The sequence below is a fragment of the Canis lupus genome, chromosome 12, assembly GCF_048164855.1.
Source record: "Canis lupus baileyi chromosome 12, mCanLup2.hap1, whole genome shotgun sequence".
Lineage (NCBI taxonomy): Eukaryota > Metazoa > Chordata > Mammalia > Carnivora > Canidae > Canis > Canis lupus.
In genome coordinates this window covers 55,951,421-56,022,702 of record NC_132849.1, presented here as the reverse complement: position 1 = coordinate 56,022,702, position 71,282 = coordinate 55,951,421, and the positions used below count along the sequence as shown (strand labels likewise).

The window sequence follows — 71,282 nt, the reverse complement described above, 5'->3', positions numbered from 1 at the left end:
GCGTGGGAAGGGCTGCGTGGCCCTCTGGACCGGGGCTCCCACCGAGCAGCCTCCGCTCGAGCTCTGGGTGGGTCTCCCCCAGAGTTCCAATTCTCATGGGGTTCCAGTAACCCTGTTTTCCTTTTGTCCTTTGGCCATGGGAGGGGTAACTGCCTCCTCCTACTCTCTAGTGGTCTCTCACTGGTCTCTGGGCGCCTAACTAACTCTTCCTTATTTGATCTCTTAACCTGGCATGCACATCTACAGGGGGGTCTCTGTACTAAAAGAAAATCTCTCCATGTGAACCATCTGGAGCAAAATCCATTCCTTACTGGGACCGTGGCTGATCAGAATATCAAAGCTGATGAATATTTGGAAATCATCTGATCTCTCCTTCTCATTTTACAGGGACAGAAATCAAGATCCCGAGAGGGCTCCACTTGCCTGAGGTCACTCAGCCCGCGGGAAGAATGAGCACCGGCTCACGGGCCTCTCCAGCCCGCCTTCCTGGACCTGCATCCCAGGCCACCTCCCGGTGTGAGGCTGTTTTCCTCTCTGGGGTCTGATCTTCCCAACTTTAGACAATGGCCCCTTCTGCAAGCTTTTAAGCTTGCAAGCTAAGGACATGAATGAACTGAGTCATCCCCACCGAGCTTCATTAATTTTAAGGCAATTTAAGATTTCTGAGTCATAGATTTCAGTCATTTAGACTTTCCCAGCTGGTACTGTGCTTGCCCACACACATTTTTCTTTCAAGATTGCATCTGTGTCTAGATGTGTGGCTCTGCCCACTCTTGATCAGTGTCTGAGAGAAACGGCCTCTTGGAGGGATCCGTGCTGGGCTATGTTTTTTCCATTTGCATGTGCATTTTAGTCTCTGCGTGTCTTTAGTCTTAATGGAATTAGCAGTCTGCAGCTTGATCCAGACCTGATCCACCAGAGACCTGCCCAAGTCCGAATTCTATAGCCAACACAATATTTTACCCAGCCTCCCGAGGAAACTCAGTTATGCCATATGGTGACTCCACTCACTGAATAATATTTAGCAACTTGATGAACAAGGACTGAATCATATCTTAACCATCTTGGCCAAATATTGTTTTATATAGCAACAGTATTAGTAATATATATGTTTTATTTTTTTTTACACTAGTACTTCCTGCTACACCCACTGAAAATTAAGAGCTAGACCTCACTGAAAGTAGACGCACAATAAAAGAGTTCTTGCTCATTAGCGATCTTCAATTCAATATTGCATTGTATGTATGATACATTCAGAATGTCTGCTTTTTTCTTTTCCTCCAGAACAGCTGCTGGGATTGAGCAATAGTCTCCCGGGGTAACGCAGCAGGGAATCCTGGGGCATTTCCCAGACGCTGAAAACAAAGGCTATGTATCCATGGGGAGGACAGGGCTCGAGGTCTCTCCCTCCCACCAGGGAGAAGTCCCAAATTCTCAGGATGTGGGGAAGAATATTAGCAAGCCTCTGTGTGGGGGCACCACCGTGTGTGGCGAGGTGATCTTAAGAAAGTCACTTTCCTCTTTGAGCCACAGTTCAATTGTTTAAGAGAGATAATAAAGAATACCTTCCATGCACCGTAACAATATGCAAGTGCTGGGTCCGTCAATTGTAATGTGCAGGCGCTGTCTAAGCCTTATAAATGCAACCATGAGTAAGATGCAATCCATGCTTTCAAGGAACTGACGAGGCGAAAATAGGAATATATGCAGAAGTCATCTCAACAAAATCTGGCTTGGCTAAGATAGAGCTGTGCACAGTGGAGAGACTTGGAGCTCTACCTGAGAATTCCTGAGATGGTGCTCAAGATGAATCCTGGCAAGAATCATGGAGATGAGAAGAGAATTCCATTAAGTCAAGACCATGAGCATCAGTTACTAAGAAGTATATTGCATTGCATAGAATGATTTCTAACAGCCATGTTTATTGCTATTGGAAAAATATTAGTTATTACTACAAACATCAGTATTTTCTGAAAATCCAAAAGGGGATTTTGGAGAGAGTCTTCATACTATGGCAGTCACAGCTCACCTCCCCCAACCCCCATGGCAACTATTGTGCCCATCTCCATGGGAAATTGTTTGCTGTAAAATGTTAAACTTACTAGAATTAAGGGAAAGGAATCATTCTACTTTATCTAGATTATCCCTAGTGTGCAAATCCCTAGAGAAAGGAACCCACTATCTTCATTCTCAGAGAAACATGTGTTGCTTTCCATGATGTAGTAAAGTTTTCTTTTTCTTTTTTTTTTTTTTTTTTTTGTAGTAAGGTTTTCTATGGCAACTGGGGTACCAATGTTTGAAACTTGGGTGATTTAAAAAACTCCTTGTTGGAATACAGACTGTTAGAGATAGAAGGGACTTGAGTATCATTTAATCTGTCTTTATGTTACAGATGAGATGACCAAGCTCTAGTGAGAAAAATCATCTAGATCATAAGCACCTGACAGATTAGTGGCAGAGCAAGAGCAGATATGAAGTCCCCTGAATGATGTCAAGACTCTTCCAAGGACTAGAGGAATTCTAAAACCTCTAGACCAAAGCAATCGTGGTGCTCTTGATGGATTTGCATTCTCTTGGCATGTGTAGGTACCCAACACTCTGACAAGTGCAGAACAGAGGAGAGAAGAGAAGATTGGTCCTTGCCCTCAGAGATCTCCTGATCCCCTGAGAAAATCATGTTCACTTCACACAGTCATGACAGATTAATCAGAATTCATTGCAAAATCATTGTCTAATGACGCTGTGCACATCAGGAAAGAAGAAATTTCCATAGCAAATTTGTCAGAAGAAAGAGGGCTTGAGATTCATTCAGCCTATGCTTATGAAATATTCTCTCATTATAGGTATTTTTTTCTTTTTACTCTTCTGGATGAGCCTTCCAGAGGAATTGCTTAGCTGACTGAGTAAGACAAATAGACTGCGTTGTTCTAGCTTTCTATTACTGAGTAAAAAACTAACCTGATACTCAATGCTGTAAAACAACCACAACTTTATTAGATCATGATTTTATGGGGCAGGGATTTGGAAAGATGGCGTAACTGAGCCATTTCTGTGGCACTCTCTTGGGTACTGCTCTGGTGTGGAGGAGTCAAGTTGGTTTGATTCTTGTGTCTGGAGCCTTGTCATGGTTTGATTGGAAGGTTTGGTTCTGTTGGGCCTCCTTCCTCCCCAAGTAGTCTTTAGGGTCTTTCTGGACTGTTTCTTCAGCAGGATAGTCGATTGGACTTCATACATGGTTGCTCAGGGCTCCAAGAGCCCAAGAAGGAAGACTCCAGTCTTCTCAAAGGCAAAATCTGGATCTGGTCATGCATAATATCCATCATTCTTGATTGATCTAAATAGTCTCATACCAGTCCATATTCAAGGGGAGGGGAATGAACTCTACCTCTCAATGGGAGGAGTGTCAAAAATGTGTGGCCATCTTTAACTGATACATTTATCTTTCTACTGTGTTACTTCATGTGTGTAAGGAAATCTTGGTGATTTATGGCTCAAGTAAAAATGTGATGGGAAAAAAAAATGAAAAATCTCAGATGGGAAAACAGGGAAGGTATATGAGAAGCTCCTGTCACTACATTGTGAGTTCCTATGCGAACCAGTACGTTCAGCCCAGCACCTAGGACGGTGCTTGACAAGAAGGTGATCCATCAACAGAACTGAGCTAATAGACAGGCATTTGTTACTATTTCTTGTTCTGTGAGTGAATTTCTCACACTAAACCTCCTAGGAAAGGTGCCAGGGGAATCTTATTGCAAAACTAGCAGTTTATTGGGTTGACAAAGAGAACATTCAATTAAGGAGATTTTCAGAGCACAATGGAATCATTTTAGTTGTGAAATGTAGAATTAAAAAGTAATCATTTAGAAACATCCAAAAAGTATTTGAAAACTGGATGACACCATGCAGCCCCTTTCACTGGAGCACAAATAGGGAGTACTGAGTGGGCACAAAAGTACAGAGGCACAGACAGATTTGGGTCTTTCCCAGACCCTTCTGGCCCACTCTGTGGTGCAGGCTCTTTTCATAACACCAGGCTTTTAAAAGAACATCACTTGTGGATTGACTTATCCAGAATACAGTGATAACAACCAACAGGTGTCCATCACTGTCCTAGCACTGTAACCATGGAGGGAAATAAAATATGGCCCTAAGTCTCAAGGATACCTCTATCTCCAGATTAGGGCATTCTTTGTCCATTCTTAGAATCCAAGGAAATGTTTGGGTGTCATGAGGTAGACCAAAATAATAGAGGAGCAGGGAAGCCGAGATATCCCAATGTCTAGACACGAGGCTGCCATGTTAGAGGGAAAAATCCTTGAAGGGTGTCAGAGGGATATCAATTCTGTCAATGTGGACAGACAACTTTTAGCTTTCACTCTTTCCAGTTAAATATAATAATCTTCATCCCAAGATTCTGATATAAAGAAAACTTTTAAAATGGCTCCCAATCATCCCTGCTCCCTGGTATTCATATTCTTGTGTAATCCTCTCCTGTCACTTTGAGGTGGCCCTGGTGGCTTACTTCTAATGAGCAGAATATAGCAAAATGATATGTGATGTCACTTCCAAGATTAGGTTAAAAAAGGTTGTGACTTGTATCCAGCTTATCCCCTCTCTCCAGCCCCTCTCAAATGTTTACTCTAACGAAGCAAGCTGCCATACTCTGAGCTACCCTATGGAGAAGCCAGTGGCCCAGAGCTGAGAGTGGTTTCCAGTCAGCATCCATGGAAGACACAAGACCCTCAGGCCAACAATATACAAGGGTCTGATTCCTGCCAGTAATTCCATGAGTGACCTTGGAGGCAGAAGCTTTGGGTCGCTATTTCTAAAGCAGCAATAGATAATACAAGTATATAAAAGAAGAAGAAAATTCAACTAGGTCAGCTCCGAACCTAGTGTACTTCCTACTACACCATGCAATTTCTGACTAAGAAGGATCTTTCATCCAGAGGCCAGTGAAACATCTGGCCAGTGAAACAAATTCCAACCCTTTTAGCTCAACACTCTTATTCCTCCATGGTCTGACAGCAGCCTTGTCTCCCTCCCTGTAGCCTCTACTTTGGCCTCAAGCAGACCTGGCTGCCTATGCCTTCCTACCCCTAGGACTTGTCATGGTGCCTTTTCCTAGACACACTATTCCATCTTGACCTGCTGACATTCTGCTCAGACGTCAAGGCCAGCTCAAATGCTTTCCTTACTTTGTTTCCTGGTTGGAGAGATTCTTCTTCTTCTCCAGAATTTTATATACGTATGTATCCCCTACTTTGTGCCAAGGAATTCTCCAGGGGATGCAGTGGGCGCACAAAATCCCCTGTTTTTCTCTAGTCTATATTTTACAATTATAGCTTTATGACTGATTTTATAGTATAATTTATATAAATCTTGCATGCCTCGACCCAATTATTAATTTGGAAGGCAGAGATATGATCTAGTAATCTCTGTGATGTTTATAGTAACCAAATCCCAGAGCATCAAAACTGCCTGCTATGGACTAAAACTGTGTCCCTATCCCCCACCCAATCCATATGTTGAAGTTCAGAACCCTAGTACAAGTATATTTGCAGAGAGGACTAGTAAAGGGGATGAGGTCATAAGAGTGAGGCACTAGTCCAATATGACTGGTGCCCTTATAAGAAGAGAAGGAGGGTGCCTGGGTGGCTCAGTTGGTTAAGTGACCAGCTCTTGGTTTTGGCTCCAGTCATGGTCTCAGGGTCACGAGATCGAATTCTGTATCTGGCTCCATGCTCAGCCGGGAGTCTGCTGAAGATTCTCTCTCTCTCTCTCTCTCTCTCTCTCTGCCACTACCCGTACTCACTCTATCTCTCTCTAAAATAAATAAATAAATCTTTTAAAAAGTTAAGAAAAAGAAAGAAATAGAAAGAAGAGAAAGAGACACCAGGAGTGTACATACACTGAGAAGAGGCCACAAGAAGACACAGGAGGAAAGTGACCATCTGTGAGGTAAGGAGAGGTCTCAGGAGAAATCAACCCTGCAGACACCTTGATCTTGGACTTCTAGCCTCTAAAACTGTGAGATAAACAAAATTCTTTTTTTTTTTTTAAAGATTTTATTTATTTATTCATGATAGTCACACAGAGAGAGACAGAGAGGCAGAGACACAGGCAGAGGGAGAAGCAGGCTCCATGCACTGGGAGCCCGACGTGGGATTCGATCCCAGGTCTCCAGGATCACGCCCCGGGCCAAAGGCAGGCGCCAAACCGCTGCGCCACCCAGGGATCCCAAGATAAACAAAATTCTCTTGCTGAAGCCACCCAGCCTGTGGAATTTTTTTATGGTGGTCCGAGCAGATGAATACACTGTTGACAAGAACTCAGCCAGGCACCTCGGGAGGCTGAGTAGATCCCTACTGGAGTGAAAAAGTCAGAAGCAGTGGACTCAGACTCAGCGGAATCTGAATTCTCTTTCTACCTTGTACCAGCCAACAAGAGCAACTCATTCTTTCCTTTCCTCTAAGTGTGGCCAATCGTATCTATTTTACTCTGGGATCTTGAGGAAGATAGGAGGCAATGTTTCCAAAGTGCTTGTCATAAACTAAATGCAGAAAAAAAACAAAAACAAAAACAAAAACCTCAATGCCTTCTTTCTTTTCTTCCCTCTCGTGGGGACAGCCAGGGTCAGCAAGAGGGCCACAGGGGCCTTTTGGAGCCTAAGACAAAAGGAAACGGGGATCCCTGGGTGGCTCAGCACTTTAGCACCTGCCTTCGGCCCAGGGCGTGATCCTGGAGACCCGGGATCGAGTCCCACATCGGGCTCCCTGCATGGAGCCTGCTTCTCCCTCTGCCTGTGTCTCTGCCTCTCTCTCTCTGTCTCTGTTTCTCATAAATAAATAAATAAAATCTTAAAAAAAAAAGGAAACATCACAAATTCTGATCTTATTTATTCATTCATTCACGAGAGACACACAGGGAGATGCAGAGACACAGGCAGAGGGAGAAGCAGGCTCCTTGCGGGGAGCCCAATGTGGGACTCGAGTCCAGGACCCCAGGGTCACGCCCTGAACCGAAGGGAGACCCTCAACCACTGAGCCATCCAGGCATCCCTGATTTACTCTTTATTTAAAATCTGGATACAATTTTCACCATGTATTTTTTTTTGCCTTGATTTTCATTTTTTTTTAAATAATTGCATTAAAATATCATCCTCTTGAGTTCTGAGGTTTTTGGTATTCCTCAAAATTTTGTACCTGAGACGAGTGCTTTACTCTCCTTAGTTTGGACCCTGGCTACATAACTCATAAAGAAAACCTCCTTTAGCCTGAGTAGAAGGTGGATTAAGATTATTTTTGGATCGTCCCTACCTGTGAGATAGCCCCCTGCACCTGACTCTGGCAGGCTGTGTGAACAGCACCAAGGGCTGTAGTAAAGGCTGACTGTGCCAGCAGCTGGGGATGAGGTCTCCTTACTTGTGTCAGGGCATTTTTTTTTTTTTTTTTTCCATGAGAGGACATAGGACAAGGCCCTGCAAGGAGGGTAGATGATGAGCTAAGTAAAGGGTTTTCAAAATGTGATCTTCTGCAGATTTTAACCTGGGAATTTTAGTGAACTTTGAGAAAAGGAAGAGGTCCAAGCTCCTGATGGAATCTGAACTGAATTTCTGGCTGGGATTCCCAGCAGTTTCTTAGGTCTTTATACCTATCTCTAGGGTGCTGTTTCTCCTCCCCGGGCTCAAGGGGAGGCAGGGGACCTTAGTGTACCTAGTGTACCTACAACTTTATTGTCCGGTGCAGGATCAGCTAGGAGATCAAAAAGGAGGAGGCAGGTAGTGAAGGAGGTGGACCAGGAGGCGGGGGAGGAGAGGGATGAGGAGAAATGAGTCCTGGCAGTGCTGGGTAGTGGTGGCAGTGGCGGCCCTGCAGTAAGTGAGGGCCAACCTGAGTGCTTCACCTACATCATTGAACCCTCATGACACCTGCCAGGTCTGCAGTGTTATTGTGCCATTTAATTAATTTATTTTTTTATTTTTTTATTTTTGTACCATTTTAAAGAAGCAGAAACTAAGGGAACTCACCTAAGGTCACAGAGCCACCGTTGAGGATAAGGGCTCACTAAATGTCCCCTTGACTTGTTGAGTGATGGCTATTTGACTTTTGCACCGAGCTCTTTCCCAGATGCCATTTCCTTAAGTTTGTCTGCGATCAAGCCCTGTGGTCACTGAGCAACTGTGCCGCAGGCCATAGAGAAAGGGACTTACTTCCCTGTGGCAAAAACCCCTAAAAGTCATATTTGTTAGTAGATTCTTTTATTATGCAAATGAAAAGAATGATCCCTGGGCCCTGGGGCATCTCTCACTTGCAACAAGGAATTATTTTATATTATTATATTTTATTTATTTTATCTAGATTGTATTTATTTATTCATGAGACACAGAGAGAGAGGCAGAGACACAGGCACCAGGAGAAGCAGGCTCCCTATAGGGAGCCCAATACAGGATTCCATCCCAGTAGCTCAACCACGGAGCCACCCAGGAGCCGTATGACAAGGGATTTTATTCCAGCAACCTCTCCTCCAATTTACACACTCAGGACCCTGCACCATCCCCCAGGCCCACACCTACAGAAGGACACATTTTCTAAAGTGTTGGATGAATTGCTAGGAACCATCCATCCAGTACCAAACAAGCCTCAACCTTTGAGTCTTGGGACCCAATGAGAATGAAATGAAATTTTATGTTGTCTCCAGGGTTTGCAATTATACTTAGATATATTTTTAATTGCCTAAATGGGGAAAATGTATTATGAAATGGGTGATTTGTTTACATATTGTATTTTATTAACCACAAAAGCATGTAGGCATATTTGAAAGCGAATCTCACAGGCAAGGGTGAGACACTCCATGTGCTCCCCCAGCCCCCCGCAGGTGTCTGCCGAGTGGGCTGCCCTATGTGGAGCTGAGCCACTTTCGCTGTGCGTGCTCTGCTCCAAGCCCACCTGGGCATCCAGGGCTCCCGAGGTGGAAACTGCTATTCTATAGATATTACCTTTCTGTTCAGACCTACTTCCCTCGTTTGCAACTTTAGAGTTGTACTCAAATGAAATCCTATGCAAGGACCCCCAACATATGATCCAAAAATGGTTTGAAATTTAAGATGGTGGGTCGATACAGGTGGAAGAAGAGAGAGGGGAGACACAGAGGAAGAAGAGGGACAAGAGGACCAAGGACACGAAAGAGTGGGGGTAGGAAGCAGAACTGTATTACAAAGTGCACACGGGCTGTGCTATCAGATGGACTGGTTCTGTGCTCATTAGCTGGCAATTTCACTTCCTGGAGACTCAGTTTCTTTTTCTGAAGCTGATAATGAAGCCTCCTTGTAGAGCTACTGTGAGGATTACAGGGGACAAATATGCACCAGCACTCTGTAAGTTGGCAAGCCTGTTGCACATATTAATTCGTAGAAACCTTAATCCGAGCAATCAGGGCTTCCCAAGGCCTTGTTGCTACTAATTGGCTGCCCGGGGGCCCAAATGGGCTGAAAACTCAATGCACCATGGTTCAGACATTGATCTACTGGTGATGAGCCCTTTTCCCCATCCTGAAGTTTGGATCTTAGAAGCTGAAAGGGGGGCTGAGGCGATCATTTGATTTTTCCTCTTCCCTCTCTCAGCAAAGTGCTACTATCTCCACATCAGGAAAGGAAGGAGAGGAAAGTACCGTTCAGGGCCCTACAGCCGGTGGGGGCTTCTCCTGCAGACTGGGTCTGTGTGCCAGGTATGGAAACACACTGGATTTACCAGAGTAGCTTCAGGCAGAGTTTGTCTGGACAGAAACCTAGCACTCTAATGACTTGTAAATCAGGACCACCTCCCAGACTAGCTGGTTCATTTTACCCACTTTTACTTTTCTACTAGCTGCTCAGCGACAGGTAATAAGAGCATAGACCGTCTGCAAGACCCAGAAGATTCCCAGATGCTGGAGTTCCGGCCCTCCTCTTAATTTGAGTAACAACAGAAATTCTCTTCTACTCATTTCACTGGTGAGTACTCAAAACTATTTTCCTGTGTAAGAAACAAAGACAAAACCATGGGAAAACACACAAAACAACACACAAAAACAAACACAAACTACACAACTACACAAAAACAAACACAAACTACAGCCCAGCTACAAAACCAGGACTGTGGGGTGAAAATGGTTCCTACATGGCAATTTCTTTTGTATTCATACCCTGGACTTTTCCCAGTGGACCATTTATGCAAAAAAGAAAAACATATCCCCTACCTAGCCATGATAAAACAAACAAACAAACCTTTTATTTGTTTGTTTATTTATTTTAATAATTGGGCATGGATCCCAATGTGGCTTTTGAACTCATGACCCTGAGATCAAGACCTGAGCTGAGATCGAGTTGGACCTTAACCTACTGAGCCACCCTGGTACCCCAAGAAGTCACTTTTTAATAGCTACTACTGGGAGTCAACTTGTAAATAAACAACTGATTTCCAAGCATGGGTGGTTAAAAAAAAAATTGAGAAAAGAACTCACTGTTAAGGGAAGGTTTTGAGTTGGTGATTGTACCCAAAGGGTTGGAACTCTCTAGAAAGCCTGATGACAGGCAATGTGATATAGTAAAACATCATAGAGTTCCAGAAGAAACTCATTCCCCTGCCCCTCTTCTTCCTCTAGACACACACACGCGTGCGTGTGCGCACACACACACACACCCTTGCACAGCCATTGAGCAATAATAGGCCACCATGGAAAAAATTAATTAATATATCTGGGTCCTGGTTCCTTCATTTATAAAGTGAGAGTAATGATACTTATTTTGAGTGTTGTGTAAGAATCAGAGAGAAAGAAAGTGGTACTCAAAGGCATAATTAAACATAACTAATATAAAAGTTAGTAATAGAGAAGATTCCAAAGTAATGGGGCCATTTATGGCATGAAACCCAGAAGCAGGCCTCATCGCCACTGGAAATGTATCTCCGGGTCCTGATTATCCTTAAACCCCAGGATCACCAGGAACCTGACCAAGTGCATCTCCAGTGGCTGCCACAGCGTAGGTGGGCAGCTTCTTCCGTGGATCTTTTCCTTCCTCCTTACACAAAGGGAGGACAGAAACCCTTTCTAGAGTTGACAGGATGTTTAAGGATGGCAACAAGGGATATGAAGTTGAACATGGAATAATGAAATAGTGCTAATGGAACCTGGGGAGACAGCGAAGAAGTCAGTGTAAGACAGGAGACCTCCTGGAACCACTGCAGAGCAGGGTGTGGATATGGCATCCTGATATGGTCTTGCCAACACTGGCTAGTTAAATCTTGCGTGGAGGAGTAGTTAGGGGCATTGATCTTGGTTATTTTTACTGACCTTCAAGGCTAAGCCATCTGGAGACCCTATCAGGAGTATCTCGATTGCAACTCATACATGAAGACCACAAATCTCCCCGTTATTGGCCAAGCACAGCCCTGCCCCCTTGATGTCAAACACGTCATGCGAAGGCTGAGGAATCCACAGAGCCAGCTAGAGCTGGGAACACGGATGGGAAGAGTTGAGTGAGGTGGAGGGAACATCTTGGCAGGAAGTAATTCCTGGGAACCATGGAGGCACCAAATATGGAAGAAGGTATAACCCCAGACATCAGCACAGCGGTGGGAACCTGCAGTGCACAGAGCTCCAGTAAGCAGGTGCGGGAGGAGGGAGGTTGTCACTTGTAAGAGTGGGAGATGAAGTTGTTCACTCCTTGAATTCCAGCCCCATGAGTCTAAACTTGACACTCCACGTGTGGCTGAGAAAACCATTCCGTAGGCCGCCAGGGATGCCATTCACAGAGATCTCAGTGGGAATGGATTGTTCTGGAGTTGGGTCCATGGTCTGCACATCTGCATAAGGTGGCATTCTCTACAATTTGTCCTGCGAGTTAGTCACAGAGTTTTGAGCCTAGGTAGGGTTTGCTGTAAGAGCTGCTTAAGAAAGATGAATGTCATCACCTTCGGTAGATGTTAGCCTTAAAGCAATACAGTTGTCTTAGGAATTCTTTTCAAAACCCATTTATCCAACCAATAAACACAGCCCTTAGCTTAGGACTTCACGCTTAGCAGGTACTTACTACTACATGCTTGCTAAATGAATGAAAGAAACAGTACCGACGTAAAGGAGAGAGCAGTTAAATCCATTTCAAAACAGAGAATGTTCTGGAAATCACACACAGCAGACTGGTTAACTAAGGCGACTGGATTTGATCCAGTCTGGATTAAAGTGGCTGGGTTAAAATGTGCCTCCCTTCTCTAACTGCCACATATTTTATCATAGCTGCATACGTATGTAGCCATTCCCACCACTGTATGGTTAACTACTCCCACCCATCTTACTGATACCGTAAGCATTTTATCTATTTTATCTATTATCATTATTTTTGAAAGATTTTATTGATTTATTTGAAAGAGAGAGTGAGAGAGACCTCAAGCAGGGGGAAAGGAGGAGCAGACTGCCCCCTGAGCAGGGAACGCTAAGCAGGACTTGATCTCAGGACCCTGGGACCATGACCTGAGCCAAAGTCAGACACTTACCCGACTGAGCCACCCAGGCACCCCTATCCATTATTACTATGCTGGATTGCTCCATGGATGTGTACCCCAATAATAATAGTAGTAATAGTAATAGTAACTATTTCTATTACGTGCAAGACATTGTGCTGGTTGCTTTATACACATCGTTCATAATTTTCATGTGTCAAGTAAAATTCAGATTATAATGTCACTTTATAATTAAGATATTCTAAATTCATCCATGGTCATATGGCTACACAGTGAATGAATGAAGAGTCCCACCCAGATCTTCCTACTACTGGCTTTTTTTCAATCCAAGCACGATGACTGTTAATAAGCATAAAAATGTTGAAGGCACTTGGTATAATTATCTAATTTATCCTGCGCTGCAGTGGCTTCCAAAGGACGTGAATCTGGCCTTTGAGAATGAGGAAGAAGTAGCCACTGCATATTTTACATCAGAAGTAATAAATACACCATCAATCATGTAAGCATCGGTTACACACCACTATCAGCTTATAATTTTCTTGATCTCTCCGGATATAGGGCTCTCCCTCCCTCCTTGTAAACTCACTGGAATGTTCTGGAAAGCATGCACATGACCTCCAGCCTGATTTTTCTAAAACCCCAATCTGACCCTGCCACTTCCTGGTTTAACACCAGCCTAGATGCTACATCTCCTCTACCAAGAAGACCACGATCTCTAGCTGGTCTTTGAATCCCTTCCCATTCGAATTCCGACTCATTTGGCCCAGCCACAGGCCTGGCCACTGCTCTCAAACTGTCAATACTGGAACCATGGCGAATTACTAGAAATTTCAGAGAATCCCACTCCTTTGTTTTTGCACATTCTTTCTTTGTCCCTGAAATGCCAACGAAGATCTCTTATTCTCTTATTCGTGTTATTTCATGGCTCCACAAAGACAGGAAATGTATTTTTTAAAAATCATTGTATCTCCATACCCAGTGTCTGGCACATAGTAGGTTTCAGCAAATATTTGCTCTGGATTAATTTGAGGTAAAAAAATAAAAAAATAAAAAAATAAAATAACATTTTCTGGGAAAACTCCCTGAAGTCCAGGAAAAGTTGCTTCTTCCAGTATGTTCCATTGATGCCTTGATATTCTGATTGCCACATTGTTATGCAATGAAATGACATATTCCCATGCCTTTCTCTGGGGCTAGACTCTGAGCTCCTGGGTGGCAGAGACCAAATCTTACTCATACATGGGCCCTTAACAACCAGCACAGGGCCTGGCTTATAGTAAGCCTTCATAGATTTCCTGGAATTGAAAATGTAATTCTAAAGCAATCACGTGAGCTGAGCAGGGCGGGTGTTATGCTTCTCATTTTACAGTTGAAGAAACAGGGACCCAGGGAGGAAAAAAAGTCTTGACTCAATTTTCATTTGAAATCAGAGGCCCACACAGGCCTGGGGACAAGTCCTCCCAACCCCTAGGTATAAAGCACTGTTGGTGGCCACCGAACAGAGGAGGCCAGTGTCTTTCTGACCCATCTGCAGAGGCTACTCAGGTCTGCTCCTGAGATGGGCACAAGCACTTGCATGTCTTCCGGGGACAGAACTGGATTCAAGGACTCTGCTTAGCAGTCCTGGTGATAGTCCCGGAGAACTCGTGAATTCCCCTGGGGTCGGGGACCCAGTCCTAGGCAGGCTTTCAAGCAGCAAGATGGTGAGATGTGCCAGGACCCGTGGGGCCACTTCTTGATCTTCTTTTCAAGCTGTGGCCCTGTGGTGGCCTGCTGTATGGTCAGTCAGTGTCCTCTCTGGCCAGCTTCCCAGGAACTTCTTATCACTAGATTAACTGGGTTGTGCATAATTATAAATAGGTCCCCTGTCTACTCAGAAGTGTCCTACTGTGGACAATAAATCGTCTGGTCCTCTTTCCCTCCCTACTAGGAAATATTCATCCATCCCATGGAAAGCTCAGAAAGCTCCAAGAGACTTTAAATTCACTTTTCCCAGTCCCTTGCTTTTTTAAATAAAAAAAAAAAAAAGATTTTTTTTTTTTTTTTTTTTTTTTTTTTTTTAAGATGTCATTCCTCAACCAGATTGCTTCTGCTTTACCAAGATACACTAGATGAATGCCCGGAGTTCCAGGTCTTTTTAGGAGTTCAAGCCCTCTTGCCCGGTGTGCTCCTGCCCAAGCCAGAGGACTGGAGGCTCCCTAGCAAGTTGAGAATTGGCGGGGAGGGGCGGGCTGCGAAACTGCACCTGATTCTCAATGTCAAGGAGCGCCTATGCGGCCAGCACTCCGGTGTGGGGGAGTCCAGAGCACTTGAATAAGTGCAAGCAGGTGTCTGTTTCACCTGCTCACCACCACCGAGGAAGGTGCTTCCTTCCCGCCCCCAGAGGGGAAGAACTAGTGATCGAATTTGGTCCAAGCCAAAAGGTTGTCTTCAGCTGAAACCCCTCAAAGCCCGGGTGATGGGGTGGTGGGGCGTGGAGGGGCAGGGAGGCGGTGACTGGAGGGCAGGTGGACACCAGCGCAAGGCAAGCAATTGTTTTCTCTTTAAACGAGGACTAGGGTGCTGCGTGGGGGGAAGATAACGAAACTAAATTTTTGAAACTACACGCGGCACCACTTGTGCAAGCGATCCCCGAGACAGGGAGGAAGAGCTCCTGGCGCCGAGCAGCATCTGGAGCGCGGTGGCCCGATGCTCACAGGACGCCCGGCTCTCCGGGGTTGGGGGGTGGGGGGAGCGCGGGGAGGATGCGCTCGGTACGCGCAAGTCCACACCGCGCGCCACCGAGCTGCTCCGGGGAGACGCGTGGGTACCGCGTGGGTACCCCGGGGGCGCCGCGAGCCTCCTGGGTCCCCCGCGCGGGTGCGCTCCCGCCCGGGCCGCGGAAGGATATCGCGCTGGGGGCCGAGCCGGAGGGCGCCGGGGCCGGGAGCTCGGCAATGGCAGTGGCCGCGGCCGGCGGGCGCGGGGAGCCGCCCGAGGACTGGCAGCGGCGGGGCTGATTGATGGGCGCCCGGCGCAATGAGGGGGGCCCGGGCGGGGGCGGGGCGGGGCCGGCCCGGGCTGAGCCAGTCGCGGGGGCCGCGGGGGCCGCGGGGGCGGGGGCTCCGTGGAAATGTGTCGGTGACATTGAATGGGGAGACTGAGCGCGAGCCCGGCGCGCGCGCGCACACACGCGCACACACGCGCACACACGCGCACACACGCGCGCACACGGGGCCCCGCTCGCTCCGAGATCCCCGGCCACGTAAGTAACTATTAATACCGCGTCGCCGGGAGTTGCGGGCGTGCTGAGCTCGGGGACCGGCCTCGGGCACCGTCGGCCACCCCCCCCCACCCCGCGCGCCCATCCCCCCCTTCAATTTTAAATACACATTCCTCTTACCTCCGGGGAAGAAAGAAAGAAGAAAGAAGAAAGAAAGAAAAAAAAATAATAATAATAAAAGACGAAGAAGAAAAGCCATCAATTTCCTCCAAAACAAACCCCACCGGGCAATTTGGGTTTAGGGTCCGGGGGAGGCGGAGTGGTTGCAAATTGCTCCAAGGCAAGATCCAGTTATCCAGCGGGAAAGGAGCGCGCGGCAGGTTGGCCGGGGGCGCATCCCCTTCCAGCGCCCGCAGGACCCCCCCCCCGCCCCTCTCCAGCTAGCCCTCCCCCCGGAAGCTCGTGCCGGGGGAACCGGAGACCATTGATCTACCCTCGTCCCTGCCTGCACTTCTCGCTTTATTCGGAGGACGGGCTGCAGCGCGAGCGAGGGAGCGAGCGAGCGGCGACAGCATGAGCCTGTGCTGACCTCCGCCCGGCGGGCCGACCCGGGCTTTGTCGCGGTCCCTGCGCGCGCCCCGCGCCCCGCGCCGCCACTCTCTGCCCCACAGCTTCTGCGACCTTTTGTTGGCAGCGCTGACCGCTCCAAGTTAAATGCTCCTTTGCCATTCTTTTTTTTTTCTTTCTTTCTTTCTTTTCTTTCCTTTTTCTTTTTTTGTCTGTTTGTTTAAATTTTGGAGAGCTCTTGCGATCTTGGAAAAGCCTCACACGCCATCTACAGTTAAAACGTAGGTAGCTCCTCGCTCCGCCGGCCTCCCCCCCCCCTTCCACGCCCCCCACCCTTTCCACCAAAAAAAAAAAAAAAAAAAAGGGGGGGGTTTGCAGCGCGGATTGTGTCTGCCGTGCAGCGCGAGCCGGTAGACCCGTGCTTATTTCCTTTTTTTTTTTTTTTTCTTTTTCCCTTTTTGTTTGGTTTCTAACGCGTCGAGACCCAGCGGCTGCCGTGCGCGCTCCTCCAAGATTGCACAAACTAGACAGCAGGGCTCCTCCGCCCCGTCCGCGCTTCGGAAGCCTGCGTGGGGATCGCCTCGGGAGACCTGGCGCTGCGGCTCCCCGCCGTAGCAATCGGGTGGCTCGTCTAGACCCACGTTGGAAGGAGACAGAGAGAAAGAAACTAAAAGTGCGGAGACTCTGCAAAATCGCCGGCTGCTTTGGGGTAACAAAAGGACTCGGAGTTGCTGCGGACTGAGCGCCCCCGGGAGCCGGGGCTCGGAGCCGACCAGGTGCCCGGCGGCGCCCATCTGGGGGCTTCTCCCTCTCTCTCCACGTAGCCCCCTTCCCGTCCCCTCCCCTCGCGAATCCTTTTAAAATCCGTGGCACGGAGGCGCCTGCAGCCGCGCTCGCCAGCGACTCATCATCTCTCCAGCGGGGGTGCTTTTTTTTTTTTTTTTTGTCTGTCTGTCTGTCTGTCTGCCGAGTGCGATCCCCACACTCATGAACATACACAGGTCTACCCCCATCACAATAGCAAGATATGGGAGATCGCGGAACAAAACCCAGGATTTCGAAGAGTTGTCGTCTATAAGGTCCGCCGAGCCCAGCCAGAGTTTCAGCCCGAACCTCGGCTCCCCGAGCCCGCCCGAGACTCCGAACTTGTCGCATTGCGTTTCTTGCATCGGGAAATACTTATTGTTGGAACCTCTGGAGGGAGACCACGTTTTTCGTGCCGTGCATCTGCACAGTGGGGAGGAGCTGGTGTGCAAGGTAAAGAGCCCGGGGTTTGCTGGTTTGGGTTTTTTTTTTGTTGTTTTTGTTTTTTGGGGGGTGCTTTTTTGTTTTGCTTATTGTCTTTTCAAAAGATTCCCCGGGCCCGTTTGGAGGGCGGGAGGTCGCCAAGCTCCGGAGCCCCCGGAGGAGGGAGGCGCGCGGGATAATTCTCCGTGGCCTCGTTAAAAAGGGGCTTTATTTATTTGTTCACGTTCGACTAGTTGCGAAGTTTTTAGAGCGTTGCAGACAATGGGGCGGGCCGCGGCGGGGGCGTCCCGGGGAGAGCCCCGGGGTCGCGGGCGCCGCGAACACGCGCGCTCCCCAAGGCCCGTGGGGCGCCCCTGCGCGGGGTCGGGGCCCGCGGCCGCCCCAGGGCTGTCTCCCCGACTGCCGCCCTCCCCCCCCTTCCCCTCCCGCCGTGGAGTAGGGAATCCCCCGCTCATTTTAGGGCACTGATGACCGGGTTCCTTTCGCAGCCATTGTTCTTAGAAGCGTGCAGGTGTTAAACCTTTGTTCCGAAGGTGCCCTTTAAAGGAGACACACAAAGGTGTCCCCTCTGGCTGAGCCAGGGGCCCAGCGCGCGGGGAAGGAGTTTACAAAGAGCTCCCTGCTGCCTGCAGCCTGGAGAGGAGGGCTGGGGGTTGAAATCAAAGCCGCAGGCGCACCTTTGGGTGTAGGAAATAGTGAGTCCTTGGCTCCTTCTCTGTGGTCTCCTTTCTGCTCATCCTCCGGACTTCCGTGCCTGAACACCCCCCCACCCCGACACCCCCCTCCGTCACCCCCCCCCCCACCAACACACCTTTGCCTGTAGGGTTTACAGGCCGGCTTCTGGAGCCCCTGGGATTCTCACTGCTAATACAGAGATGGGCACTTCAGTTTCCTTTTTGTCTTTGACCCCCAACAGTGACTGGGGTGTCTGTGTGTCTTTGTGTGCGCTCCAGAGGAGGGGATGAGAAGGGGAACAGTTGCAAAAAAAAAAAAAAAAAAATAGAATAGAGCATACTGCTACCCCGGGCATTGGGACATAGATCAGGAATTCATTGTCACTTAATTTTATATTCGGTCACTCTTGGTTTTTCTTGGGAGGGGGGCGGCGGGTAAGGGGGTGGTGAGGAGTGAGGACCTCTGCTCTCTTTGAGATGGGCACTCTGCAGAGCTGTGCTACGAATAAAACATCGCGCTTCTCTACCATTAACCACAGATTGCCTTATTTCGTAGCGGACTGGAGCCTTTTCATTGTAAATATGGGTTTTGTGGAGGTCTTCAGTCAGTTTTGCAATTGCTCAGTTCAGATCTCAGGGGGAAAATCAGAGACTCTTTAAATAGAGCTCTCTGCTTCTAGGGAGCATTTGGTATTTTGCATCTCCTCCCAAGTTATTGAGACCCAGAGCAACTGTGCCCGGTTAACCAAAATTCGGTAGGCTATTCAGGGCTGGATTGAATTCTCAGAAGACCTGCAAGGTTGCACAATAGGGGAGTCATCCTTTGAAATGAATGAATTCCACAGAGCTGCCACTCTCCTGTGAAATATGCACAATCGCCCAGCAGTGAGAGTGTTCACTCCCTTTGCTCAACTTCGGTACAACATTTTAATATTTTTCAAAGGCTGGAGACGCTTGTAAGTAAAGGGACTCTGCCTTCAAAGTCTGCAGGAGCATCTTGCTGTTATTTCTTTGTTTAAAGGCAGAGGGGACTTGCCCCTGTTCTTTCTTTCTCCCTCCAGACTCCTCAAGACGTTATTTCCCTTTGGGCTGACCTTTCGGTGTCATTCATAGACTTGCTCTTTGGCTTGAAACTGTACTTAATCGGCTGGTTTAGTTCTTGCAAAGATTGAATCGGCCCCTCAGCAATTACTGTGTGGCTGCAAGTGGATTTAAGTGCAGTATCATTGTTCTGCTTGACACAGGTCATCCCTTTAAGACACGGCAGCCCGGTTTCCTGCAAAGGCTGCAAGACTTTTTATGCAAGCAGAGTTGTATGTGTCCTAGGAAGCCCCAAGTGGTTTTTATAAGGCTGCTTCCACGAGCTACCCCCAGATACACGGTGTGAACTCAGTTTACCGCAGGGCACTGTGAAATCTGCACATTGAATCAAGTTCCGTTTCGTGTCTCAGAGTAAAGAGTTCATGTCTTCCAGCTCCTTGTTGACCCAAGGAAAAAGTCTTTGCAAGACCAGACCAAATGTAAAGATGCCATGACTAGAGAGGACTGCAGAGAGAATTCTACAGGACCCTCTTTGGGATCATTTGACCAAAATAATCAAGCCTGTTTATTGTCTCCCTGAGCCTACTTTAAGCTAGCCAAATGAAGGAAGGCAGCTTTAGGGGGTCTTTACCTTATCATTTTCATGGAAATGCTGGTAGCTACTGTGCAGATTGACATAATTACTATCTTGGAATAATGGGCACTTTTTTTTTTTTTTTTTTTTTGCAAATGCTACTAATGATGGCCTGATCTCACTGCCTTATCTCAACTGTCACATTATATAAGTAAGGCTCCAAATTAAACATTTAAAAGAAGCTGGCAGCCAGGCTTATGGCTGGGTTTTGCATTTGAAGGTGATGGTTTAAATACCAGTCCCACCCTATAAATGCCTATTATAGCTGCTACTAAAAGTTTGGTTCTTACCCATTTGGGAGAACAGAGGTGTTTGTTTTATTTTTCATCCTCTGTCCACCATCTTGGAATTTGATCTCCTCCAGAGGGTATTGGCTAGTCCTTGAAGCTGCCATGAATATGTTGTCTTGTTTGTTTGTTTAAATTTCTGTGTCCATCATCAGTGGGACAGGATTAACAGAATGAAGGTGTGGAGCAGAAATCACCATGTATTTTTTTTTTTTTTTTCTAGAAATGCAACTTGAGGGAGGAGGGTATTACAAATCATTGTGACTCCATGAGCACTGGCGACAGAGCCTGCAGCCTGGTGCTCCAGGACACATCGCCCCCGTTATATAACACGGAGTGTTTACATTAGCCACTGCAAGACGTTTATTACTCTCTGTGAAATTTTTGAGGGTTTCCTAGGTTTCTGCTGCCCGCAGTCTGGGTGTTAAAGTTGACTCAGGCATTTCAGATTCCTAATTGAACGGACCTCTGAGGTCACTGCTCGTAGGTCATCATTTGACAGTATCAGGGTGTGATTTGTGGTCTCTGGAGATGTTCAAGTATTCATTCTTAAATTCTAGGTTATAGTGGCGGCAGCTGTGCCGCCTTCCTGAGATGCCTCATTATGGTTCATTCACAACGTTACTTTGCTTCCTCGCCCTGGGTTAGCACCAGCCCTCCTGAGGTTCTTTCTATCCTTGTTTGACTCACAGATTTCTTCCGATTTTTTGAACCTGAGGGCGATTTAACTTAAATCATGGATTCTTAAGTGGCAGCCTGTGTCCCTGGATGGGGTTCCGAAGGCCAGCGAATCCCCTTAAAATGAATCCAGTATTATTCTGCACGCATGGGAGAATGGGCATTGTCAGCCAGGAGGGGACAGGGCTTTGATCGGGTTCTCACGTGGGATCCGGACCCCAAAAAGGTCAGCGGGGTTCTAAATCAACGTCTTCAGTTTAGGAAGAGGAGGGAGGCCCGGTGACCCTGAGTGCTTTATCCATCTTATCCAGATTACTGGTGGCCAAGCCAGGATTAGAGCCTCAGACGGGTGATTTCTAGGCCACGCTGCAAAACGAGGATCAAGGAGAGGGTGTTCTAACTAATGAAAAAGATTTAAGAAGCTAAATGGTTGTTGCTGGAGCATTCTTGGCCTGCAGTGCTCTCCAGCAGAGCACCTCGCGCCTGCCCCTCACTCCTGCAGGCGCAGAATGGAGTCATGTGCCCACATTCCCAGGCAGATAGTAAAACCACATTCCAAACCCAGGGATTTGTATTCCTGATTTACTGGAGGTCTTGAAATGAATGAAAGCTTTTTCTTATAACCTCAACGATTCTCTGTAGTCTTAATTCCTCTTAGGGTGGTTTCAAAAAGGTATTGAGGATGGATTTTCTTTTTAAATAACCCCACAATGAGGTGGCATTTCACAGGCTAATTTTGATTCATAGAAAATCATTGCATAACTGATTCATTGAGCTAGATAGCTGTGGAGGGAGTCGAGGAGCGTGTCTGCTTTCCTATTAAGGACTGTGTGTCCTATTCCTAGCTCTGCCGCTGGGGCTCTATTCGCCTTGCTCTCTGAGCCTCCATAGCCACGTCTGTAAAATGAAGCTATGGAATTAGAGGACCCTGAGGCAACGTCTACGTATTTACTCTGCTAATTGCTAGTATGTTGTAGGGTCCTATACAACGCAACTGGCACAGCACAAACTATGTTGCTCACAATTGCCACGGTTGGATAGTGATGTACGTTTTTTTTCTTCCGTTTCATTTTTGGGAGGAAAATAAGACGCTGTCTGCGCAACTTAGCAGGGGGTCACTTGCAGATTTTGCCTTATTTCTGTAAACCAGTGATGGGGGTAGAGAGGAAAAAATGCTAAGATGTCTCATTTATGCACTGTTTTACGTCTTGCAAAGCCTTTTTACCTCCGTTATCATGTAATATATATATGTATATTTATTTATTTATTTATTTATTTATTTATTTATTTATTTATTTATTTATCATATAATCTTCCCAACACTGAGAGTCAAGTGTTGTTTGCCCATTTTCTACATGGAGGTTCGGAAGCTCAGAGCATTTGGTCAAGGGAGCATTTGGGGATGAGCAAAGATAAAGGACAGCTGGGAGCAGTCAGGGCCAGTGTGGTGTGCATCCAGGTTCGGTCTGCCTTTCGTCCCCATCAACAGCCAATGCCTTGGGAGGGGTCTGCATGCTGGCAGTTGGCTCTAGAAGGGGCACCTCTGACTCTTGGTCTTGTTGTGAATCCCGTCCTAGGTGTTCGATATCAGCTGCTACCAGGAATCCCTGGCCCCGTGCTTTTGCCTGTCTGCCCACAGCAACATCAACCAAATCACCGAAATTATCCTGGGGGAGACCAAAGCCTATGTGTTCTTTGAGCGAAGCTATGGGGACATGCATTCATTTGTCCGCACCTGCAAGAAGCTGAGGGAGGAGGAGGCGGCCAGACTGTTCTATCAGATTGCATCGGCCGTGGCCCACTGCCACGACGGGGGGCTGGTGCTACGGGACCTGAAGCTGCGGAAGTTCATCTTTAAGGACGAAGAAAGGTGAGTGTCATTCCTGTCCGGACCTGGAACTCTCACGGGCTGCTCAGGAGCGGCTCGCTTGAGAGGTTGCAGTGGACATTATCGTGCTGGCCGCTGTCCCGGCGAGAAGGCAGGGTGGGAGGGCGAAGGAGGTGAATGAATATTGCAGTGACTTAAGTGCCCTGGGAAGACGGGCTGCTGCTGCTCCAGCGGTGTTACTGAATGCTCAGAGGTCAGGCGCCAGGACGGTCTGCGACCTGCTAATTAATTTTGTTTTGGTGTCGTGAACTCTGAAGGTGGCTGGAAGCCTCTGTGGCCTTTTCAGTGTGCATAAAGCACGAGTTTTGCTTTTGAAATAATCCTGCCTTCCGATCGGCTCAGTGCCTGGCATCAGTCATTTAGAATCCATTCATTGATTCCCCCACTCAGTAGATGTTTCCTAAGTGTATACGTGTGCATTGATACAGCGCGTGTGTTATTCATCACAAATCTCAGTAATGTGAATATCAGCGTGCGTTAGTTGGTCAACTCACCTACAAAGGAATGTTCCAAGCCCTAAATGAAAATTATATATGGGTCAGATGGGAACTGGGGGCTGGGATGTCAGTTCTCACTAGGACTTGGAAGTCAAGAGAGTTCTTATCAGAGAGGTGATTTTGGAGCTCACCTGAAAGATAAGTATGTTCCAGTGTGCGAAGGACCGGCATGCCAGGTAAGGAAGTTGCCAATACACATGCAAAGCGAAGTGAAGGTCTGGGTTATTGTGGGGGACAGCTGGGCAGGACGCTGGGCATCTGGGTTCCATTCATTGTTCTTCCATTGGCTCGTGACATTCTGTTGGGCAAAGCCACTTGGGGCCTGCTTTCTCTTCGATTGTACAACTCTTCTGAGCCACTTTTTTTTTTTTTTCTTTTGAAGAGTATACTGTTGTAGAGGGATGGAGGCAAGTGATTTATAATCATTGCTGACTATTCCAGAAATTGCTCCAGAATTTCTACCATAATGACCTTGGGCTTCCTCAGCTCCTACTAGAAAAGTGGTTGGCAAAGCAGAGATCCCATTGTCACAAAGCCACTGAGGACCATCTGAGTGCAGAGCTCGCGCATACCTCCCTCAACAAACATATCTGGAGGATTATTATTTTTTTTTTAATCTGGAATATCTTTTATGTGTCTGGTGCAGATCTGGCTTTTCACCCATTCTTCCTGCCAGTTAGCCTGCCGTGTACCCAGAGGCGTATGATATTTTAGGTTACTGCTTATAGGTGTCTGTTGATGTCCTACGTGACAGATCTAGAATGAGATCCAGTGATGTCTCCTTCGGTTTTGTTCATCTTTATGGTCTGAGCTCATTGGGAAGTAAATGGGAAGCATTTGGGGATGAGCAAAGATAAAGGGCCTGTGGTTACTTAAACCGAATGCAATAATCTTGTGACAGTTTATCATGCAGCTGAGTGGTTATTGTTCCATATATTTTACCCATAAACAGGTGTCTTAGGCATTCATGGCAGCTAATAGCCTGGTCTCTGATAGTGCACGGTTTTGACTCTTACTAACAAACAGAGGAATAGGGAGCTCACCTAAGATCTCGAGTGTGGGGCGACATTTACATTTTCTCTTCTTCAGCTCAGCTGCCTCTGCTCTTGCAGTCTGGAGACTCAGGTTCTCGTCCCGGGTTTGCCTTTAATACCCTCTGTGACCTTTTAGTTTGGTCCTTTCCTCCTGGCCCCAAGTTTCTTATCCTTTTATTGTCCTGGCTCTGTTTTACTGGTTCTGAGGTCCTTCTGAGTTATAACATTGGGTATGTGCTTCATTGAGTATTCTCACTGGAAGTTACATACACATCTGACCCCAACAGACTGCTGACAAAGGTAGTTCCTTTGTCCTTGTGTGTTCCACCTTTCTTGGAAATGTAATAACTGTAATTACAAAAATAAGAGGTGGTAGTTGGAGACCACTATTAAGGTCCTGCTATCAGGTTATTGTTGGCCTTACCTCATTCTCTCTGCAAATGGGGGGATGGGCATCATCATGTTCATTTTATAGAGGAGGACTCCAAAATCTTCTGTGAAGTCTCAAACTTAATAGACAAGAAAGAGCTGAAGTAAGGACATATTCTTTATTAAATCAGCTCTCAAGAAATTCATTTGCTTGCCACGAGGAGTAAGAGCAAATGAATGCCCTCTCTCCTGGGGATCCAAGTTTTTAAACATCACCTTTGACTGTGTGTATATCTCTCTCTCTTTTTTTTTTTTTTTTTCAAGATTTTACTTTTATTCATGAGAGACTCAGAGAGAGAGGCAGAGACACAGGCAGACGGAGAAGCAGGCTTCATGTGGGGAGCCCGATGCGGAACTCGATCCCGGGTCTCCAGGATCACAAAGGCAGATGCTCAACCACTAAGCCACCCAGGTGCCCTGATTGTGTCTCTTTAGAGAGGAATTTCAGACACCAGCGAGTATACAGGGTGGTGCACCCAGTGATAGCACACACATGGTAAATACATATTTATGAAGCGAGTCACAGTAGGTGGACTTCCCCAGGTCACAGAACATGGGAGCAGGTGTGGACTCTAGGGTCTCCAGAGGGCTCATCCCTCAGTCGTCTCCTGTTCCTGCCTGGAATCAGAGTCCCAGAGGTGAGGGTGCTGGCCCCAGTGCCCACAGATGGCTGGAAGCAAATAAGGGGCTGAGTCACACCTCACATTTGCTGCTGCAGGCCTGGCTTGTCCTTTATGGGAAGTTAAGAGTGCCCAGGAGCACATGGTGGCAAAGCTGAACTCCTTGATGTCCCAGGGCCTAGAGAAGAAACATGAAGATGTCAAAAGCTTCCAACGCTAGGACTGTGAGTCTCTGGCTCTGAGTTTAGTGGTGTTTGACTTTTGCCAAAGAGCAGGACCCTGTCTAGAAAGATCTAGAAAAAAGTATCCCGTATGAATGTGAAACTAGAACACTTCACTGGAGTAAGCATGTCAAAGCTAAATCCTTTTTACCTTCAGAGAGCATTTTCCTTCTGAAAAAGGAAGCATCAGTGACAGGGAGGAAGCTGGTCATCACACGTCCCCAGCATATCTGACAGGACTTGAGCCCGTGCAGCCCTGCCTCCGTGAGGGACCGTCAGAGAGAACAATAACTCCTCGTCTGATGGACGAGGTGACTGGGTTGCCCAGGAGTTAAGTGACCTTGCTCAAGGTCGTACAGCCAGCATGCTGATGATGGAGCCAGCCTGGAAATCCTATCGTTTCACTCCAGAGCTCTTTCTCTACCCCACACCGTGCTGAAGTCCCGGTGGACTTGCTGTTCCTAGCCTGACAAATGTCTCTGTCTGGGCAGCTCTGAGAAGGTCACTCTCATTTTCAAGGACATTCTAAATGTTCTCATCAGTAGCCGACAGGAACTTTTTCTCCAGCCAGCTGTCAACTTTTGTGAAAGAGGAATAATGCCTTGTAGGCTTCCTCCTTATTGTTTTGTTTTTTAACGTCTCGATTTCAGAGTGGGACACTCTGGGTTTGTCACTCGATGCATTTCTCCCTCTGTACGTCCCAGCAGTCATTGAGTTTCACGGCAGAGTTCCTCTTTGTTGGTCTGCACAGTGGCCTGCATGGAGCGACCCGTCTGTTTTTTTTGAGGGGGACAGCAGCCAGGGACCTCACTGGGGACCAGGCTCCTGGCAGCCCTCACCATCCATCCCAATCAGCAGGACTTCATCAATAGGTATTTGAATAGGACTGAAGCCTATGCCTCTCCTGACAACATCCAGCATCCAGCGTGTGAGAAAACAATGGGTTGAATTTGAAAGGCTTTTGAAACGGTGAAGGATGGAGTCTGTCTGTTTTCTGACCCTTTATGCATTGGTCCTGTGGGGGAAAATCTCAGAAGAGGCCTTTCGAAGCCCTATTTTATTGAAGTTTCAAATCACCAGACCCCTCTTTTGTGCATGATCTTCTCTCTCTCAAGGATGTGCGTCTTATTGTCTGATGCTCTTGTAAGGGATTGAAGGTGAAAGCATTACATAGTGAAGTTGGCTGAGCCCCACTGGGTGCAGAACCAGACCGGCCTGTGAGCTGACTCCTTATGAGTGGATTTCCGATTCTGGACCTATCTGTAGCTGAATCCGGGACCATCCATGAAAGGGTTCTTGGTAGAACTGTCAGGGCCATTAGTCCAGTTTCTCGAAAGCAGCTCTGACGACATTATGCACACGCGCCACCCCATGTTACGTGAGGGCCTGATGCCAGGGTGCCTTCTGCTTCTGTGTCAAATTAGCAGCACTGCAGGGCCTTTGGCTTCTGTTTTATTTTGATTTGGGTTCTAGATTCGCATTCTGTCTCTACCACTCCTTAGCTGTCTGGTCTTGGATGAGCCATTGAATGCCCCTGAGCTGCAGATTCCTCAGGGCAGAAATTAGGACTGCATCTCTGTCGGGGGCTGTGAGAGTGAAATGATCCAAAAGCACACAAGGTGGGGCAAGTGCTGAAAATAGCCAATGGCCAACTGGTCCTGAGGTCATTGATAAAATGGTGCCGTTGTGAACGAGCCATTCCCAGGGCGCCCGAGTCCTGTGGAGAATGTGCTCCAGCTCTTAGGGGATCCATTTCACAAGCAGTGGAACCCTTGTGATGTGAAGGGTTGGATTTAAGCCATACCCTCTTTTCTTGCTGAATTACAATCATTGGATCATCAGTGCTGGAAGGGTGACCAACAGGGCGAGTGCAAAGGGGTAGAGTGTGAGCTCAGAAGGGCCAGAAGGTCGACAAGATGTACACACGGGAAGGTGGACACAAGGCACGTGCAGGGAGTGAAGGAGCCCGCTCTTCTGGCCTGGACCGGCCACTCTGTCCCCGGCCTTGTGCTGCTACTTCTCCTCCGTCCCTGGGATGTTTCTGCAGGGCAGAACTAAGGTGGTTTTGTTTTCTTTTTGAGGAAGTTAAGCCCCTACCCCGATTGTGCTCACCGTGGACACACCTTTTGCATCCTCAGTTCCTGTAGTAGAATCAGAGATGGGCTGTCGAGTGGGAGGGGCTGCGTGTGTGTGTGTGTGGGGGGGGTTGCAAACCCGAAAGAGGGCAGTGCCCAGGTCCCAGGAGGGTGTGCCCGTGTCCCCAGGCTCCCTCTCCTTGCTGGGCTGTTAGGCTGACCTACCTGGGCCGCCTCTTCCAGGAGGCCCCCTGTTTCACTCTGAGCCTCTGAGGGAAGGCCTGAGCTTTGGGAGAAGACCCATTACTCCTGTGTGGAGGCCGAGTCACTCTCTGGATTCCAGCCCCTGTTCCTACGCTAATTAGTAAACTTAATCTTGACAAGGTACATAACCTCTCTTGTCCAGATTGCTTCATCCGCAGAGTGGAAATAACCAGAAGACTTTCCTCATGAAATTAAATGACTTCATGCAGCTGATCCCAGGCCTTGGCACATAATCAGCCACGGACAAGCGGCAGCTCCCACTGTCTTCACCTCCCCACCCTGTGCACATAGTATCTGGCCCCCTGGGTGACATAGGGCAGCTTGCTGAGTCAGGATGTGAAGAGCCCTGGAAGGAGGTGCAACCTCAGGCTGCCCCAGGAGTGAGCCCGGGGTTCCTACAGCAGCTCCTGTTTTGCCAGCTTGCTTTCTCTTCTCCCTTGGGACCAGGCCCCTGGCCACCTCCCCACTCCCCGCCCCCCAGTCGCGATTCAGTGTTGACATTTCCCTGCGCAGAAATACCCCCCCGTGAATGGAGAAATATGCCTCTGTACATGTTTCTTCTTTGGTTAGATTTTTATCTCTTGACGTCACAGGTTGCATTTCCTCTGCTTTGTGGAAGCTGATCGGTGCCTGCTTCTGCAGGAGGGAGGCTGGACCCTTTGTAGAAACCCAGCAGCCCTGGGGCTCTCGGTGTCACCTGCCACCATCTGCACAGGCACAGGACCTACGTCTCCCGTGCGGCGGGTGCGTTTTCCTCCCCCCACCGACTGAGGTCTGTGTGCACGCTCTGTCTGTCTCTGCTCTGTGTCTCTCAGGTTGTTTCTATACTGGCTCTTCTTGTAGATCCTCAGCCTCCATTGAGGCTTCAATATCTAACAAAATACATACAGAGACCAGACTGGAGACCGGACCCTGCTTTCTTTCATCAATGACAATTTACGTGAAATGGTAGGCCCATTGTATTTTAGCAAAAGTCCTGATCTTTTTGAAGAGGCCAAGCTCCTGGAATCCCCTTCTTTCTGTTGACCACTTCTATGTACTTGGGGCACTGCCAACCCTTGGGGAAGGCTCACTCCCCCCACGTCTCCCTGGATGGGTTGGTGATCCCGCTTCCTGCAGCACCTGGACAGTCTCCTTGGATTGTCCATGTGCATCCCTTCGCTGTCCTCAGCTCCTGCTGGCCTGAGAGCTCCTGGGGGACAGAGGCTGTCTCATGTTCACTGCTGCTGGAACACAGTGGCATCGAATGAATGAAGATCTCCTTCATTGAGGGTCGGCATCTCAGATTGGATTCTCATGACAGAATGAGAGAGGTGGGGATAAGTACAGATCTTTGGCCTCTAGGGCCTTGCCCAGCCTGGGAGCCCTAGGAAACTAAACCGTATATACATCTCTGGAGACACCTTTTCAAAAAAGAGCTACTTTCATTGTTCTGCATCAAGTGAGAAATTAACCCATCATTCCCATTTCGATTTCATGATTTATGCAGAAGCGACATTTATTGAAGACACTGTTCCATGTCTGTGGTGGGGTGTTTTCATTTATGAAGGGCTTCCCTGACCATAGTTAGAAGGGAGAGGATCCTCAGAGTTCTTTGCCTAGAAATGGGCTAACTAGTAGGTATCCTTCAGTAGCATTCCTGGCTGAATTATTTACTGTTTTTGCTTAATAAATTAGTTGATGGACTAGTCTGAGACCCTGGGCAAGCAGAGCCAAGGGCCCAGCAGTAGGATTTCTTAGTCCTTCACTGAGCCATTTGACCTTGGCCTCCCTTCTCTGATGTGGCTTGGACATCATGAACCTAGAGTATCCAGCATGGTGCCTGATGCACCGCAGAGCCTTAAAAAAGGCAGCTGTCATGACTGCTCTTGGTCATCAGCTGATGGCCTTGGCCCTCACCACCGAACAACCTGGAGATTCATTTATTTATTCAGCAAATAGTGTTGAGCATCTGTCATGTACCAGGCACTGCTACTACAGTGCCCAGCGAGACTGGACCCTTCCCTCATGGGACTTCCATTTCAGCAAAATATTATCTAGCACCCACCGTGGACCAGGCCCTGTTCTAACTACGACACTTAAAAGAACTAATTTAATCCTGTTTAACTACTGGATTTTCATTAACCAGTTTAAAACAAACTGGTGGTATTATCACCATTTTACGGATGAGAAAATTGAGGCTCAGGATATCACAGCTAACCACTGGCAGACCTGGGGTCTGCACCCAGGACCATGGGGTCCCATGCCTAGGCCCTCAAATACCACCCTGGCTTTGGGAAATAGACACCAGGTAAAATAGCACCCCTTGTTGTCCTATCCATAGAAAGAATTGTCTCACACAATTAGGCCACAGGTGAACACCAGGAGGACCTGACCAGCCCTGAGTCTCGAAACTCAGTACTTGCTTTTCTCTGAGCGGTCACAGGCCACCCGTTAACCAACCCCACAGGCAGCCCTGTGATGTCCTGCGTTCCATTTTATGGAGTGGGTTTTATTTTCTCTACAGAACTGTAGAGTGGGGTCCGTTTATCTTTTCTGTCTTCCCTACCTGGCCCGGGACTAGCCTTGTAAATGCTTCCTGAATGTCTGGCAATTGACTAAATGGGTGTGTGAATAGCCCCTTATGCCCTGGAGGCATAAATATTATAAGAAAAATCCCCTAGACATATTGATGGCAGAAGGCAATGGATGGAAACACGTTTTAAATGTCCTTTTTCCAGCACTCTCGGGAGTCTCTCTAAAGCATGAAATAGAGTCAAGCCTATTTGAAATTCTTTGGACCTTAGAGAGTGTGGTTCTTAAGTAGAATCATGCCTACATACCCTGAACTCGAGACAGCATGTTGCAGATGGGAGCCTCCTCGACATGGGAGTCACACTATTTTGCAAACGTTTATTAAGCATCTATTATGTGCTACATGCAGCGCTAGGTATTGAGGGTATGAATGAGAATCCCGTCCGGAGAGCCCTCGCCTAAAGGAAGACATAGTGTAATAGTTACTTTTCATACCACGTTACAGAGAATGAGTGTGCACTAGTGGGGTCTCCAGGATCCAGAAGAAAGTATCCTAATGGCAGAGTGGGGTGCAGAGAATGAGGGTGTCAGGAGGAGATGGGCTCCTTCTCCGGTTGGGTGGAGTGAAGTAGAAGGGTGTCCAGAAAGGATGAGTAAAGGCCAAGAGGCACGAATGAGCCCTGGGCGGGGCGTGCTGGTGGAGAGCACCGTGGGGCGTCAGAGAGGGAAGCAAGGTGTAGGCCCGGGGTACATGCTCATGACCTTGAACTTGACCTGAAATCCACAAGGAGCCATTATAGGGTTATTTTTTTTTTTTCCTAGACAGGATGGGACAGGGTCCGATTGGGATTCTGGAAGACATGCAGGATGGCCTGGGGATGGGTATCGACTTCAGGAGGCTGAGGCTGAACCAGGACCCAAGTAGTGGGATCAAGGAGGGATGGTTAAGAGGCAGAATGGACCCCGGCCCTTTGATCCTCACAGATAGGGAAATGGGGAGGGAATGTCCCTCCTCCACGGTTCTAGAACGTGTTAGTGGTGTGACCCAGAGCAGAGCACAGATTTTCTGGCTCCCGGAACGTGTGTAGTATGTGCCTGGGCCATCTGGGTGAGCCCCGGGGTAGCACTCTGCCAAGTGGAAATCCCTGTGTGACGCCAGCGCTGGACTGCGGCTCGCGAGGCTCCCTGGGTCGGTGGGGTCACAGGGCCTGGCTGAGCCTGCTCCTGCCTTGCCGGTGGTGCACGGATAGGAACGATCTGGACCCCGGATCCGCCTAGGCCCAAGGCCGGAGCAGGACCTCGAGGTGTGCGTGGCTCGCTTTTCCTGGAAGACCCCAGGCTGGGGGGGCCCGCCGAGCACTGAGCTCTCGCCTGCCTGCAGCTTTGCTGAGAAGCTGGATCCATCCACTTGGGGTCAGGGGGTCCTTGGGGATCCCGTCTCCATGCAGAGGAGCAAGAGGCCAACAGAGCAGTGATGAGGGAGTGGGAGCTACACTGCCTTCCTTCCCCCCGCCCCCCGGCCCCGGGGAGGTGCAGGCCGTGCTCCAGGAGCATTGCCTTCCTGCACTGGGAAGGCCTCAGGGGTGGGAGGTGGGGTGGCCTCCCCCCTGTCCCGTGGCCGGGATGAGTCAGGGCGCAGACGACCCAGGCCTCTCTATTGTGACGGGGCCGCCGTGCTGCGGAAACATCTGGGTGCTTGTGTTGGATCTGGCTTCTCATCCCAACTGTGCTCCTCCCCAGCAAGTCGCATCATCTCGCTAAGCTGCGATTTTCTGGAACCCCTCAACTACGTCAGGTCGTGAGCATACGTACCACAGGATAGAACCAGCCGGCCCCGGCCTGTAGACTTCGCTCATCCTGAGCTAGAGCGTTTCCCCGGGGTTACCTGCTGATGTGGAAGCCGCTTGACCTGAGTGTCCGGCCTGTTCACTGAGTCTACACCACCTGGCGCCTCGGTGGTCCTCAGAGGCCACGACTGGGGAAAAAAAAAAATCTGTGCACATAGGAAACAGAATTATGGTGATGATTTCTCTGGCAGCAGAAATAGCATCGCGGCGTAGCCCCCCAGTGGGCCCCTTGCTCGTGCAACCGAATCGACAGCCAAGGGTGGCTTTGCAGCCGTGAGCAGAGCAAGGCGAGGTCTGGCTGCAGCTGACCTTGCTGGCTTGACCCTTGGCCTGCTCGGCCCCACCCCGTGGAGTGGCCTTCAGTGACTTCTCTGAATTCCACTGACCTCAGGCCACCGGACTTCCTGGCCCGGGCAGGCCCACTTGATCTCGCTGCCCTTCCAGCCCGGCCCCACCCTGGCCCACCCTGTCCTGCTGCCTTCCTGCTGCGGGAGCCCAGGGCGGTGTTTAAAGGTCTAAAAGCAGAGCGGGGCGCCTGGGGTAGGCCGTTTTTGCCGTTTTGGATGACATGCTAATTTGGAATCCCGGCTCTGCCACTCGCTTGCGAGGTGGCCTTGGACGAGTCGCATCTGCTTCCCGTAGCTCGGTTTCTTCTTCTAGTAAATGGGCAGGTCCAGCCACCTCTACCCAGCTCAGGAGCTCCAGGAGTTAGGTCATGGGTGCAAGAGTTCTGTATGGGGCCTAGAGCTGAATAAACCGGGGGCCGTGTTTGTTTCCAGAAACCCAGAATCTTCTTTCACGGGTTCTTTGACGCTAAGTAAATCCTGTGAGGCTGGTGCCAGGATGTGTTTCGGAGAGGCCACCCAGCATGATGGTCTCCCTGATGTGGACTCAGAGCTCGGTGTTCTCAGGTACCCCATAGGTGGCCTGGGACCTTCAATTCTCTGTGCCTCGGTTTCCTTATTTGCTAAGAAGCTTGCGTGCATCGTAACATTTGTCTTCAGTTTTGTTATGAGAAACAGAGATGTTGACTGAGCACGTCCCAGCATGCAGTAGGGGTCGAACTCATGGCTGCTATGATCGTTAGGACCGGGGTGTCATCTAGGAAGTGCTGCACGGTTCCTGTAGTTTAAAATCAAAGGAAACTGAAAAATCAGGAATTTTGAAGCTAGGGGAGCCCTTTCCAGGCCATGAGGCTGTGTTCTCATTTTGCAGAAGAGAAACTGAGGCCGAAGGAACCCGTGGTCCTCACGACAGGTGTCCTGTTCCTGCGACATAGAGGCCCAGAGGGAAGCACCCAGGCAGGCCTCTGCTGGGAGTGGCCGGGGCATCGGGACTTTCAAGGCCTGTGCGTGCTGCTCCACGGAGGCGGGAGTAGAAGCACGTCCTGCTGGTTCTGGCTTCCTCACCTGGCTGGGGATCCAATGGCACCGGGCCTGGTGCCAAGTCCACAGGCTGCCCCGTGGAAGCCTTTTTCATTCAGAAGTTAAAGCAAAGCAGGCTGGTTCCTGCCCATGCCAGGGACAGGTTGCAAAATGCATGCGGGGTTGCAGCTTCTTGGCCAAGTCAGTCCTGCCCCCAGGCTGATGGCTCTTTCCTCCAAGAAGCTGCAGGAGATAATCACCGTCATTCACAGCTCTTTGGTCACAAAAATTCTCCACCATCCCTCCGTCCCTTGTCACTTTCGGGAACCTGTGTTCTCCATGTACCATCTTTATTCCCACCGCCTCCACAAAGCCCATGCCGACCGCCTTAGTCGGGACTGAATGAAGTGAGCAGAATGAGCTGGACACATTTTGGGGGGTGGGGAAAGAACATTCCAGGCAGGGGGAGAAACAAGTCCAAAAGGCCCAGGAAGGAACGTGGGCACAGAAGTCACATCCACTTGGATCTGCCAGGGGCTTGTTCGTCTGTCTCCTCTAGGCCCTGGGCTTGAAGGTGGGGGCTTTATCTTACCACCAAGTTCAGTTAGCGTTGCCTCTGGTTTCTGCACGTTTCCCTTGCTGGGCTTCTCAGCAAATGCTGTCTTTACACTGTCTCATTGTCTCCAAAAAGCAGAGAGGATGGGTGTTACGAGTCCTGTCCTATCCCCAGTGCCTAGCGTCAGTGCCCTCATGATTAGTGGGACGTTTGAATTTCTAGGACCACCGATGCCCTTTACCCGGGAGTACGTAATTCCATCCAAAGTCCAGTAATTCCCACAGGAGACAGGAGAAGTTGTAAGACTGTTCGTTCATACCGTCCCAGGCTGACAAGTGCTGCAGGTGCCCCTCCTGGCCCTCACCCCACACGTGCTTTCCGGAGGAGACAGCGGCAGCCCTGCTCCCCAGGGGGGCACAACCAAGCCCCGGAGACCTTCTGAGGGCCCCTGCAATAGGACAGCGAGTCCCTGGGGACTGATGCTGGAGCTGCAGCGTGGCCTCGGGTTCCTGACATGTGCGCACCCTGCAAGGCCCTTGTGTAAAGACATAATCCAGACCACTTGCCTTGACCCCTGCCTGGGAGTGATGTAAACAAGGTCACGGTGTTCCCAGCAGGAGGCGAGGTCAGAAGTACGCTTGCGAGTACGTCCTCCCCATCTTTCTCTGGGCTTCTCTTTTCTTCTCACCTCCCCTGCTTGGGATGTCTGTGCCCCCCAGGCCGGCTCTCCCTGACCCCGGTTGCGTGTGTGCTGCCAACTTTGAGGAGGCCTGATTGACTGGGACAGCCCAGTTCTGGTTTCCTACGCCAGCTGCTCAGGTGAGCCAGACTTGGGGCTGGCTGCTCGGAGCCCAGGGAGGGAGGAGCACCCAGCTCCTAAAAGGCTGCCCTCGCCAGACGGGCTTCCTCACCCTTTCTGAGCATTAGGCTCCTGTCCACTGAAAGGGGTAATAATACTGGCCTTGGAACTTGATTTTATCAACTTTGGACAGGAAATATATGTAGCTACCCAACACCTGTCTAGGTACATAGATGGTGTTTGGTATCTGGTACCTAATAATTTTCAAAGCCTGAATTTGGACCCAGGTCTCTCTGACTTCAAGACTGAGAGCTGACCTGGTATATAGGGGGCTGTTGTGGCGCAGTGGACACTGAGCCGAACGTGACAACAGATCCGGACTCTCCCCACCTAAAGCCTGGCTCCTGAAGGGAGGAGGCCGAAGTGGCAGGTGCATCAGCCCAGGGGCAGCTAAGCATCAGCAGCACTTGGGGCGCACTTTCTACTGCACTCTCGGGTTGACTTGGTATTTGCCTCTCCTGGAGGTGGGAGAGGAGAGAGACAAAAGCCAGGGAAGGGCATTCATTGACAAGATTGAACCCTTAGCCATTTCTGAAGGTGTTTTTCTTTAATCTGGAGAAGGATTCTAGAAGAAGGATCAGGGTGGAGGTAGGGTCCCTGCCGCCTGGGAGAGGGGGTGGGTCACAGGGTGAAGCTGAGAGTCACAGTCTTGGGTTATAGCTTGGAAGAGGATAAGAATGGAAAAGGGCTTCAGATGTGGTTTAGCATAAGGAGCTTGGGGTGGTGACGTCTGTCTCCTGCAAGGGCCGAGCTAGCAGCAGCTCAGGTCTCTGGAGGCACATCTGTACCCACCCTCACCCCTCCAGGGACTGAGGTATTGGAATTTACAGCCTGTGCCCCGTGGGTGCTTCACCTGACATCCACTTAATCCTGGCTAGGTGGGCAGAGCGGGGCTGCTCCCATATAGACGAGCGCACGGGAGCTCCGAGGGGTTGATGGTGTGACTGTCCCTTTCACTCCCAGATTGAGCGTCTGCTGTGCTCTTGGTGCGGAGAAAGAGCAGCAAAGAGAGGTGATGTTCCCTACATACAAAACGACCTCAGCCACCTGCTCCTGAGCTTGTGGAGGTGGGACCGAGGTGATCACCCTGCAGCGACCAGGAGAATGGAATAGAGCATAAATGTGTGCCCAAACAAGTATAAATGCGTGGCATTCTGGGTGGCAGCGAGGGGCAGGAGCGTACTGGGGCCCGGGTGCTGCTGTCTATGGGACGGCCAGGCAAGGGCTCTGTAGTGAAGCTCATCTGCGCAGAGACTCGAAAGAAGTGAGTGGGAGTGTGAGACGTCCACGTGTCTGGGGGAAGCACATTCCAGGCAGGGACTGGGGGAGAACAGGTGCAGAGACCCCAGGAAAGACTGTGGTGGGTGATCGGTGTGTTTGAGGAGCAGTGAAGAGGCAGGAACAAAGAGGAAGCGGGGCAGGGGATGCAGTGGAGAGGCCCTAGGCTCACCCCACAGCCTCTGGGAAGAGGTCAGATGCACCTGCCTGAGCTGGCGGGCTGGAGGTGAGTTAACCCAGCTCCAGACCTGGATCTGCGCCTGGTGCTCCTCCCACTGGACCATCCCTTGTCCCACAGCTGTCATTGCCAGAGCTCTAGTTATTCCCATAATGTTTCTGCTGCAATGACTGTGACCTTGGAGGCCAGGAGTCTGGCCAGCTCCTGAATTGGGGGGCGGGGAGCAGTGGCCAGTGAGGATCGGGCAAAGGAAGCTGTTGGGAGAGCCCACCTGGACCCTGTTTGTGTCCTCTCCCCTCTGCCCCCTGGGTTTCCCCAACTCCCCTCCAATCTTGGACCATCCAGTGAGGCTGGTGTGGGTCCACCTCACCCACCGTCTTGGATTAGAAAGAGCAACCGGAAGAATGAGACTGGCTTTCAGTCCATCCAGTTCCAGGTTAGCACGTCTAGACCTTTCCTGCATCTGTAGGTCGGTAGCTTCAGGGGGAAGAACGTGTGTGCTGCAAGTTATAGTAGAACATGGGTGAGCACGTAAAGAAGACGTGTTGCTATATATTACACAATCCCAGAATGTGAAAACTGGCAGAGGCTTTCAGACTCTCTTGTCCAGATGGACGCACAACACTGTGAATGTACTTAATGCTCCTGAACTGTACAGTTAAAAATGGCTAAATTGGTAAATTTTATATACATTGTACCACAATTTAAAAAAATAAAATTAAAAAGAAGACTGTCCAACACTCCCCTTTAAGTTTGAGAAGCAGAGAGGTTGAGTCACCTCCTACCCACAGCCACACAACAGACGAGAGATGTAGTCTGGCCTGGAATCTCTCTCCTCGCTCCCAGCCCAGCACCTTCTCCAGAGACCACAGCCATTTATTGCTCATTGGCAGAGATGAGTACAGGGAAATCTTCACTCCCTAGTCTTTGACACTTGTGAAATCCAAGTTTTAAAGTTGACTCTAAGTTGAGATCTTAAGAGTCACCTCGGGATTTCATCCCTTTGTTTCCTATAGACAGCTAACCTGATGAACTGGAGCCTCGCCTTCCTCTGTGGCCTGCTTAGTAGCCGTGGTGACGGCCCTGCAAGGCTCAGACCTGCAGCCTGAGGGAGGAGGAGGGAGACCAACTAGTGGACCTGAGCCTCAAGCTCTGATTTAGCCCCATTGTGGTTTCTCTGAGCACTTTTCCTATTCTCTGCCCATTGGAGCCCTGTGACACTTTGGGACAATAGGGTAGAGGCTATGATGTGCACTTTTGAGATGATGGAATCAACTGGTCTGAATGACAGTGACCTCATAGGCCCTTGTAGGGCCTGCTACTCTCTGGGCTACCCTGACTCCAGCCCCTCATCCCTGCTCCATGTCATCTTCGTGGCAAGCCTTCATGATGTGATGGAACGGGACTGAGCCTCTGGGGTTTAACGTCTCCTAGAGCTCTGCTGTTGGAGGCTTCCAGCAAGGAGAATAGGACGATTTCCATTTTAAGCACTGGAGGGTCGCAATACTTAGCTTTCCACACAGGGGACGGCAGACCAGGGAAATGGGAATTCTTGGGAGGCCCCTGAGCCCAGGAGAAATGCTGGTCTCGGAGCTTCTGGCACCGGGTGGGGGATAGTCTTCAGTCTTGAGCAAGTCACGTTGTGTCCTAGTCCTCAGCTTCGTTCACTTGTAAGTTAGTATAGTTCATTTTACGAGTTTAACTTATGTCCCTAAGTATTTACTGAGCACTTATTTTTGTGCCCAATGGTCATATCAAGCCCTGCTGGGTGAGGATGAGTGCTGGACCCCAGAGTCTCAGAAGTCGGTGTGGAGTTTCTCTGCCTCTGTTCATGCGTGCCTCCGGGAGAGCCCTGGAGCCTGTCAGCTCAGTCGTCCTTCAGTAGCACTGGGAAGATTGACACACATACCCCTGCACACACATAAGAGAAACCAGTCACCTCCGTCTTGACACCTAGAGGTAGAGGTTACAGTAAAACTAAGGCAGATCGTTATCAGGACAAGGACCAGCCCCTGGGAGTGTGACGGGCCAGACAGGAGGCAAGTTCAACAGAAAATCTTGGAAAGAAGAAGGGCTTGCGGATGCCCTGGGTGGGTCAGCGGTTGAGCCTTCGGCTCATGGCGTGATCTCAGAGTGCCGGGACCAAGTCCTACGTCGGGCTTCCTGCGTGGAGCCTGCTTCTCCCTCTGCCTATGTCTCTTCTTCTCTCTCTCTGTGCCTCTCATAAATAAAATCTTTAAAAGAAGAAGAAGAAGAAGAAGAAGAAGAGGGGCTTGCGATGAAGTTGTCAGCCTTGGAAGGGCTTAGTTAATAGTAATGCATTCCTGTACGAACATTCCCCAGCTTTGCCTATGTCCTACAGAGAGGCAGCTTGGTAGTGGCGAAGGAGCAACAGGTTGACTAAGGAAGGTGTGGGGCCAAGTCTTCTCTATTTCCTAGTCAAAAGGCATTGGACAAATTACTTAAACTCCATGAGCCTTGATGTTCTTACCTGTAAACTGGAATCCTAAAATCTCAGATATCTAACAAAAGGACTGTTATAAAGCCAAAATGCCATTGAGTGAAAGGTCATTTTAGAATGTATCATGTCAACCAGAAGCTGGCCAGGGCTATGGAAAGAGCTACTGGGAGCTTCCCAGTTGGTTGGGTCTGAGTTCAAATCCTGTGAATCCCCATTACCCCCTAGATGTATCTGAGAATAGTAGGAACCTCCTAGTTCCTCATCACTGAGATGGGGCCATAATCATGTCATTTATGGTCTATTTACTTGCTGGAGGTGTGGGTCCCCCAATAGCTCTTAAGCTTCATGCAAATTCCCTGTCACTTATTCACTCCTGGGCCCCCCCCACCATGGAACAGGGTCTGGCACCTAGAAGGCCCTCAGTAAGCTGTGTTTGGCCAACCAGGTTGAATGAATGAATGGATGATCTCGGAAACATTAGAGCAGAAGCAATGACACTGTGATGAGATCCATGTGTGTCAGTATACCTGTAGGAGCTCACGCTGTCCTCTCTCTTTCAGGACTCGGGTCAAGCTGGAAAGCCTGGAAGATGCCTACATCCTGCGGGGGGATGACGACTCCCTCTCCGACAAGCACGGCTGCCCCGCTTACGTAAGCCCGGAGATCTTGAACACCAGTGGCAGCTACTCGGGCAAAGCAGCCGACGTGTGGAGCCTGGGCGTGATGCTCTACACCATGTTGGTGGGGCGGTACCCTTTCCATGACATTGAGCCCAGTTCCCTCTTCAGCAAGATCCGGCGTGGCCAGTTCAACATTCCAGAGACTCTGTCACCCAAGGCCAAGTGCCTCATCCGAAGCATCCTGCGGCGGGAGCCCTCAGAGAGGCTGACCTCGCAGGAAATTCTGGACCATCCTTGGTTTTCTACAGATTTTAGCGTCTCGAATTCAGGATATGGTGCTAAGGAAGTGTCTGATCAGCTGGTGCCGGATGTCAACATGGAAGAGAACTTGGACCCTTTCTTTAACTGAGCTCATGCCCCACAGAGACTTAGCAGGTACCAGGAGCGAGAGAGGGCAGTGGAAAGTCCTTCCAGGGGACACGCATCGCCTGGCTTGGTAGCAAGAAAGACACTGACACTCAAGTTTCTCGGTTCAAAGAAGGAGAACCTTCAAGGAGCTAGCTGAACATGTAGCAGGGGGGGCGAGAGATGTGGGGTGGGGGTCTGGGGTCGGGTCAGTGCCCCTGGAGCTCCTCTTCCCTGATGTAGCCCCCCGGAGACCACCCCTGTCAGTTGGGCTGCTTCCGCCTACCCCACTTTTCATTTGTTCCAAAATAGTTGCAGATCCCGACAGAATCAAAACTCTCTGCCTCAGACACACATCTTGGCATCGCACTGTTAGCTTTTAACTTCTTGTCACGATTCAGGGAAGGTACAATTGGCCAAGGATTTTTTTTTTTCTTTTTAAACAAGATAACCACCTATCTGATAATTAATGGGGTTCATTTAAAAAAAAAAATTCGGTGCACACAGACTGACCAGAAACCTGGGTGCTAAGCTAAAAGAATAGAAGTCCAGTTTTGTGTCTCTTAATTGCTCTTTTCAAGTCATTTCTTTTAAATAAACTATCTAATATCCTGGTCAGGAAATGACATGTTGATGCTTTGCTCCCTGAAGGGGAAAAAAAAAAAAATCTGTCCTTTAACAAGCTATTCTGTTCTGTGTCCATGGGTTTGTGGCAGGAAGCTATTAGAAGTCAAACGTCCAGATGCATTACTGCTATCAGAGTTTAAAGAAAGAAAGGAAAAAGAAAAGGAAGGGAAAGGAAAAGAGAAATTCACTCCTGAATTTTTTTTTCCTTCGAACGATGAGGGCTGCCTCGTAGGTGGTCCTCTCTGCTGGGCTGGGGGCAACGGGTGAGATCACGGGAAGTGCTTGGAATCTGAAGGTTTTGCAACACTCTGGTGGTCTCAGCTACACATTCTGTCCTTGTTTTATTGGAAACTAGTGAAACCAAGCAGGTTGTCCCACACGTATGAAATACAGGGCAGCTATTTCCTTTTCTTTAGGAAGAATGATCCTTTTGGCTTGGAAGGCCCTCTGGTTTGGACAAAAGCCCTCGGTTAGAGACAAGTGGGAAGAAAAAAAATCAGCCGGAAGCTAGGATGATATAAATAAAAACAGCTCTCTATCCCAATACGCACCTTTGTATTTTCAAGAATTCTTCTATTTATTAAGGAAAATGTCACATTGTGATGTATTAAGCCAGTACTTCAATTACGGGTTGACTTGGGATGACATGTTACATGCTGTAGTTAACATTTATCTATATATTTTTTTTCCTTGTTTGAGTATTTCTGTCCCTGAAATAACCTTTCGTTTGGCTTTTCTAGATAGCTTTATTTGATTTCGAGTGGCAAATGTTTTTTATTACGGCTTTTCTATTTGCTGTATGATACAGAACTCTTTTGGCATAAATATTTGTGTTTCCAGTACCTCAGTTGATTGGATTTTACTGCCTGTATACGTTTTGTGAAATGGTCATGTTTTTGGGTAGGTAACACGTGGACTCTAGTATGTAAATGTTACTTGAATCTGTGCTTCATTATAGTATGTGGCATGTGTGTGCAGATCTTGGATGCTTTATGCCTGCTTAGCAGGAGCCCGGCCTTCACATTCCCAGGAGGGCGGCTAACCGTTCATAGTCGGGAGACAAGGCGGCCATGGATTTGCCCTCGATTCTATTTTGATAATGGAAGATACGAAGGAGAGAGTTTTTTGGTTTTTGAGGGTGGGGGGGGTTGGTTTGTTTTTTTGTTTTCGTTTTTGTTTTGTTTTACATTCTGAAGATGGTGCTGTGTCGAGAAGGACCTGTTTCTCTCCCCCATCCCCTACTTTTTCAGAACCCCGTAGGAGGAAAGATCGATGATGTGCATGGTGGGAATCTATGGCCTCTGGTGCTTTGTCCTGTATTTGGTTTAATGTTTTTGTCCTAATCTCTTCAATCAATAAAATTGTGCGTATTTAACTAAAATTCTGAGGTCCCGCCAATTGCTGATTCTCTGCCATCTGTGATCTGTGGCCACCATGCACCAGCCAGGACCTCATATGTCCTTTGGGGGGTTCACTCTTCTAGGGTGAGGCCACCGCAGCTGTTGATACAAAGCAAAAACTAGCTTCCATCATGTTGGGCATATGCTGGCCAATTTCGAAGTAATATCACTGAATCAATCTTCACGACCACCTTCGGAGGTGTGAATTATGTCCCTATCACAGATCAGAAAATAAACCCAGAAAGATGCATAACTTGCCTGGGGTTAAACCACCTGTAAGTGATGGAGTCAGTCATGGAACCCGTCCTCCGTTAAATCCTGAAGCTCGTTATGCTTTCTATGATGTTAGAGCCCAGGGGCTTTCAGGGCAGGTATACTAGTAGCTCCAGAGTAGCCAGGCTCTCCTGGACTCCAATCATCCAGGCCTCCACACGATTCCCTAGGAAGAGCAGCATCTGCCGCAGACCCCATCGGAAACCTCCAAGGAGGAGACCACCGACCTCCCAGGCACTAATGTCTACCGAGCAGCCCTTCTTCCGGTCAGATCCACAATTGTCAAAATAGTGGGCTCCATGGGTGATCCCATCTCTCTTGCACCTCATTTACTAGAAGTAACTACAGCCCAGAGGGTCAATTCCATCCTGGAACGTCTAGTGCATGCCTCCTCTGTCACTGGAGTGCAGACTGGGGGACAGACCTGAGAGCAGCGGACAAAGGCGGCGGGCAGAATGGAGTGGTGGGTCAACACACATTCATGGAAGCCCGTAAGTCTAAGTCTGTCAGGAGGTGGCCTGGAAGGGGTGGCAGCTGAGTCAGAGTCCAGCAAGAAGTGGCTTTGGGCACTGATGGAAGCAGTAGCACTGAGCAGAGGAAACTGTATGTGGAGAACTTTTTAGAGACCGGCCCAAGTGAGCAGCAAGCTCACTAGTGCTAACCTGTGTCACTCCTAGTGCCAAGCTGTGGCTAAATCTCATCAAAGTCTTGTGGAAACTGGGGTTGGTGGCATTGGGAGGACATGGCTGAGGGAAGGCTTTCCAGCAAGTTGGACCCATCTTTTAAATTTGCAAAGTGTTTCTCATCCTGCAATGTCACTCCTGTGCCTTTCCCTAGCAGCTCCTGACCCAGTACCTGGCACACGGGAGGTATACAGTAGACAACCGTGAAGTGGGGCATAATTTGTGTGCGGACTCTAAATATGCTGCTAAATTTCCTCCCAACCCCAAGCCCCAGGTTTCTAAGAGGCACATCCTTAGACAACAGACTTTGCAAGTATTGAAGCCCGCTGATGGCTTTTGCTGGGGCACAGATAATCTGATCCAATTTCTTTGCTCTTTCACTGCCTGTGATTAAGAAGAAATGGGCCTGTTGCCTAATGGGTGCCTGTCTGAATTGTTTTCTGTCAAACCTTCGCATGTGTGGCTGCTGGGGGAAGGAGGATGTTGGCACACACACTCCCAGCCTTTATATATTGAGCTTCCATCTTGGGCACCCAGAATCAGCGAGCGCCCTCCCCCTCCAGGTCTCAAGGCTTTGCCAGCAGAAATCTTTTATTTATTTTTTAATCCCTTTGGGCATTGGTACTTCATCACCTTGCCACTTAATCTGGACCTGGAGCAGGGCAAGGGGGCCTGGGCAACCCCTGGGAGTGAGGGCAGGGGTTGGGGGAGTAGTTAGGCCAGGGCTCTGAAGCTTTACCCTCTATTAGCTGTGACTGAGAACATCACTTAACTTTTACAAGGACCAAGGGTGTTGTGAAGATGAATCTGATTTAGGGCGTATCCAGGGAGTGTCTTGTGCTTGGCCAGAAGTGAGGCTGTTACTATTCCCAGCCAGCGGCATGAGGAGGTGGAGTTCTTTTGACTGGGGAATGCTCCTGGAGTTGAGGATTTACCAACCTTTCCCAAGGCTATCAAGAAGAGGTGACAGGGACCCACTGAGACTCCTCCCATGTGACAGCCAAAGCAGCTACACTCCCATGGGTAGTTCCAATGTGAACTTTTAGGCAGGGAGATAAGGTTTCTGTGGCTAGATGGGTTTGAAAGCAATTGAACAAGTCCAACTATTGATAAAAAGTGGACAAAGGAGCTTTGATAAAGCATCCAAGGTCCAGAAAAATCAAAGGCGTCACTAGAGGCATCCAGAAAGTATGACTTTGAACTGGAGGACCAAGGTGAGAAAGAGCTTTGCAGGTGGCTGACCCAAATGAAGGTTGGGGGGGGGGTGCTACTCACCTGACTTCTCTCACTGTCATCGGTAGGTCTTTTTCTATAGTGGCCCTTGTCCTTGACCCATCCCTTTGTCTTCGGTGACTAGCTCATGACTGACCTTTAGGTCTTTAATGAGTGTCAGATGACAATCTGCAGTAATTGTGTGTTATATGCCGATATATCCAATGTCTAAACCCAAAGTGTTCTTACTCATCATCTGTGCCTTTTAGATGTTCCCATTTATATAAGTCTGGCAATTGCTCATTGTTGCAACAACACACAAGGGCCAGATAGTTCAATTTTGGAGATGGAGTCCCTTGTCAAACCCATAGGTGACCCCCGCCAGCCCTGGGTAATTTCTGTGCATAGTGAGCCTCTCTCTCTCTCTCTCTCTCCATATATATATATATATATATATATATATATATATATATATATATTTGCTGCGACTGCAGAAAACCCAACTTTGAAACAAAGACCTGACTGAAAAAAAAAAAAAAAAGAAGGGAAGTTGGAAATAGAACTCAACATTTCCCACTGAATCCATTGATAAGCCTTTCAAGGTAGGGGGCAAGTCTTACAAATGAGTAGTGAGCCTCCAGGAGATTAAATTAATTGAAGGATGCCAGCCAGGTAGTTAATGTTGAGTCTTGTGCTTGAACCCTGGTTTTACAGTCTGTAAAGCCATGCCATGCTGCCAGAAGGAACCACTGCTGCATCTCAACACAGAGACCTAAATACTAAAACTGGAGAAGCTGAGACCGGCCCTCCCCCCATTCCGAAGCCCTGCAGAGAGTGTTTTCTGCAGCTCCCAGAGGCTCAGGACTGGAGATGAGCTGAGGGTATCATACTGAGGCTAAAGGAAGGTTTCGCCTTCCCCTGAACCGAATCACAATTCAACCGGATTTGGACAGCAGCATTTGCACACCTGAATTTCTTTCCTTCCCCAGAGAGAAGCTTCTCTTCCTCCAGACTGCTGAAGCTTTTAAAGCATGGGCATGTAGTTGTAATGAAATGACAGCAGGGTTTGAAATGAGATGGTCTTGGCTCTCATGCCCGCTTCCCGCGCCATCTGTGGCAAGTCGCCTCCATTGTTGAGTCTCGGCTGTTTCGTGTGTGAAATGGGAACAAAGCGTTATTATGAGGGTAACTAATTTCTTGTAATTTTACATGCTATGTAAACTGTAAAGTAGTCTACACGTGTTTTTACAGGGACAGATGGCCTGAGCCATGTTACATCTTTGAGGTACTAAAATTAAAATTCTAAGCCGGATGCAAGAGGGAGGGCCAAATAGGTCTCGGCCAGGTGAGGAAGCAGCTGTGGGGGACAGTCCAGGCTCCCCTTCCCAAGGTACAGAGGCCACTCCATGAGGCTGCTCCTCCAACATCCCCCGAGCTCCTCGTCTAGGAGCCCAGGCTCTGAGACTGCCACTGAGGCTGAAACATAGAGATTCAGGGAGGGCCCCCAAAGAAAGGAGCTTGGGTCATCAGGCTGAGCCTCCCCAACTATATCATTTCTGACCTTAACCTTACAGATCCTTAGCCCAGAACATGCTTAGAAGAACCTCCCAACCCTTCTTCATTTATCCCAGTTCTCAACACCTTACCTCTAAGTGGATTCTTTTTTTTTTTTGAAATATTTTATTTATTCATAAAAGACAGAGAGAGAGAGAGAGGCCAGAGGCAGGGAGAAGCAGCCTCCCCTTGGAGCTGGTAGCCTGATGTGGGGCTCGATCCCAGGGCTCTGAGATCATAACTTGAGTTGAAAGCAGATGCTTAACCAACTGAGCCACCCAGGTGCCCCTCTCTACCGGGATTCTTGTTGTTGTTGTTGTTGTTGTTGTTGTTGTTTTAGACTGTTTATTTATTTATTTATTTATTTATTTATTTATTCATTCATTCATTCATTCATTCATTCATTTGTTCGTTCATTCATGAGAGACACAGAGAGAGAGGCAGAGACACGGGAAGAGGGAGATGCAGGCTCTCCACGTGGAGCCTGATGCAGAAGTTGATCCCAGGATTCCAGGATCATGACCTGAGCTGAAGGCAGACACTCAACCATTGAGTCACCCAGGTGCCCTATACCTGCATTCTTGAGAGACCTGTACTTTCTTCTAAGTAGCAGATGAAATATCAGGCCATTTATATATTTTGAAGATGTTATCCCAGACCATTGGATATTTAAAAATGTTGGTGAAGGGACAAGCCATTGAATCTTCATGAGATTTATCTCCCATCCTTTAGTTATAGGCATCCTACTAAGGCTAACCAACACTTGCTCCTTCTTCCTGATTACAAAGTGTTACCAATGTAAAGTCTGAAGGCGATACTCTGTGGATGCCCAGAGGGCCCAGGTCTCTCCAGAAAATGCTGTGGAAAAGAAAAAAAAAAAAAAAAAAAACAGCATTAACACAGCCCTGAGCAAACTGGTGAATATATATGGCTGTCCCTTCCATGTCAGCGCAAACTGCTGTTTTTATTTATAAGCCACCATGAAACAAAGTCTTCTGGTGGATCTCTTGGCCTCACATAACACCTGCATTCTGGAATATTCTCTTCCCTGTAGTTTCAATCCCTGTCTCTACTGTTTGCTTTAGTAATCTGGGCATCTTGACTCATTGTTGGCCTTTGCTTTCTCCAGCATTCTAGGAATACTTGCCCTAATTGCATGTTTGCATCGTCCCCAGGACCCTCTCTGGGCTAGTGTGGGAGCTTTCTATTTCTGCTGCAACAAAGTGTCACAAACTCAATGACCTAAAATAACACAAATCTATTATGCGATAGTTCTTTTTTTTTAAGGTTCATTTATTATTTTTAGTAATCTCTACATGTCATGTGGGGCTTGACCTTGTGACCCTGAGATGAAAAGCTGCATGCTCTTCTGACTGAGCCAACCAGGCACCCCATTATATTACAGCTCTATAGGTTCATCAAACACATAGGACTCACTTGGTCAGGGATGCCTTCTTTTATGGAAGCTCTGGCAGACAATCCATTCTTGCCTTTTCCAGCTTCCAGAGACCTTTCACATTTCTTAGCCTGTAGCTCCCCTCCTCCAGCAACACATCATCCTTCTGACCCTGCTTTCATTATCACGTCTCTTTCTCTGATCTTCATTTGCCTTCCTCCTTCTTTTAAGGATCTACCTAATTAAGCGTTAATTCCATCTGCAACCCTAGTTGCAGGTAAACTGACATATTTAGAGGTTCCAGGGATTAGGACTTGGACACCTTCAGGGATGGATCACTCTTCTGCCTCCTGCAGGTAGTCAGCTTTATACTCAAGGAGAATACCCCCAAGTTAATGGACTCTCCCTTATCTAGTTTTATGTTCTAGTCCCTCTGATTGAGAATCATTAACTCTGGGACCATAAATACCCACTGGTTCCCCAATACATGCTAGCCAGTAAGTATAACTATTTTGGGGTATAGTCCCAGTCTCCCTTATCAGATGCCATATGGAGCCACAATGACACTTTGGGTTTCTGGCTATCTTTATCAATCCTACTATGTGACCAAAGGTCCTTGAAATGTCTAGGAGATCATGACAGTACATCCTTAGCTGGGTCAATAATTTATTGACATGATAATTCCAAAAGAAGACAGTTTGAAGGAGGCTGGGTTGTCTTGAGGTGTCTCCCTATGCAGGAGGAAGGCTATTTCCTAATGGGAGAGAAGGGCAACTTCTTGAGACTATGAGATGTCAGGATTCTGGAGAACCAAAATCTTTGGGGGAACCCACCAAGATGTTCAGTGACCCAGAGTTTCCCAGCCAGGGCTCTGACTTCAGTAACGTGGGCCTACCTTAACTGGACATTCAATTGTCTTTGAAGCTTTCTGCTAAGTATGACATCTTGAGTCCAAACTTCAGCATTTTGTGTGCTCTCACTAACTCAGATATGAGCTTCCACACTGTTCTCTGATCTTCACACCGTTGCCAGTTGGCCCTTGACTTGTCACTGTCCTCTGTGCTGCCATGTAATCCCATTCTCCCCTGTTTTCCCCTACTTTCCAAATGCCCGAATCAGCACTCTGGCCAGGGCATGCCTCTTCACCCCACATTCTTTGAGAGTTACCACTCATGGAAATTTTAGTAGTTGGCCACTACTCTGTATTAGGCACTCTCTGTGTTCCATGTACCACCTGGTATGGAGTCTTCAATGCAGCTGGGTGATGAGTGATCCAATCTCTAAACTCCATCTTAACATCGCTTTCTCGGACCCCTTACCCCTGGTATCACTGTGCCAACTGGGACTGCTCAAAGCAGAAGCAAAGTCAGAATCACACATGCAGGACATCTCCTGGGGTGAAATTCCTGTGGAAGGAACCTGAAGGTAGCAAAGTTGGGCAGCCCACCCACAGCGATTATTACTGTTGGATGCTAGGCCCTTGTGCCACCGTCCTGCTTAGTCCTCAGTTGGGCCACCCTGAGAAGGAACCAGGATTGTTAAAAGCTGTAGCACCCCCCCTCCACACACCAGTCACACCCAAAGAATCTTACTCTGAAAAGGGGATCCAAGCGGGAGCCTTCCTGGGTCCCTCACCTCTGTCCACCATTTGTAGGGTAGATGAAATGGATAACTCTTAAGGAAATGTGATTTCTACTCTGAAGATTTGGCTTCTCCATTTAAATATGCCCCGATCACAACTTTTGTAAGACTGGCATGAGGCGTGGCTCTTACTGTGAGAGCTCATAAGCTTGTTGGACAGGCACAAGTTTAAGGCATTACATTTTCAGAGCCTATGGATTCCCAGTTCTTTGATTGTTCCTCATTAAAAAGTAATAAATTCCAACTTCAAAGGGAAATGCACATCCTCCCTGGAACAACCTGGCCCATAGCAAGGAGAAACAATGGGTCACATCCTTGGGCCAGCTTTTCCTCTTCTGGGAAGGAAGTGACATCTCTGAGGCCTGGCAGGAGTCTGAAGCTCCAGATTTTCCCTCCCCCTGGCTGTGGCAGCAGAGGCTTGGGGCCCCAGAGGAATCTGGAGAGGTGGTCTGGGTAGACTTCCTGGTCATGCGCCTGGAACAAGGACACTTTTGTTCAACTGCATTAAACTAATGTTCTGAGGATGAGACACCCCTTCCCCCCACCACCACATGAGTACTGCTGATCATCACCTTTTGCTGCCAGCACTGCTGTTCCCACAGGAGCCTGGAAAGTGGAGTAGGAGATGAAGAGATTTGTCCTGTGAGACAAGCTCTCCACACTGATTAGAATCCTTTCCCAGGAAGACACCGTGCAAGGGCTGGTGGCCAGGTCTTTTGACTTCTAGTATAATGAGTATTTAACTGAACCACACTTAGGGCATGAAAAGGAATTTTATTATTTTATTATTTTAGTTTTACTTAAATTCAATTATCATATACTGTATTATTGGTTGCAGAAGTAGAGTTCAGTGATTCATCTGTCTATAACACCCAGTGTTCATCATATCATGTGCCCTCCTTAATGCCTGTCACCCAGTTACCCCATCCCTCTTCCCCTCCAGTGGCCCTCAGTTTGTTTCTTATGATTAAGAGTCCCTTATAAGATTTTTATTAGTGATAAAAAAATGAGCGTATATCTGAAATCACCCATATGTCTTATGCTGTATAATTACTATCTTTAAATATTTGCTACTTGAATGACAAAGAAACCTAAGAATCATGTAGTTTGGCCCCCTTCTTGCATGGCTGAGGAGCTGAAAGTCAAGGAAGGAAAAAGCTACCACCCACCTAAGGGCTCTGCTCTACCTCTGGGCAGTGGTCTCCTGGAGAGCAAGGTTAAGCCTAAACTGTGTCTGTCCCCAGTGGCCCCATGGGTCTTAGCACAGAGTCAGTATCCATCAAATGAGTGCTGAGTGACTGAAGGTTGATCAGAGACAACCTCAGAGTCAAGGCAGAGAAATATGTCTAACACAGTTATTCGGAGCACAGGAGCCCCATCTAAATCTCACAGCTGAGATGATAATGCCAAGGTAGGGAGGAAGGACAGTTGTGGGGAGGCAGTTGGAGGAAGGACAGTAAGGAACAACGAGTGAGTAGAAGAAAGTATCCTTTCTAAAAATTACCAACAGTTTTCTTTATGACATAGGCAGCTTTGTAGTTTTACCATATTGAATCCAGCTGGCAGTTGGGGTGGTGTACACAGTTGTAAATACTAAAGCGCAGCCACGATCTCATTGAATGTCTGAATTCTTCATACCATTTAAGGGACTGAAATCTAGGCATTATGAGCATCTTAAGCAGGCACCATGTCACATCCTTAAACTTTCACGGAATCTGGTAAGTGGCCATCAACCAACATTTGCAAAGAGAACGAACGCTGGGTTTAACATACTATTGATCATCACAAAGCTGAAGCAGCTGGATACCTTTTGCCAAGATGTAATCTTGAAGTCGACTCAGTGTGACTAAGACTCTTAAATGATTTTCATGATGTTCACCAGTGTCAGTATGAAATCTATTGAGGTACGTAGAGTAATGGCCTGGGGATGTTCAGTGCAGTATAAATATGAGGCCGTTTCTGGTAGATAAACTTCTCGAAGGACAGTACTTCTTTGGATAAAGCCTGGCAATCTTTGCACCCCCTCCATCAAGCTGGATTTTCTGGTATTTTCCCCACGACTTTATTTTCAGCTATTTTCATGGTAAGGAGACTTTTGTTAACTTTATTTTAACAAGGACACTTGTGTTCAACTGCATTAAACTAATGTATTTCTAGAATGCATGTCTCTCTAAATATAAGTTTGCTATGTTATTAAACACGCTTTTTTAAGCCACACATGTATCATCCTCCTCAAATGACATTCTGACCTTCCCCTGTGGGAAATGCCTCTCTAAGTCTTAAACCATCCAATCACAAGAGTAGAACCATGGACTCAATAACCCGTATCACAGAGTCCCACAGAAATTTCAGCGGCCCTTGGCAGTTCAGAAGCAGTACAATGAATGAGAGATGAGAAAGTCATGGCTCAAATTCCAGTGCTGCAACTCTTTCAATATGTGAATTTGGCTAAATCACTTAGACTCTCCAGGCCCAAGTGTAATTTATAAAATTGGAGTATTGACAACTGTTTTGCTGATTCCTAAAACACTCTATGAATGGAGTTAGACTGGAAAGGATGGGGGTGGGGTGGGGATTGCAGACAACAAGACTAGGGAGAGGGCCAGGCTGACAAGTGCGCTTGCCTCCCCTCTTAGTTGTAGAACTGCTTCGTTGTAGATGTCCTGAGGAACAGTCTCCATGGCATCAACTACTACCCTCCTCCCCCTCGCCCTACCAGCAGGGAAGCAGGGAGAAGGGCTTGGAAGTTGCAGTTGCCTCTTTGATACAATGTGCAGTTTTGCAGTTCTGATCCATAAAGATTATTGACTCATTTTCCCTGTGGTCCATTCACCTTCCAGGACACAGATGTCCCGACAATTCGTATCTCTGTGATTCTAGGCTATACTGAGTCCTGAGTTTAGTAGAATTGTCAATTATATTGGTATTATTATAGCTAAATCACTATACTTACAAAGATAGATTTTACACATACTTACAAATTTACTTTTATCACTCTGCTTTTTTTCTTTGTTTTAGAAAAAGAGAGCCCTCAGGGTGGGAGGGGCAGATGGAGAGGGAGACAGAGAGAATCTCAAGCATACTCTCCACTAAGTACAGAGCCCTACTTGGAGCTGGATCTGAGGACCGTGAGATTACAACCTGAGCTGAAATCAAGAGTCAGATGCTTAACCAACTGAGCCACTCAGGCATGCCTCTACCCTTTCTTAATAAAATATTTTATACAACATTAAGAAAAAGAAACCAAAGAATAAAAGGATAGAGGAAGAAAAAGTAAATAGCTTAAAACTCTAGGGTAATCGTTTTTAGAATTGAACATAAATTTAATTCTGACCTCCCACTCTCTTCATTTCCTCCCTTTCTACCTTCCTTTGTATATTCATTCAGTCGGAGATTAAATCTGCAAATATCCCTGATGACTTCTTCTGCATCATGCATTGTTCAGAAAATGCATACACGAAGAACACATCATTCCTGCACAGAAGGAACTCAAGGTATGCTGGGGAAGCTGACAAGAAACTAGATAGTCACAATGCTTCTTGAGAATTACTATGACATAGATAAGCTGGAGGCATTATGGGGCCTCTTGACCTAGCCTAGGGGGAGGTAAAGAAGGACTCACTGGAAAAAAAAAAAAAATGGCCAGACCACACGTCCTGAAAGATGAGTAACAATTTGTGAGGCAAGAAAGTTGATAAGTATTTTTAGATAGAGTGATCAGAAGGCCTATCCGTAGAAGACCGGAATGCTCTCCACTACTGCTGCCCAAAGCTGAAACAATTTGTTATGAAATGCACTGTGTCTGAGTAAATAAAATTCATGAATTAATCATGAAAAACACACTTTTCCTGTCATCAAACTCTGACAATTTTTTTTCTCAGGTGTTATAAAGAGCATACAGTAATACAATAAGCAATGTTTTCAGGATCAATTTTGTCACAGGCATAGACACAGATTTTATCTGATTACATCTCACAGTCCCTTCAAAGTCCCAATGAGTGTGTGCTTGGCATTGACATGGTGGCACAACCTGCCAGAGAATATAGAAGCTTAATGAAGAGAGACAATTCCCTGGGGACTGAGGTTGTCTAGAAAGACACTCCGGAAAGATGTCTCTAAGTCTGAGCCTCTCTTGATTTGCTAGGATTAAAATTTCTGCCAGAAGACATTATGTAATTCTTGTTACTGGGTTTGCTGAGAGCTGGGCCTCACCCTGTAGTTTCAGGATGCTCACATTGTAGAACATCACAAGGGACAGGCCAGATTGGGAAAGATCAGTGCAGGAATGTTTAGAGCAAATTCCATCCTACATCACCCTCTCACATAGCATTGCTCAAGGCAATATCTTATCCTTTTGGGCCATTTTTCCTTCTGGATCCCAAGTCTAACACACTGATCTGCTTACACCAAAACTCATAGTTTATATGGCCAGTATCATATCAGTTGGAAAAAAAAAATAGATTCATTCTGTTTTTCAGAGAGCTTATTTTCTCACATTTACTAGAAAAGAACTTCTTTTCTAGAAGGCTTCCCATGCCTATAGACATAATGGAGTTGAGAACATAAGAAGGGAGTAAGATGCCATTGGTCTGAATTTTGGCTCTTCCTCTTTGAAGCAGAAAGAATGCTAAGTTGCTTTACTTCTCTGTGTTTTCAGTTCCTTCATTTGTAATTTAGTGATGATATTACCTACCTCATTTGTCTATTGTGATATTTACATAGGATAAATCATTCAAGGCATGCAATGATGGCTTCCTGTGATTTTTAGATAGGCAGTTTCAGTCTCTCTATCTTAATTTGCTTCTTATGAACCCTTGGAATCTCTGAAAACAAACATGTGCTAAGAGGAGAGAGAAAGGAAACATGACTACCAATTGGCAGTAGATGAATCCATGGTGTCCCTAGGAAGTCTCTAGATGCTCCGTGTGCCCAATAGGGCACATTGCACAGTGCAAAGGGTTCTGGGCTGACCAGGGGCAGGGCCAGGACTGGAGGTGACCTCAGGTGTCCCCATGCATAGCAGTTCAACTGCTCAGGAGAGATCCTATGGAAACAAGAATGGGAATGCCAGGAGGTGTTGCAATGTTATTTTAGAGAATTCATCTGCTTAGTATTATAGTTCCCCTCATTTAACCCTCAGAGGTTTTGGACACTGTCTGGTGTGAAAATTTTTTTCTGTTTAGAAAGAGTTCCGCTCATTGCTCATTACTTTAGCAGACTGCACATTAGGAGAACTTGTTTATCCTGCTAAGTGAGTCATCAATATCCTGCTCTATACTAAGCCATGGAATGGTAGATTTGGAAAGAATCTCAAGGCTCATCCAACTCAGCTCCTTCATTTTGCTGATGGGGAAATGAAGGCCCAGAGAAGAGAGGAAGGTGCATAAAATCACACTATCCTGGACCTGGGCCTGAGAAGCAGGTCTCCTGATCCCAAGTCCCATATGTAATCGATTAAATGCAACAAACATCCACAGAGTTCTGGAAGGACTAGGTGAAAAGGGAACCATGCTAGATTCTATGCACATGATGTTTCAGCAAAACCTCTCAGCAGCTATGGAAGAAATTCATATTTAAGAAAGGAAATATGGCACTTAGTGAAGGAGATAAAAATAGGAAGTGACTCCATCATTCATTCTACATAAAAAATTATTTGTGCATTTACTCCCAGCCACAGTGCTAAGCACTGGGATATGGGAGAGAACAAGACAGATATGGTCAATGTCCTCACTAAATTTATAATCTAGTGAACTCTAGAGTCTACACCACATATATGGTTTTAAACTTGGCTACTTCAAGCACTTGGGTTCCACAGAAATGCCTCAAGGTCTACTATGAGGCTGCAAAGGAGATCAAAGCTGGGCTCCACATCTCTCCCTCCACTCATTACCATGTCACCTTTGGAGGTGACATTTTGTCTCTTGATACTAGGACTTTATGTAAAATTTCACTTGAAGACAAGATTCCTTTGATTAATCCACTAAGTTGATCCAAGCTGCTTCTATTATTCAGAAAATCTTCATCCACAAGTGCAAAAACTCTACTCAAATTACTTTGATAACAGGAACAATATGATTTATTGGAAAATTTTGGGTGCATCAAGGTTTAGGCTCAGGCAGGTCAATGAGCTCAAACTGACAGGGCTGTCACCTCCTGTTTGGCTTCAAATAAGTCTAGGTCTGAGAATTTAACCAAGAATATCAGGATTTGCTTTCCCTTCTTTTCCCTCTTTATTTCTCCATTCTGCTTATCTCTGCTTGGCTTATTAGTCCTAATTGGCCTCCAATAGTGATGATATGACTGTTAACAGCCCAAGATTTATAACTTCCAGAAGAAAGAAATATCTTCTCTCCCTATATGCATATAGCCATGTCAGGGAAGAATATTATTCTTTCTCCTTGGGTCCCTTGCTTATCTCTAAATGAATCAGTAGAGCCAAGGACAAAGGGACACTCTTAGTAGCCAACCATTGCTCAAGTGGCAACCCCAGTGGAGGGGACTGGGCACCATGATAGACAGTCTCACCAACATTACAAAAAAAAAATGGAAGAATAATTTTATAGAAAAAAAGAAAGTTGAGAATGTGCAAGTGGAAAGACCAAAGCTGTGGTATCACAGTCTATTACATGACTTTTTTTCTAAGTTGATATAGTATTACTTGATAACCTATCACCTTATTCTACTTATTTTTTTTTAATATTAACTAACTCTACAGATGCTTCCAGGCAGTTCAAACTAAAGCATAGCAAAGCTAGGACCCAAATCCTTGATTTCAAGATAAAGGCAAAATGGAATGACCATTACACTATTCCTAGATCATGTAGCTAGAAGAAGACCCAAGAAGGAGAAGGAAGAGAAGGAAAAGAAGGAAAAAAAGGGGGAAGAGGAGGAAAAGATTGGGTGCATGAGTTTCACTCTAGTCTAATACTAGAATCTAGTTGCCAAGATGTAACCAACTTTTTTCTTACACTGAGATCTGAGTTTAGTTTGTCCCAGACACTTTTATCTAGGAGACATTTGTGTAATTTGTGTAGGTTTGTTTGTTTTACCAGAAGATAATCTTTCTTGCCAATCTCTACAACCGTGGATGGTTCTTTACTTAAACTTTGTGAAAAGTACACAGAGCCAGGATCTTTTAAAGACATGATTCAGGGGTGCCTGGGTGGCTCACTCAGTTAAGCCTCCAACTCTTGGTTTTGTCTCACATCATGATCTCATGGGTCATGAGATCGAGCCCCATGGAGATTCTCCCTCTGTCTCTCCCTCTGTCCCTCCCCACCCCGACTCATGCATGCACACATTCTCTCTCTAAAATAAATACATGAATCTTTAAAAAAACATTTAAAAACATGTATCAAATGAGCCTGCCAGGCTACTGAGAGCTGGAGAATGTTGAAGAAGGTAACGATGCTGAGGGCCAACTGATCACTCTAGAAGTTTCCAGCTCCACAGGAACGGTTGGCCACAACCATGCTCTCCTCAGAGGGAACTGTTTTCCTGCTCTCTCAGTAAGAGTATGGGGACCATGAGAACTCATTGTTAATGAGAACAGTTTCATTGAGAAAGTTGCTACACAGGAGTCACCTTCAGATAATTTTGATACCCACGGTATAATGCTGGTGCATTATTACTGCATTGTCATTCCTTGGATGAGGAATGAAAAGAAGCAACTTCTCTATTTTCCAAGTAGGAGAATGCACACAAATTCCACATAAAGGCAAAAAGGGCTTGTTATATGTGAAAAATAATGATCCTGAGAGCCAAGCAATCTAGATTTCTGGCTCTGCCCTTCTTTGCTATGAGGGACTGTCAAAACCTCTTTCTATTTGGACTGTATTTTCAAAATCTGAAAAATACAAGCCTTGGTTTGCATGATTAGTAAGACTTATTTTGGTTTTAAATGTTCATATCTAGATCATATTTTTTGTAATACAAATTCTAGAAGAACGATGCCTGTTTGGTTAAGTGAAAATATTGTTTTCCACATGTAGTTTTTGGAAGTTGGTCTTGTTCATTGGCAGTAAGCTCTCATATTTCCAACATATTCTTTTTTTTTCTGTTTTTCTTAACAAAACTTACATTGTGCTGAAAAAGATGTTGAATGTCTATCGCTTTCAATAGTTTCCTCTTTATGGATAGCTTTCTTCCTCAATATACAAATATAATGAAATATTCAAAGTGCCCTTAAAGATCTTTTTTTCTCTATAAGCTTCTCCTTATGATATGCACGTGGATTGTCAGTCACCAAAGAGGCTTATCCCATACCACCCTCCTTGTCTGAGGGCATCTAGAAGTCATGGTTAACTTTCCTTGCCTCCAAAGAAAAGGATAGAAATCTCAACATAGCAATAAGCCTTAATCTTGGAAAGTTGGTTCTTCTACCTACAGGAGGATGTGTGCGTGTTGAAAATAGGGAATAAAGGCTTCATCTAAACTATGGAGATTCTTCTCCCAATTCTGCCCATAAACTAAGTATGTAAGAATTGCTAATATTGATATGCCATTTTGCAGTTTATAATACCATTCCATACATATTATCTCACAGGATCTGCACAAATAACCCTGCACATCGGCAGTATTCATTGTGTTTCCTAGATGAGGCAATGAGGCCCAGATGGTTTAACTGAAGTGCCAAGACAGCTAGTGGGGACCCAGGGCCGGGATCCAGCTCTCACCAACCCACTTTGGGAGCGTGGGCTAACACTTTATGGCCCTGGGACTCAGTGTCCCCACTGGCATGTCAGGAACTGTGACCCCAGGTTACCCAATTCACAGGTATGAGGGTGTTCTGAGAAAATATAAATGCCATTCATTTCTAATTGACTGAAATCCAAGTCTATTTCAATAGCTCAGCAACATGGTCAAATATCAAAGACCCGAATTTAGCAACTCCTAAAGTCAAAACAAACCCAGCGCCACACAAACTCTACCTTCTCCGGGGAACAAGGTAGTAGTATTAAGCCCGCAGCTGACCTAGGATTCTATCCAGTGGGAACTGAAAAGGAGAAATGAGCTTTACATTTGCAATTTTGCTGTGGTTTGAGACCTCATTTGCAAAAAAGAAGTTACTTACCAGGGAGGAGGAGAAACCTTTTGGTGGATATAAAAACTGGAGATGAAATAGGAAAAAGAAATCATAGATTTGAAAATCTTACAAAAGTAACAAATGAATAATTTACAGTTTTTCCTTCATTTATTGAAAAACATTGGAACATGTTCTTAATGCAATTCTTGAGTTCTCCTCTTGGAGCTAGTACTCACTTAGTCGTCTTCTTCTTCTTCTTCTTCTTCTTCTTCTTTTTCTTTCTTTCTTTTTTTTTTTTTTTTGTTGTTGTTGTTAAAGACATTTATTTGGAGTCTGTTTCTCCTGGCTTTTCCTATGACACCAGCGCTGAGCACCGCCTGCATTCTCCTACCACCCAAGCTTTCAGCCTTCAGAGGTGGTGTCTACTTGCCTACTTGTCTCTCAGGCTCCCCACCACACCATGCTGACTTTCAGAACTGCCCCCTTACCCCCTCTCTCACCCTCCCCAGAAGGCTTATAAGAATTCCTCACCTCCATTATCATCAATTCATCTTCAATTCTGCCCTTTGAAAATTCCCAAGTGTCCCTCCTCTGACCCAGAACACTCTGATACCTTACACTTTTTTTTTTTTGATCCCTGTGGTTAATACAGGGCTGTCAGATTTAGAAATAAAAATATAGGATCCTCAGTTAAATTTGAATTTCAGGTAGTAAAGTTTTGGGAAAAGGATGTCCTGCATCTACTTGTGATTTCACACTTATGACAGAAGCAGAGCAGGGATCACTAGTTCCATTCTACAGAGCAGAAAACTGAGGTCTACCAGGGTAAAAGACATTGCCCAAGATCACCCAGCTAGGATGTGACATTGCTGGAATGTGAGCCTAGGTTGGCCAATCTCAAAACCCATGCTTTTCTATGGCAGTGTTGCTATCTGTATTACACGTAACGGCATATCTGTAGTACTTGACAGTTTTCAAAACACTTTCAAATGCATGATCTTGATTAATCTTCATAGGAGCCCCTCTGAGATAGGTGCCACATTTAATTTGTTCTAACATGCTTTTTTTTTTTTTTCCTTTTAAACACTCTAACATCTCTGATTTCAGGATGTATTTTATTGTCAATAGTGTGTCAGTATAATTGGCAGCAGTTTTTTTTTCTTTCTTAAAAATGCATAAAATAATGGCAGCTTGGTTTCAATTAAATGCAACATTATTATGTATTTTCTGCAGCTGAGAAAACAGGCTCAGGGAAGTCTGGTCTCCAGCCTAAGGTGGCAGACACTGCAATTAAACCTGTCTTCCTGACCTTTTACTACCACATTGAAAGGAAATTATACAGGTTTTCTCCCCCAAGACACACAATAGAGCTAAGATGGTTCTGTGAACTATGCCAGATATCAGACTTCTCACAGGAGGGTGGAGCTGTGTGATCCCCTTTCCTCAGTTTCTACGTAAACTTAGAACTTAAAGACTGAGCAGGAGACATAAAGAACCTACCAAAGAATGGCTTCTCCCTTTTGTCTAATCTTCTGGGGGAACTACACAGAAAACCCCACAGCTAGCTGCAGTGTCACACAGGCGGAAGATTCAAAGAAATGTGAGACAGAGCCTGCCTCCCTTAAAATCATCCAGCAGTGCCTGGCCCTGCCAGCCAGAGAGCTCTCCTGAGAAGACACAGGCTGCTCGCTCCATGCCTGGGTCCTGGCCCGAATGTTTAATGACTCAGGCAGCACTGCTACCACTACTTCCCCTTGGAGCTCCAGTCAACAGTCTAGACTGCTGGAGGCGATCATTCTTGATATTGGGCCCAAATGTCCCAGCATGTATTCATGGAACTTCATTCCAAATGTTGTGTTCCTGGGCTCAAACCAGCTAGTATCAGGAGGGACGCTTCATTAGAAAAGAGAAATGCAATTTGCAAGAAGAAGGAGGAGGAAGCGAAAGAGGAGGAGGAGGAAAAGTTGGAGAAGGAGAAGAGGAGGAGGGAGAAGAGAAAAATGACGTCTTGATTAGAAGTAGGCAGGTCAGAGATTGAACTGATTTATGTGTTCAGAGCTTAAGCGTCCTGCAAGAGGCATCTGCCAGAAAGATGATCATTTCTAAAGAAGTGGCTTGAAGTTTATAGAATTGAAGGCATTCGACATGGTACTATCTTTAAAGAAAAAGAGCTTATAACTGGAAGCTTGTACGGATCTAATACGGCACCGTGACTACAGTCAACAAAACTGTACTGTATACTTGAAAGTTGCTAAGAGAGTAGATCTTAAAAGTCCACATCACACGCAAAAATGTTAACTATGTGAGCAGTGGATGTGTTAACCCTCTGTGGTGACCATCTTGTAATATATACGTGCATCAAATCATCAGGTGTGCACCTTCATCTCAGATAGTGTTACATGTGAATCATATCTCAGTAAAGCTGGGAGAAAAAAAAAAGAAACAAAAAGAGCTGATTCCAGATCAGAAGTCTATCAGTGGATTTCCCTCGATGTTGATAATAGAAGCATTTTACTTCCCTACGCTCCCAGTGATCACATGGCTTAAGCTTCCCATCAAGCCTGTCGGTCAATGTTAACACTTTCATTTTATGGAGAAAGAGACACCCGCTCAAAGACCTCAGGGACTTTTCTCAAGTCAACAGACTTTTCATGGCAGAGTGGGTCACTGAGGGGGGATCTCATGACTCCAAGGGCTACATTCTTTTTACTCCTTGCGCCTGTAGCTAATGGCACCTCAGGAAATTAGAACAGAGACCAGGTTTGGTTGGGTGAACTTGGGAGCAAGTTGGGGGGAGGGAGGTTAGGTTGGTTAGAATGGGAGTAGTATAGCCTCAAGGGGGCTCAAGAGGCTGCCCTGTGACCTATAGATACTGCCCCTCAGAGCCTGCAGCAGGTCTGTGAATGGGCAAGACGGTGAGGAGGAGAGGTTCGTCTCAGGAGAGCCATCTCATAACCCCTGGAGTCTTAATGGAAGAAGGTAAAGGCTTACTCTTGGGGGGTGATCCCAGAATAAAAGGCCTTTGCTAGTGAATCAGAAGGTTATGAAGAGGATTATTACCTCCTTTCTCCAAGAATCTTGATACAGGAAAAAGGATTTTTTTTAATAGCATCATACTTCCTCCCATGCAGCCAAAGTTGCTCAAAATGGTATAATGGAAAGAGAATCATCTTTGCAACTAGATGCAATTGGGTTGAGTCCAGGCTACACCGTGTACAGATTTATGACCTGAAGCAAGTCATTTGACCTTCCTGAGTCTGAGTTTCCTCCTCTGTTAAGACAGAGGTGAGTGATATCACCTCTCTCCCGAGGCTTCCAGAGACTGCTCACACGAGGTTGACCTCTTCACTCTCTCCTCGGGCTCCCCGAGGCCGGCCTGCTCAGTCACTGCCACACACCCTGTATTTCAGTGGCGCTTTGCCTCCCTGTCCGCTTGCATTTGCATTTGCTCAGCTCCTTGGAGACTTCACATCACTGTCTCTAGCATCACCCACAGCAGACTCTCTGAATCTTCTCAAAGAGGGATGTAGGGAGAGTGGGAGCAGGAAAGGTGAGAGAGATCTTTCTCTGTTTAGGGAACCCCACAAATCTAGAATGCATCCCCCATTTGCTCTAAGACCCTCACCCTTCTGTCTCCTTCCAATCTCCCAAGTCCTGGTCCCAAGCCCTGCCTCCTGAAATCTAAAAGGGACATTCTGGGGATAAAAGAGTATCTTTTCACAGGGAGGAAGTGAGTTTATAACAATTAAATATTGGTGTTTTGCAGTTGGCAGTGGTCTTTCACATCATCTCCTTTTTTTGTTTGCTTTTTTTTAACTTTATTTATTTGAGAGATAGAGAGATGACAACAGAGATAGAGAGAGAAAACATGAACAGGGAAGAGAGAGAGAAGCAGGCTCCCCATGGAGCAGGCAGCCCGACACGGGGCTCGATCCCAGGACCTGGAGATCACAACCCAAGCCAAAGGCAGATGCTTAACCGACTGAGCCACTCAGGTGCCCCATGATCATCTCCTTTGCATCTAGCAACAGGCTCCTCCAGGAAGATGGACAGATGGTACTCCTCCCATTGTACAGATGAGGAAACTGAGTCTGAGAGGTATAGCTGAATGCTCTAGTCACACCGTTCCCAGCAACCAAACCAGAAGCAGAGGCCGTGCGGCCTGCCTCCCTCTCTGGGCCTCCCTGGGCTTCATCTCTCAAAGATAATGTGAGGCTCACAAGGCTCCAAATGATGACAGGAGAGACATTTCCCCAGCGTCGTGGATGTGAGGGGGCCCTCGCGGCCTCGGGGACCGGGCTGTGCAGCCCACACTTCCTGCTCACTCATCAGACGGGCCTCCGGGCCTCGGAGCAGAGCGGCCTGCAGCGCCCGGTGCGCTGAATCATCGCAAGCCCGGCTGGCAGGGGGACCGGCGGAGAGGGGTGTGGGTGGCCGTGTCCCAGACAGAGGACGCTGGGCCAGATGGAGACGCGCCTGCTAACTTGGATGGGGCCGGGGCCAAGGCCGGATCCCTGGTGCTGCTCTCTTGATGGAAGAGGTGGCCCAGCAGGCGGCCAAGGGGAGCTGCCCACTGCTCGGGGAGTCCCTGGCGTGGGGACAAGTGCAAGGGTGACCAGGGGCCGCCCAGCCGGAGTGGGGGGTGCCGAGAAGTGCAGACACAACCTAGTTCTTGGTAAGGAAATTTGGGCAGCAACCACAGCGTGGCAAAGATGCTATTTATACAACACCCATCTGGTGAGCATTCTGGGTGCTTCCCTCCAGACACACAACTCAAATACAGCAAGTTCTTGTGCTGAAGCCCAGGCTCACTCTGCCACTGCTGAGCTGCCTGCCAGGGTCCTGTCCAGGACCATCCCACTTCAATGGGGGGGTGATTCCAAACCGCCCTCCCCCCTCCTCTGGAAGGAGCACAGTAATAATCAGGACAGCTACAATCATTCCCGACTCTGCTAATCACTTCTAATTTTTATAACAATTCTGCTAAGTAGGTGTCATCATCCTCATTATGTATGTGAGCAAATGGAGATCTGCCAAGGTTAAGTCACCCCCACCCCTCCCCGAGGTCACACAGCTGGGAGCAGAGGGTCTGGGGCACTGATGTCAGCTGACTGCCTGTGCAGGGGGGTCCCTTGGCCTGCAGGTGACAGGCCGGGGTGGGAATCCGGGTCTCCCTCACCCACCTCGGAGGCAAGCCCTGCTCTGCTTCACACCTTCCCACGCCCCCTCCCCAGGCCCCGGGAGGGAAAGATTCCCTGACAGTCATCTCCGCAGGAAGGCAAGATCGCTGCTCTCATTGGCTCAGCACTGAGCATGCTTTTATGGCTTCCATCCTCTGGAATTTGTAGGCAAATGTTCCACTTTCGTCTTTGGCCAACCCAACCACCGATTTCACGCTGCCAAAGCCCGACTGCGAATGGGGAACTCCTGCTGTTGCCACCTCCACCTTCCTGGGCTCCTTCTCTGCCATCCAGCTCCTCCCGGGGAGCACAGCCGGGCCCCGCCAACGCTGCGGGGGTCTGCAGCCCGACTGGGAGGGCGCCTGGCTCCTGGGGGGGTGCTCCTTCCATCCTGCGGGGAGCCCCGTGTGAGCCCCGGCAGAGTCTGAAGACGATGTAGGAAGTCATTTGTTTAGGTTTGTCCCCCACTCTGTCTGGGGTGGGAGGACAAGAGGGAAGAGGGCCAGAGCAAGGATCTCAGAATCCTACTGAGTGCGCTTACAGACGTGAATGAAAAGAGAAAATTCTAGGTCTATAAATCTAAGCAAATTGGGCGGGGGGGGGGGGGCAGTGGGAATCACAGAAAAATAAGTACAGAGTGCTTGTTAATTGCTTTCATCTTAATGGGAAGGAAGGGGAGTGGGGGACAGGGGAGGGATGAGGGAAGAAACAAAGACAACCAGCATTTGCTAATCTCCTCCTGTGTCTTGCACGGTGGTGGGTCATGGTGGGTCGCAGAGACGGGATGACAGACCAATTGCTTTTGCTTCAGATTGATGGCTCAGGGATCTGTGACTTTAGGCAAGTCCTTTCCCTCTCTGGGCTTTGTCTTTCCATCCCAATCCACGCGGGGGTAGTTGAGCTCCCTCCACTGCCATCCAGGCCCACGCAGCTAGACATGTAGAGGCTCAGAGACCGGCGCTGGGCTCTGCACCGGCTGTGAGTGACCCAAAGCAGGAGTCGGCCCTCGCCGTGTCACACGCGGGCAGCTGGAGGCCTGCAGGCAGGGCTTGCTCTGGGCTCAGGGCCCGTGCTGTCAGGGAAAGCCTCTTGCCTTTTCTTTTTCTTTCTTAAGATTTTTTTATTCATGAGAGACACAGAGAGAGGGGCAGAGACACAGGCAGAGGGAGAAGCAGGCTCCCTGCGGGGAGCCCAATGCAGGACTCGATCCCAGGACCCTGGGATCACGCCTGAGCTGAAGGCAGATGCTCAACCGCTGAGCCACCCAGGCGTCCTGCCTCTTGCCTTTTCCTTGTAGCCTGGCATCCTTCCTTGGCTTTTAGGACAAAGGGTCTGGCTGCTAGTCTGAGAAGGTTACGGGCAACCAATGGGGGGGTGGGGTGAGGTTGAAGGGAGGGAAGGAGAGGGCAGGAGGTGTAGGGGGGCAAGGCAGATGAGGGTAGTCACCACATGGGTCGCAATGGTAGATGTTCAGAAGCCAAGCTTCTCAGCAAGGCGGCCTGGCTCTATTTAGGGAGATGGCCTGCACGCAGTGTGGACCAACATAGTGATTGCTATCCCAGGCCTTGGGGTCGAGGCCCACCTCTGCGAGCAACTGAACACGTACCTTCCCTTCTCTTCCTTTGCAAAATCAGAGATGGGCAAGGGCCTTTCCAGTGAGAGTCTGCCTCCGTCATATCTCGCTCAGTTATCGTTGGCCCCCCACGGAGCACCCAGGGCCGCTTCATGGGCGCAGCTCGCTGGGCCGTGATGCCTTTCTTATCTCTAAGGACTCGAATACTTTTCGATTTCTCTAAGGACTCAAATAGTCAACAAAGGGCGCCCATCCTGGAGCTGGCGGCCTTCCCTAGAGTCTCTAACCCTCCAGATTCAGGTCTCTGGGTCTGGGCCTCCTGCTCCCTCACCTCGCCACCCTTCTCTACCACAACCTCCTCCCCCTGATGGCTCCTTGGGGGAAAACCTGAGGTGAGGTTGCCAGGGTGACTCCTGTATCAACTGGGCAAGGAGCCCAATGCTCTCGGAGATACCCTCAAGTTTGGGGATCAAGGGACTCAAGTCTTTTCCACAATCAGAAGAGAGAGCAGCCCCTGGCTCCTGGGATACCAGGATCTTCAGGATATTACAAATATATACGTGGTTGGGCCTACTTATTTTAGAGTTTGGTGGGTCTTTTTTTTTTTTTTTTTTGGTAAAAGTAGGACATGGGTTGTGCAGAGTACTCTAGTTGGGGGGGGCGGTTGCTCAGAAAGCAAGAAAGCAAGTGTGAAGAAAAGGGGAGAGGAAGGAAGAAAAAGGAAAGGAATGAAAGGAAGTGGGAAGACAGGATGGCTTAGGGGGGCTAGAGGAGGGGAAGTGGGGGGGAAGAGGAAGGAAGGAAGGAGAGAAGAGAGAGGCAGGAAGTGCAGGGACCACTGGCCAGTGGGGATCTGGCCCCCAACTTGGGCACCTGCCCCGCCACGAGCCAGAGCCTCTGTGACCCTGGAGCCCTGGTCAGCCCCCGGCCGCTGCTGGTCCCCGAGGAGGCTGCAGGTGCAATAATGAGCGCATGTCCCCTTGCCCCCCCCGGGCTGCCCGAGGTGGCTCACTGACCTTGTCGCCCACAGGCCCGGGCTCCAGCGTGCACCTGGCCTTCTAGGCCAAGGGGAGACAAGGTGGCTGGTGGGTGCAGGGAGCACGCCGTCGAGGCCCACACTTCCCATTGCCTTAGGGGGCTGGGGACCAATGCCCACCTGGTGGAGGAGGCAGCTCACAGGCCCTGGGCCAAGTCCCTTCGGAATCCTCTTTACTGGGGGCCCATGGGGGTCAGCGGTTGAGCGTCTGCCTTTGGCTCAGGTCGTGATCCCGGGGTCCTGGGATCGAGCCCTGCATCAGGCTCCCCACACCCTCTGCCCATGTCTGCCTCTCTCTCCATGTCACTCATGAACAACTAGATAAAAATCTTAAAAAAAAAAAAAAAAAGAAAAAAGAAAAAATCATCTTTACTGATGTTGTTAGAAGAATTTAATCAGCCTCCCTCTTCTGCAGTCAATGAATCCTGAGCCTGGGCGTCCTAAATCCTACTTCACTCTTTATCCTCCGTGAGCCGGTTGTCCTTTCAGGGGCTGGGTCTTCTCCCCTGCGCCCTGGGGGTGACCCTTGTAGACCGTGGGCCAATCAGGAAGCAGCACGAGTGCCCATTGCTTTTTGCTGTGCTTGCGGCCTGGCACTCAGCAGGTGCACACAAAGGTCGGTTCTCAAGCCCTTCCAGAGCCTGATTCCATTTTGAATCCATTCCATTTCTTTTTCCTATTTCCAATCATTTAGGGGCACCAAAGTCTACGCACTCCTAGAAAAGCTGTCATTTCTTTCAAAAGGAAAAGAAGATGTTGTGTGGCAAAGATATCCAGGAGGAAGGTGCAATGAGCCCTAACCACAGAGGCCATGTGATGTTCATTCATTTGCTGAGAGGTTGAAGGTAACCGGATAGCACAGGCTTCCTAAGGATCCTCCGGTGACTGAGCTGTTGTGCCAGCTTGTTCCTGCCGTTCCTTCAGCCCTGGGCTTGCTGTCACTCATCCTGGCACCCAGGCACGGTCCCTCACAGCCTCCTCGGAGCACTCTTCCCCATCAACTTTGGCTCCAATAATTGGTTTCCTTAATGCATAGCTTTTACTCTCTTCTGCACAGTTTTTTTTTCTCTCTCTCTCTCTCTCTCCTGAAAGTTTGAAAATTATTTTTGTATTCGTCTATTTCCTGCCTTTTCTTACCAATTTTTCTAAGGAGATTCAGCTGTTCGTACCATCTGGTCATAGTCTCAAGAATTAGAAAAAAAGTTCTTAGTGATAAGAAATTTCATCCCGACTTGCTGCAGGTACGCAGGCAGGGATCGGGATGGAGAGGACAGATGTCTCGAGTTTGCTGCTATTGTGGGACGTTCTTGTTTAGTCCAGGGGAATCGTTTGAAGGTGGTATCATACTACACACACAGATGTGCACACACACACACACACACACACACACACACTACACAACAGACCAGGGATGAGGAGATCAGATTCCCAATTCTATCTCGGCCACCGTCTTGCACAGTGACCTTAGGATAATCACATAGTCCTATAAAGCAGGTCATATTATTTTAGGATATATTTTTAAAAGATATATGTATGTATTTATTTGAGAGAGAGAGAGAGCAAGAGAGAACACGAGCGGGGCAGAGGGGCAGAGGGAGAGGGAGCCCATCACAGGGCTCCGTCTCAGGACCCTGGGATCATGACCTGAGCTGATGGCAGACAATTAAATGAGCCACCCAGCACCCCCCAATCATATTATTTCAACTTTATAGATGAGAATACTGAGGTAGAGCGTTACTGTCTGCTCAACAGCACACTTCTGTTATATAGACCAGCCCTCTCAGTCCCCAAAGAGCTGAGTTTAGAGTAGAAAGGAGGGCTGTTGGTGTACGTGTGTCCTGAACCCCATGCCTGCACTGGCTTGGCTCCTCTGGGCCACACTGCTGCTCCTCTTGGCCTGCACCTCGGCCCCAGGAGAGAGGAGGCTGGGGTATCTATCCCATTCCTGGCCTCCTCCGCTCTTAGGAACTCAGCTCACCTTTCATACATCAGGAAGGTCACCTTCTGTCTCACAGAGAAATTCTGACCTTCTGAGGCTGTTTTGACCCCTTTCATCTCAGGAAACTTTTGTTCTCTTTCTGAGCTCCTCGGGGGTTTTATCCCCCCTCCCTTTCCTCCCTCCCTCCCCTGCCCCCCTTCTTCATCAAACTCTATTGTTTGAACTGATGGCTTAGAGCCAGGTGTTAGGAAGGAAGCACACTGATGAAATAAATTTGCACTCAACTGTTGGTGAATGAAAGCCTCCGCACATCGCTTAGGGAGTTTGTATTTTAAAAAGGAGCATAAGTAAACCTAACCGACATTCTGGTAACTTCTGGGTTCTTCAGACGGTGTGAAAAGGGCCATGGAAAATCCGTGAATGGTGGGTTGGTTTTGAGTGATTTACGATCCAAGGACATGCAAATACCTAGTTTAAAACCACCCCCAGGGACATCCACTTGGTTCAACCATTTCTGAATGTGGACCTATTCATTTCAAACCTGCTTCTTGAGAGTCCTTAATGATAAAACGTGAGCATCGTTAGCCCGGGAAGAGTACTACTCAATATGTATTTTATCAAGTCTCTAGATGATTTTTTGCATTCTTTGGGGGTGGTAGAGGATCCAAAAGCAATGCTGGGAGGCTGAACATGAAAAACAGGAGGATTTAATTAGGAAGAAAGCCTCAGCGTCACCCCCTGGGACCACACTGCCTCATTCCTGCACGAGATTCCATCTTTGAAATGTCTTCTATACAGAACTCCCTCCACCCCCCTTGAAACCTCACAGCTGTGATACAGAGGGACTCTGAAGGGCGGCAAGACAAGAGGGATTTTTTCCTTCCTTCATGGCCATATTTAACAGCCAGTTCCCAAATGGTATTAATAAACATTTAAACTTCAAAAACTTAACTTGACATTTCTACATCCTTTCCATTGTTGCTATGTTTTCATCTTTGTCATTACACAAATGGCTTCTTATGGTACATGTGGAGCTAAAATGGGTTCACATGCTTCTGGGTTCAGAGATGGGTATGTTGGAGTTTCTATAGGGTACCCGAGAAGAATTGGGGTAGTCACTGTTATTCTAGGGCTAGGCATCCAGGGTATGAGTCCAAAGATTGAAAGCCCTAAGATAAGTACACGAGGTCCAGGAAGTAAAAGGGAAAATATTCTTTTGTCAAAAGGACCCAAAGAGATAGGACCATTGGGGGAGAACTCTCCATTGGGAGTGCTAGCTTACAACTTTCATTTGAACCCCAGATATCCTACATGCCACCTGAGTGACTTTGAGCAAGTCATTTGATTCTTGTGCCTCATTTTTTACTTCTGTAAAATGATGATAATGATGCTTTCTTGTGGAGATTTAAATTAAATGATCATGTATTTATTTTTCTAAGATTTATTTATTTATTTGAGAGAGAGAGAGAAAGCACAGTGGAGGGGCAGAGGGAGAGAGAATCTCAAGCAGACTCCCTGCTGAGCGTGGAGCCCAATGTGGGGCCCAATCCTACAACTCTGAGATCACAACCTGAGCCGAAATCAGGAGTCAGATGCTTAACCGATGAGCCCCCCAGGTGCCCCTAAATGATCATGTATTTAAATGTCTTGAACATAGGGAAGTAATAACACATACCCATACATCTCTGTCTCCGATCTGCCACAGAAATCTCCTAAAATCCTGACAAATAGAGGAGTACTAGGAGATTCTTCTGTTCTTGCATTTAGTCTTTGACCCCAGTTCCTGACACTGAGCTCTTAAGTCCTTTGTAATTTCCTGAGCGATAGGAGCTTCAAGCCCAGAGGTCCTAAAGTCCTTATATTTCCCTGGGTGATAGGAGTGTATTTTGTTCTACAAAGGTGACTCTTTGTGGGCTCCTGGTGGTCACCAGAAAGACCAAGCCAGATTAGAAGCTTAGCACCAGCACTCCCCCATTTCTCAGGACTCGAGAGGGGCTGGAAATGGAGTTAATAATTGCTCACACCTACATAATAAAGCTTCCATGAGATTCCCAGTAGTACAGGCTCCAGAGAGCTTCCAGCTTGGTGAAAGCATATGTGAGCTGGGAGGGTGGTGGACCCCAACTCCACAGGAACAGAGGCTCCGGTGCTCAGGATTCTTCCAAACCTCACCTGTGTACCTCTTTGTCCACATCCTTTATCATACCCTTTTTTATGTCACAATGGTGAGTATAAGTCAGTGTTTCCCTGAGTTCTGTGAGCTGTTCTAACAAATGATCGAATCCAAGGAATGGTTGTGGGAACCTCTAACTTGTAACCATGTTGGATCCAAGTTGTGGGCCACTTTGGAACCTACTAGGGGAGGGCATCTGAGGTGGCAAGTGGTCTTGTGGGATTGAGCCCTTAACCTGTGAGGTCTGCACTAACTTCCATCACAGAATTGAATTGAATTATAAGACACCCAGCTGGCATCTCAGAGAGTTGCTTGGTGTGGGAACAAACCCACACATCTGGTGTCTGAAGTAGTGTGTATGAGTAAAGGAAAAACACATGTTGTGCTTCTTTGCTTATGTCACATAGACACTGTACAATAAATAATTTTAATACCAGTATTCACGGTTATTAGAAGAGAAAGAAAAGTTATAGGAGGAGCAAGCTCTTGGAGGGGAAAAAGGCCAATGAATGACAGTATTTGAGACATACTGGTGGTGGTTAGTATCCAAGCAAGTAAGCAGTCTCAAAGTTTCCCAAGGAGGCTAGAACTTACTGTCAGAAAACTCAATCTCAGGGGATGGAGTAGCAGGAGAAACCAGCAGTGAAGACTTAGTGGGGAACCAGGTCCTGGGAGAGCCTCTGTCTGGAAGCAGGCCAGCTCAAAGGCCATGAGGTAGCTAAACCCATGGATGAGTAGCTTCAGTCACATGCTGGGCAAATGCTTAGACCGTGTCTGCCACTTGTTGGCATTTGGTGCCAGATTCTCTCCTAGGAAGAGGTGCTTTGTGAATCATTTTACCCAAAAAGAAGCCTGGTCAGGTGATCTTGACTCCCTGTGACAATGGGAGTGAAGGGCTGGGAAAATACCGTAAGAAGTATTGTGCGCTCGTGTCTTACCTTTCCTGGGGAAAAAGAGAGCAAAGGAGAAACTGGAAACAGTCACGTCTCTAGACGTCCATTCATAGGGAAAGAGTCATTGCCTTCCATGTGGGGAACACAAAGGGAGGTTTTGCAGTCATCTGCAGGACACCACTTCTCAGGAATGCCCATATCTGAGCATTGCACAGCAGTAACTGGTGACTTGGTGCTGAGAAACTAAGTGGCAAAGAAGGAGCACAGGCTTTGGAACCAGACAATGTGGGGCTGAATCCTGTCTCCACCACTTATAGTTCTGTACTAGTAAGAAACTCAGAGCTCAGGGATGCCCGAGTGGCTCAGTGGTAGTGTCTGCCTTCAGTTCAGGGTGTGATCCTGGGGTGCTGGGATCGAGTCCCGCATTGGGCTCCCCACAGGGAGCCTGTTTCTCCCTCTGCCTGTGTCTCTGCCTCTTTCTCTCTCTCTCTGTCTCCCATGAATAAATAAATAAGTAAGTAAGTAAATAAATAAATAAATAGTAAAAAAAAAGATACTCAGAATTCAAGGCACAGTCAGGTGAAGGAGCCTGAGACATTTCATTTTTCTAAAACTGAGCTTTAATCATGCCACTGCCATGACGAAAACCTTTCATCTGCTTCTGGTCATCTTTGAAAGAAAATTCCACCTTTATTCCTTGCAGAGACTACAGCCATAGGATGATTCCTGTTCAGTGCTAGCT

General features: G+C 47.7%; 1 protein-coding gene across 5 annotated transcripts; it reads left to right on the top strand.

The window, feature by feature from the left end:
- Positions 1–15,626: 15,626 nt before the first annotated feature.
- On the top strand, positions 15,627–41,943 carry TRIB2 (tribbles pseudokinase 2). Of its 5 annotated transcripts, XM_072771041.1 has the most exons (5): positions 15,630–15,738; positions 16,752–17,039; positions 17,265–17,520; positions 22,403–22,695; positions 39,471–41,943. In XM_072771041.1, exons 4-5 carry the CDS (start codon positions 22,541–22,543, stop codon positions 39,937–39,939), a joined length of 624 nt encoding a protein of 207 aa, XP_072627142.1. In that variant the 5' UTR covers positions 15,630–15,738; positions 16,752–17,039; positions 17,265–17,520; positions 22,403–22,540; the 3' UTR covers positions 39,940–41,943. The 5 variants fall into 5 exon arrangements, with proteins under 5 accessions (XP_072627140.1, XP_072627142.1, XP_072627139.1 ...); XM_072771039.1 differs by having other exon boundaries at positions 15,627–15,738; positions 16,752–17,520; XM_072771038.1 differs by lacking the exon at positions 15,630–15,738 and adding an exon at positions 15,827–16,544 and having other exon boundaries at positions 16,752–17,520.
- The last annotated feature ends 29,339 nt before the right edge of the window (positions 41,944–71,282 follow it).

Bases quoted from the DNA above. Each gene is read 5' to 3' on its own strand.
- TRIB2 (XM_072771039.1), top strand. From the start codon at position 17,251: ATGAACATACACAGGTCTACCCCCATCACAATAGCAAGATATGGGAGA. The intron at 17,521-22,402 runs GTAAAGAGCCCG...ATCCCGTCCTAG, and splicing joins GGGAGGAGCTGGTGTGCAAG to GTGTTCGATATCAGCTGCTA. The intron at 22,696-39,470 runs GTGAGTGTCATT...TCTCTCTTTCAG, and splicing joins ATCTTTAAGGACGAAGAAAG to GACTCGGGTCAAGCTGGAAA.